The 53,881-nt window shown below is 36.3% G+C and overlaps 4 protein-coding genes and 1 long non-coding RNA gene across 7 annotated transcripts; all 5 read right to left on the minus strand.

The window, feature by feature from the left end:
* Positions 1-1,489: 1,489 nt before the first annotated feature.
* On the minus strand, positions 1,490-5,210 carry LOC110604980. The gene is made up of 2 exons (XR_006349152.1): positions 4,772-5,210; positions 1,490-4,635 (listed from the first exon to the last, which is right to left on the minus strand). It is a non-coding gene; the product is annotated as an uncharacterized LOC110604980 (long non-coding RNA).
* Positions 5,211-7,739: 2,529 nt separating this feature from the next.
* LOC110605126 (UBP1-associated protein 2C) lies at positions 7,740-10,445 on the minus strand. The gene is made up of 2 exons (XM_021743456.2): positions 9,132-10,445; positions 7,740-8,154 (listed from the first exon to the last, which is right to left on the minus strand). The coding sequence occupies exon 1, from the start codon at positions 10,294-10,296 to the stop codon at positions 9,133-9,135; it is 1,164 nt and encodes a 387-aa protein (XP_021599148.1). The 5' UTR covers positions 10,297-10,445; the 3' UTR covers positions 7,740-8,154; position 9,132.
* A 788-nt stretch (positions 10,446-11,233) lies between these two features.
* LOC110604689 (U-box domain-containing protein 7) lies at positions 11,234-16,285 on the minus strand. Of its 2 annotated transcripts, XM_043952561.1 has the most exons (3): positions 15,577-16,285; positions 13,501-13,862; positions 11,234-12,245 (listed from the first exon to the last, which is right to left on the minus strand). In XM_043952561.1, the coding sequence occupies exons 2-3, from the start codon at positions 13,785-13,787 to the stop codon at positions 11,399-11,401; spliced, it is 1,134 nt and encodes a 377-aa protein (XP_043808496.1). In that variant the 5' UTR covers positions 13,788-13,862; positions 15,577-16,285; the 3' UTR covers positions 11,234-11,398. The 2 variants fall into 2 exon arrangements, with proteins under 2 accessions (XP_043808496.1, XP_021598650.1); XM_021742958.2 differs by lacking the exon at positions 15,577-16,285 and having other exon boundaries at positions 13,501-14,424.
* A 144-nt stretch (positions 16,286-16,429) lies between these two features.
* Positions 16,430-21,468, minus strand: LOC110605389 (ubiquitin-like modifier-activating enzyme atg7). Of its 2 annotated transcripts, XM_021743952.2 has the most exons (14): positions 21,247-21,468; positions 20,889-21,106; positions 20,595-20,786; positions 20,456-20,510; positions 20,223-20,317; positions 19,859-20,048; positions 19,642-19,747; positions 19,417-19,561; positions 19,184-19,342; positions 18,898-19,086; positions 18,507-18,710; positions 18,294-18,409; positions 18,028-18,187; positions 16,430-16,791 (listed from the first exon to the last, which is right to left on the minus strand). In XM_021743952.2, exons 1-14 carry the CDS (start codon positions 21,386-21,388, stop codon positions 16,615-16,617), a joined length of 2,148 nt encoding a protein of 715 aa, XP_021599644.1. In that variant the 5' UTR covers positions 21,389-21,468; the 3' UTR covers positions 16,430-16,614. The 2 variants fall into 2 exon arrangements, with proteins under 2 accessions (XP_021599644.1, XP_043808495.1); XM_043952560.1 differs by lacking the exon at positions 19,642-19,747 and having other exon boundaries at positions 19,840-20,048.
* A 763-nt stretch (positions 21,469-22,231) lies between these two features.
* Positions 22,232-25,598, minus strand: LOC110604512 (transcription factor bHLH30). The gene is made up of 2 exons (XM_021742703.2): positions 24,764-25,598; positions 22,232-22,942 (listed from the first exon to the last, which is right to left on the minus strand). Exons 1-2 carry the CDS (start codon positions 25,076-25,078, stop codon positions 22,472-22,474), a joined length of 786 nt encoding a protein of 261 aa, XP_021598395.1. The 5' UTR covers positions 25,079-25,598; the 3' UTR covers positions 22,232-22,471.
* Between the last annotated feature and the right edge of the window lie 28,283 nt (positions 25,599-53,881).

Below are 53,881 nucleotides of genomic sequence, written 5' to 3' on the forward strand. Positions count from 1 at the left end.
TCAGCTAATCAGAATCAGAAGCAAAAATTTTATGATGCCATGAATAAGATATAAGAAGTCAGTCCTGCAACATTTGAGTGAACCCTTAAAATACCTTTAGAAACATGGACACGGTCACATGATGAAGAAAAAATGTATGGATCCATCAACAAATACCATTGAATCTGTCAACGGGATGTTGATGGAATTTCGCGCATTGTCCATCACAACTATGATCGAAAAAATATTTTACCAATACGCTAACTACTTTGATATACGTCACACGACGTATTTGGATCAAATGCAAATGGGGCATACTTTTACATATACATGTACATAAATAATTAGAAATAACGAGATGAAAGCAGCAAGGCATCAGGGAACACAAATTAGTAACGAAACTTTAGTTTTTAAAGTTCGTACTAGTGGCACCGAGAATAAGCAAGTTGTTAAACTAATAGAAGGTACATACACTTGTGGTAAGTTTCAAGAGATGCAAATTACATGTTCACATGCAATAGCAGCTTGTCTGTCGAAATCCATTGATTATGATTAATACGTTGATACATACTACACCTTGGAACGCACTCTTAAATGTTATGTCACTATGTTCAATCTATTATGTTATTTTGATTACTAGCCAGAACCTAACGGTAAACCTCTTAATTTCTTATATACAAAGAATTAGAAAAAATGGCCGACCAAGAAATAGCAAAATTCAAAACGAGATGAACGGGAGAGTATCAAAGATTTCTTTAACTTCTAAAAATCATTGTATTATATGTGGAAAGTTTGGTCATAATAAACAAATATGTGCCGTCAGGCATTGTTGAACTGATTTATGTGACTGTAATTTGATAATTTCTCTGTATTAGACGGATTAATAAAACTGCAAATTGAAATATATATTATGCTTAAGGGTGTTGAAGATAATGATTTTGTAAAATATTTGCAACCTTTTCTACCTCTATGTTGTTAGTGATTAAAATAGATAACATAGACATAGTATAATTTATTTTACTATTATAACTTATATTACCCAAAATTATGTCATTTTAAGGACTATGTCCACTTTGATATATACGTCAGCTAACATTGTTGAGCACTGAATGATGATTTCATATATCCGTTAGATCCTAATCAACATAATTCTAATAAAATTTTGTATATCATGAATTTAAATGGTCATATAGGGTGATTCAGTCAACAGATTTACGAGAGGAAACTAGTTCACTAAATATTAAAGTATCAAGAAAAAATTCAATCGATAATATTAATCAGCTCCGAAATGCATTATATCATATACGAGAGGCAGATGGTGATAATAATCAATATTAAATTTTTTTATAATTTAGAAAATGCGTCAGAGTATCAATCCGATATGCCACTGTCAAATGATAATTGTAACAATTGAAAATAATATTAGAGTCGTTTGTAAAATGTTTGAGCGAAAAAAAATATTTAATACATTAATGTTTATAATCTTTATGCGTACCTTTCCTTTATTAAGTTGAAAAAAATTATTAATTATAATATATTTATAACACTTTTTATTGTAGATAACATAGTAATACATATTACATACATTCCACATATTATATTTATAACATATCCAATTGTAGATAACATAACAATACAATTATTTGCCACCACAAATATTAAACTGCGATAGTAGATAGCATAAGGTAACAGTTACTCTTCATCAGACATTTCTTCATCAGATGCATAATTTGGATTATTCATTATGTTTCTTGAGCTCACAATCCACCGCAGCTGCTTGTTCTTTTGCCAATTTATACATATATAACCTGCAACGACGAAACAATAATCTACTGTTTTCTTTTCGAATGATACGGAAATTCCTTATATGCTCTTATTTTATTCTTTGCCATATTAAGAGAATGACGTTTTATAATAGGAGCACCCAATGACTGTAAATCAGTAACAAGTTTGTTTGATTCGTCAAACCTGAAACTCCACTCTCTTCTAAAACGAGCATAATATTCTCTACAACCACCATACTTCTTTTTCTTATAATCATTATTGAAATTTGGAAGCAACCACACTCGACCCTCTCATTGAATGATGAACTTCCAGCCATTCTTCTATGATCACACAAGAATGCTGAATTTTCGTACTTATATACAATATGGATCACAAGCATTTCATATTACCTATACTGCATTATTACAATAATGACATTGTACTATATCCATGCATGTATTATTATTTTGCATGTGATATGATACATACTAAAAAATTATGATATATACTATTATATTGCATATAACTTCTCTATTACATACTAAAAAATTATGACATTTACTATTATCTTGCAAGTGACTTCTCTGATACATACTACAAAATTATAACATGTACTATTACATTGCATGTGACTTTTCTGATACTTACTACAAAATTATGATATGTACGATTACTTTGCATATGACTTTTTTGATACATACTGCAAATTTACGACATGTAATATGACCTTCCAAGTGACTAGTTCTGAAATATAATACAAAAAATATGATATACACATCGGCATTGCTTGTGAGTTTTCTTACACATACTTCTCTGAATGTGACACATAAATGTATAAATTACTTGCATGATATTACGCAACTATCGAATGTGAAAGTATCTAATAAAATTGCATGTTATTCGTACTTATATTTTTAATGATAATTATTATCAATTTATGACATATTTGTTCACATTTTATTTTACAGATATGATGGGCAGACAAAATTAACATGATTACACGAGTCCGGATTTTCTTGATCAGTCTATATTGACACAACAGCAGTCTCATAAACCAGTCGATTTGGAATGAGAAAATTGAAAATGAGCCACTACATTATATGCGATCTGCGAGTGTTTTGAAGCAGGATTTCTATCCCCGTATTGAGACTTATCTCAAAATTTCTAGATTTTATAGTGATATCAGATTAGACTTCTTTTCGCTGGATCATCATTTAATCACATCACTGGTTGAGAGATGGCGTCCAGAAACACATACATTTATGATGCCAGCGGAAGAGTGTACAATTACTCTCCAGAACATCAGTGTTATTTCGAACCTACCTATTGATGAAGATGCTGTTGTAGGTAATTTTGTTATCAATTGGATGATGTACTATCAGGATACTTTAGGACTCGTACTGCCCGCTAATATAATGTAGGGTAGCTCGTTGCCACTAAGTTGATTAGTCAAAAATTTTAATGAACTACTAGATGATATTGATGAAGAAATGGTTTAGAGATATGCCCGTGTTTGCATTTTGCGAATCATTGGGGATTTTCTATTCACTGATAGGAATCCTAGTAAAGTGATACTAATGCTTATGCCTCTAATTGCTAATTTACATAGAGTAAGCATGCATAATTAGGGTTCAGCTTGTCTTGACTGGTTATATCGGAAACTTTGTCGAGCCACTGATCGAGAGTGTCTTAATTAGATTGAGCCCTACACATCCTACAGATATAGGCATGAGATCGATTTATTTCAATATCGTCATCTATAAATATACGAGACCTACATAATGATGCTCCACCGAGAAGTCAGTTAATATTTTATATTTATTATGACATTATTATGATTTGCATATTACACATTTATATTAAATTTTTGTGTTTGTTTTATAATAATTTCAGATGGAGTAATGCACAACGTATCACTTAAATCGTGACACATGTATTGACAGAAATACGCTAAATTTGACAGAATGGGTGACCTAGAGGTATTATATGAATTATGAAATGTACTTAGATTACTATGATATGTTTTAAAAATTTCTAATAAATATATATATTTTTTTTATTTCAGATGGTATGAGAACCATATTCTTATGAACTCCTTACATAATTACTATTATATTGCAAGCATACAAGGATGTGACATTTGGAGAGCAGCGGTTCTCTTGATCTGCTTCCACGTAGTAGAATAATATCAATCTAATAGTGTTGCGCCAATTCAGAATGCAATAACCAATACCACATCCACCACGTCACACGTCAGCCTGCTAATCTTTACAATACATCTATATTACATCCGACAATAATTGAATTACAATTCATGAACGTTGAATTGCAATTTGAAAAGATAAATGACAAAGGTTGGTTGAAGCAGCACCGTTAGATGAACACTACATTATCATTCAGAGTATTTAGAAAGGTATAGACGAGTTTCTCGTCAATGGATATCGCATCATGGTGCCGCTATTGACACTGTGATAATATTTTATTATTTATTATATTTTCATATGTATATTTTTTTTAAACATATCAATATTTAATTATTGTTATACCAACAGATGGATGGTATCGAGAATATGCATTTGATTAATCGACAGTTTTCTAATCTAGACACATATTTTATTAAAAGACAAACAACAGGCATATTCTATGCCATGGAAAAAGAGAAACGAATAACAGAGGAACCTCTACCACAGTCGGCACCTTAGACGCAATCTATGCTAAATGACCCTGACGAGTCTGTTGACCCACCGAGAAGGCCTAGGCGTAAACGTGGCTCTAGCGAAGAAACTGATGTTGATGTACATACCACTGTCCCGACAAATATCATCATTCCAGCACCCGTTGTATTCCACACTCATCGATCATTTGGTGAGATTAGACAGCCTTCAGCAAGACCTAATACTCCACAAGAAGGTGAATCACAATATACTACATGGACACATGGTAATTATATATCACCATCTCATATAACCCCGACACAGTGATCCTTCCAGCAAGTTAGTATTCAAAATAATCCATTTTGAACGCATACCTCGATAAGTAGTACTTTTGATGCTTTTACACGATATACCAGCTCCATTAATGCATTTTCGGCTAGACATTCTGTAGATATTTCTTCATCTAGCCTAGAAGCACAACCATTCTCTGGCAATTTTGTATAGTACACATCGGAACAGTAGTGCTCCACTTTTGGATCTGATGATATCTATTTACCCTCACATTAACACAAGATCCGAACTCGGTGACTCCTGATCTTAATATTAATTCTGCTGCTGCTGAAAGTACAAATAATAACCGCCAACCATATAGAACTCGACGTCCACATAAAAAAAAAAAAAAACATTTATATGTCATGAAAGGACATGTAAGACATCATTAATATTATTTTTTTCCTTTTATCACATTTCATAATTTTTAATTATTTATATATAATTTTTTATAATTCATAAATATTATTCTAATAAAAATAATAAATTTTATAGATAAATATAAAATATATAATTTTATTTTCAAAATGAATACAATTATAATGTTACATTTATATATAATTTTAATTATTAAAATAAATTCATATATGATTATTATGATGTTAAATTTTAATTATATTAAAATAATTAATATTAATATAATTTTTATAATTATATATATATATATATATATATATTTAATATAAAATAAATTAATTAATATAATATAATTAATATTAATATAATTTTTATAATTATATATATATTTAATATAAAAATAAATAAATTAATATAATATAATATATATTTAACAAACAAACCAAAGTGCGGTAATACAAACCTGTGAAAATTGATTGTTTAAATAGAAAATTCTAGAGCGGTTGAAAAAATTTTATTCTTCCCTTACCGTGCTTCTTCCCGTACCACGGAAATCAGCGGCACCTACCACGGTACAGTTTAATCAGCGGCACCTACCGCAGTAGAGTTTAATTCACCTGATTCAGGAAATTTCCAGCGAACTAAAGTTTGAGAAATATATTTTTTTTAAACCCTTATTTTGCAAAAAGCCCGAGAAATACATTAGAGGTAATTGTTAGTCTTCACATAAAGGCTCATTTCACTGCTTTAAATTTCATGTATTGCCTTCCCCGCAGGGAAAGCAAAATTGCTGGCGGTCTGACAGGCTAGAAAGGGAGTGAGAGGCGAGGGGGAGAAAAAAGCGCACGCGCGCACCCCACCGGAATCATTAGCTAGTCCCAGCTCCCAATCATGGAGCTTTATTTTCACGCAGTTTAAAAGTTCAGAAATCCATCTCCCGACATTATGAAACTGCATCCATACTGAGAGATTCACTCTGCCACAAGGGGGAGTGTAACTACACAAAGAACATAAAAGACCTGACCTCCAAGTCACAAATGGAATGACTTTACTGTCACACCAACACTAAAACCTCCCTCTAAAACAATTGTCAAAGCAAAAGACTAAATAATAATTAAAAAATGCCCAAGTAGAAGAATGCTGATCATCAAAAGTTGCCATATATTCACATGACATCATTTAAAGCATTAACGGCCTAAATATCCAAAAGCCAAAAGGTCATGCTACAACCAGATCTTTCCATTTGAATTCATTTTTCACAAATGCCAACATCTTGCCAAAGATGCATCTCTTGCAAAAATTGGGCAGATATTATACTGTAATTGCATTTGTTGAGCAAAATATCTACTCAATTGTAATGCTTCTCTAATCGATTAACGTAAATGCAATTTTCACAACGTTTTTCCTTTCAGAAAGTATAGTTAACTTTGTATAGGCCCAACATTAGACCCAAAAAGGAAAGGAGATAAAAGAGCCAAATAACATTCATATACACTAGAAGAAGGTGTGTTGAAAGAATAGAATGAACTCAAGGATCACAAGGACTAACACGGCTATCAATTCAATAAATTTGGAAAACATGTCCTGACAACAAAATATGTAACTGTACAAAAACCCAGCTGTGTCATGCATGTTTATTTATGAGAAAGAACAGTAGCTAATAATGAACCGCTAATCATATATTTTACAAGTTTCTTGTGCATCTGCCTTTTCCTCTCAGGTGATGGCGGGAAACCAAAAACCGCCTCAAATGATATATCGTGGCTACATGGATAGAGGAAATTATGAACATAGTTCACAAGGGGAGGAAGCTAACTATACAGCAGAATGTTCCAATGGCTTCATCATACTGGACAGACGAGGCTCAGTATTTTATCTGGCCAAATACTCTCTTTTTTTTTTCTTTTTTGTTTTTCATTTATTATTTGGCAAAGATGATGATATTCTTGTTACATTGAACCAACACTTAATAGATATGCTCAGATAAAAATAGTTGGGCGTAAATTGATGTTGCCCCTACTTGAAAGCTCAGAAGACCATGATGTTATCAAGAGAGTAGATAAAGAAAAAGGAAAGGAAATGTGCATTAGAACTTCTGTGTCATTTGGGTCTACTTTTTGTGTTTAAATATCAGGCATAACTTAAATAGTGAAGAATAGTCCAAAAGAAACAAAAAGGATATGGAACATCCACAGCATGCAAAATATCAGGAAAAGTTCCACCTAATAGGGCAGCATCCGAGTAAGATATTGTATACAATACAACTAAACCTCGGCTCAAATATTACCGCGCAGAACACAGACCAATGGTTCACAATTATGAATTAAACCATGCTAAAAAAGGGATTGAAAATATCTGCAAAACCAGAACAAACTAAAGGGACAACCTTGAAAGTAAGGAAATTAATACTGCAGCAGCTGTGGTATGAAGATCCATGTCATGTCTCTAGACAATAGATGACCAACCGTGCTAAAAAGGGCATTGAACATATATGGGGCAAAGCAACAACAAATCATGTGGACAATCTCAGAGAAAAAGAAAAGTTATTGTGCTAAAACCTCCAAGTGAATTTACAGGGAACACGAAGGTATGCAACGTTGAAAATGAACAATTTGAAGCACCTCATACAACTATTAGAGAAGTAAAACAAAGTGATAAAGCGTAGGAACTTTCCATCGCAGGAGCATTTAACAGGAGCAAATAGCAACCGTACAACAAGAACTAACCATCTCACACGCCAAATACAAACTTGTAACAGCAAGAAAAGCACAAGCACAAACTAGTAAGCAGGAAACACAATTTTCTAATAACTAAAGATAAATATATTCCAGCACACAACCAAAAAGTTCTACAACCCTTCCAACAAAGTACTGATTCAGAGTCTAAACTAACTTTTATAAAATTCAAGTAGCATCCATCACAAATCCAACCACAACTTATGGAAGTAGATGAAGTGAAGCAGCAACAAAAGCACAGCAGTCCACATAATTAAACCAAAGATTTCATTGTCTGCATTTCACCAAATCACGACAACCATTTAAAGCATTTGTGCCAGGAAGCTGTCATACACCTGAATCAAACACCAATCAGAACACAAACCAGTATTGAAGTGAAACATATAAAACAAAAACATTGATAAATAAAGCACAAAAGAGAAACCCAACATAGCAGTTGAAGCCCTAAAAAAAATCTACAATACTTGGGAGAATCAAAAGTAAACAAGATTGAAGCTTCTGTCTATGGTGGTGAAAAGTCAACACTATTACAAAGCAAATGGTAATTCAATTCAACCAATATCTTTCAGGGAACAAGTATAACCACCCTTCTGGCACTAGAAAAATCTAACACAGCAAGAACACTAAAAGGCAAATTAGAAAAACAGTGTTCAAGGTGCTGCTGCAGGGCATTGTTCACCCAACAGAAAAGACAGGGAAAAATTAACTTAAAAGGATACCGAAATCAACTATTAAAACTGTCAGAATTAAAACTGGAAAAAGCAGCCGCATCAACTATTAATAAACCATGTGCATAAGAAATTAAGTAGTGAACCCAGAAGAATGCAATCCAAAATTTCCAACTTAATATCACAAATAAAATTAAGAAGGATAAGACATAGCTCAGAAAATCACACCAATGTGTCTGTTAAGAAGATGCGGCAGACAGCTAGTGAATAAAACCATGAATGGAAGACACATTAAGAAGTCCCTAAAAACCAAGGGGCAACTTGAAGAATACAGAAGGGAAAAGACCAACAATTTTTAGAATCAATAAAATGCTTCCAAGCAGGGTTTTACAGCAAACAAAAAAACACACCAGCAGCGCATGTCAAATCCAGCAACAGAAATTTGTATGACACGAGTATTACCTCAAACACTAAATAAAAAGGGAACTTATCCATAATAACCCATAATCCCATAAGAAAAACCAACAAAATTCAACATGTTTCAATTTCTACCAAAAAGAAAATCTACCTAAAATAGCCAACAGATACATAATTTGCCAAAAACTGCACATTATCAAAATCATTAGAAAGTATATAACAATTACCTCAATAATATGGTGGCATGCCCTGATACATGCCTCCAGGTGGAATTCTAGGGGGCAATGATGATGGCTGATGTTGCTGAGACAACCCGTAAGGGGCACCATCTGGATATCCTCCTGAAGGCATTCCAACGGAACTCGGAGGTATCCTATACATTGAATTGGCAGCGTTGTTCAGTCCACCAAATTCACCAGCACTTGGTCCCCCATACTGTGAAACACCATATGGACCACCATAGCCTCCACCAGCAATCGGACCTGGCAATGAAGAATTCAAACCATATCCATTACTGCCCATTCCTGAAAACCCTCCATAGGGTGGCACACTACCTGGAACACCATACTGAGATCCAGGCATTGAAGACTGTGGTTGTGGAGGCGGCTGTGATTGTGCATTATCGCCAACCACACCACCTTCGGTCTTAGCTTTTTTGTTATCAACGGCCATTTTACAGAGAACTTGATGCCCATCGATAATCTTCATTGGATCAGCAATAGCTGCTTTTGCGCCCTCCTCATTCTTGTATATAATAAAAGCAAAACCTTTTGATTTACCCGTCGCCTTATCAAACCCTAGAGGTCCCTCTTCAATCTCTCCGTACGTCGAGAAAAACCCTAACAATCTCTCTGAAGGTATATCATACGGGACATTCCCGACATAAATCTTCCTTGACCAAACATCGCCACCACTAGAACCAGAATTAGATAGCCCGGCAGAGGCCAACTGGGTGACAGTCATCCTGCCGTCGATTTTCTTACTGGGTTCCTTCAATGCAATTAAAGCACCATCTACATGTTTAAATGTGATGAACCCAAATCCCTTTGATTTCCCGGTGTTCTTATCGAAAATTACGACGGCCTCCTCAAGCTCGCCGTAAGAGGCAAACAAATTGCGGATGGTCTCGGTGGTGGTGTTGGTGGACAGACCCCTGATGAAGAGCTTGCGGAGGGAGATGTCGCCGTCGGCAATTGTTCGGATGGAGTCAAGGACGTCGGAGTGATGAACTGCAGCTGATTGGAGGATGTCGAGAAGCTGCTCCTTTGTGAAAGGGTCTATTACCTTACGGATGTCTTGTGGGGTTAAAGCGGTTGAGGTGGCGGCGGTCGAAAGGGTAGGGATTATCGCAGTGCCATTTTCGTCGGCTTTGCGCTTCTTTGTGAAGTCCATAGCGATAGATAGCAGAGATAGTCGTAAGAGGAAGATGGGTAATAAAGGTCGGAGTCGACGAAGATGCTCACCGGAGAGAGATGAGCAGGGTTGCAGATTAACCAATTTGAGAAAACTTTTGGATGGAAGGATATGAAGCGAAGGGAGGAGGAAAGTCAAATAAAGCAATTTTATTGGATTGGATCTCAATTTTGCCCTTTGGGTTGATATTGAATTTTAGCCAAAATCAAGGGTCGGTTTGGGTAATGAAAATTTTACCCTAGAATAAAAAGGGATGCATAAAATTATTTGATAATAAACGTTGATATTTTTATTCCTATTTATGTTATTTTTATTATGATTTTAATATGAAAAATATAAAATTAATATTTTTATTATTAAATTTTAATGATTATTTATTTTAGAGTAACAAAGATCATAAATCAAGAGAAACGAGGATAATTCTTTTTTCCACTATTTATATTTTACCTAAAATACTCATCTCTAAACTAATAAGGGTAATTTTTATTCTAAGATATGATTGAAAGAGAAATCCAACATATATAATTATTGTTTGATTTGACACACTCGTAAAAACTATTATTTAATATATTAATTCAATAATATTTAAAATTAATTCAATATATTCTAATTATAGGAACTCGTAAAAAATAAATAAATATTTTTTAAATATATCAAAAAAATAATTTAAAAAAAAAAACAATGACGGCGTTGGAGTTACGGTTCAATTGAGATGGGCTAATGTTGTTTTTCAATAACGGCGTTGGATGTGAGCTGTGTGCTTGTTTCTTTGAGCTTTGGGCCTTGTTGTTGTTTATCTAGATTACTTGGGCTGTAATGTTTTGAATTTTGACGTACCCAGATTTTAAATAATGAAATTCTTTCATTATGGTAAAAAAGAAAAAACAAAAAGAAAAACACAAAAATGCACACAAAATAGGAAATTATAGAAATTTTTATTGAGGAACATGTACAATTGTCATAAGCTATTCTGCACAAGAAATGCATCTATCTTCTCTGGCTCTTCACAAGGAGTTCATTGCTGAAAAAAATTTAAGCCCTTAAAAAAGCTTGAAAATTGCTCAGTTTGTGTGTAAAATCTTTAATAAGGCAAGCTCTTAGAACTTGTGCTGATAACCAAAGACTTGAGCTTTGAAGATTCCCCTGAAGCATTGGCTCTCCTTGTAATCATCTCCATATTCCTATGCAGACTTTGCTTCACCAAATTTTTCATCATTTTCTTTCCTTCTTGAGTCTCTCTTGGATTTACAGGAGACCCCATTGCTAACTTTCCTGTTTGAGGACCAGAATGTGGGCCCATCCTTGTTTGTCTCTCATCTTTGAACCATTGCAGAAGTTTCAGTGCTCTCTTTTGAGCTAATGGAGTTCCCAGCAGTGCAACTTCAAGAAGTACAGGGACAATTCCAGATTTAGCCATTTTTTCTCTCTGAGATGAGCTATGGTGAGCCAGAATCATAACAATATAAGCTGATAGTTCTTGGCATTTGGGTTTTTCTTCCCATGTCAGAATCTCTATCAAGCTCTTAGGCACCATTGGATTGTCTTCCATTGCTTTCTTTCCCATTAAGGTCACAACTAAGTGTCCTAGAGTTGCAAGGGCTGTCTCTGAGAGTTCTTTCACTGATATTAGGCTCAGGAGAGTTTGAACTACCCCATTAGAGATCAGTGGTCCTGCATTTTCTAACACAGCTGAGAAGTTATTTAAAGTCCCTAGACATGATTCTTTGGTCTCCACACTTGAGCTTGATTCAAGAATTCCAACTAAAAATGGCAAAACTTCTGATGAGGCAAGAGGGAACTGGGTATTTGCCAAAGAAGATAATGATAAGATCAATTCTGCAAAGTCATGCATCATCAAATCCTCTGAAACATCTCTTTTCTTGGGTAGTTTTGAGAATATTCCAGCTTCTACCATAAGAGCCTTGTTCCTGATGCAAAACCCACCACTAAATTAGCTAATAGATACGGAAATTGTCTCCAGAACTGAGAGATCTCTGGATATATCCCAATCGGAGAAGTTGTACCAAAAAAATGTCAAAAAATAGCAAGAGAAGCATAACATATCTCATATAAAAATAATGGCAGCTAAGAAAATCAGAAAGTTCCCTGTTAGGCATACCTACCAAACAGACCAATCAATGAACCAAACTATTTAAAAAAAATAAATTATATGGCAAAGAAAGTCAATGAGATTCCAAGATTTAGATCTATGTTGAAAGGAGAAGGTCAAAAGAATGAATTTATTTATTTATCTTATTTAAAGACAACTATGTCCATTCATTAACATCATTGTCCCCTTCAAGCTTGCCCTTCAACATGAAACTTAGTGGAGAGTAATGAAGCACTCTTTTGTGGTCTCCTAATCCATGGGCATTATTCTTAATTATTTCCACATGAATTTATTGAAATGGGTCAATTATGGTGGTAATAATTAACAAATTCTGATGGAGAATCAGTTTCATGAGAAGGAAACAACCATGAAATGCCAGAAATATCTAGCACTGCAGCAGATTCCTTTTGGAAAAGGCATAAGCCACACTTGAGTAGTACTACCAGTACTGACCCAATGAGAGCAAAATAGATGGAATCTGGGTCCAGACTCCAGAATCCTGGAGCACCCAACTACCATGTGACTTCTGACTACCTTGCCCCTTTTTATTCCTGCCCAAAAGGGCTCTACCCAAATCAATTCTCAATGCTTTCCAAATAATCTTGGTTTCAAAAATGGAAAAATAAGAACTAAATATTAACAACTCAAGTAATTAGGGGGCTTCTTGCATTTGTAAAATCAACTAACTTAGATTATATCAACATTTTATTGAGAGAAAAAGAAAACCCATATTCTTGAATTCAACCAACTTGCCCATGATATCTCTTTCCTCAATTTCCTAACACAATTATTGTTAGTTGAATGACACATCAAACATTCAGAAAGTGCCAAAATCAATCTCCACTATTTCAAACTTGTTTGAAAAACTACCCAATTAATTCAATAAATCTCTTCAAACAAACTTTGTCTTTTTTCCTTGAAAATTTCAAAAAAGAAAATCCCATTAACATATACATTGGCAATTCTAAAATGCATACCAAGAAAAATAAAAATGGATGTTGAAAACAAAAGAAAGAAGAAGAAGAAATCAAAATATATTTAATTAACTAATGAATTCTACAATCAAAACTTACGTGTAAGTTCCATTAGCAAGCTCAATCAAAGCCTTAACGGCCACTTGCCGGCGAGCAGTCACCTCTGAATCCACCAACTCTACTAAGGCCGGAATAACACCGAGTTCAGCCATCAACTTTCTTGTCTTGACATCTCCTTTAGCTAGTCTACCAATTTCCATAGCCGCCATCTCCTTCTCTTCCCAACTTCCAAAGTGAAGTTTCTTTACTGATCTTTGCAACAACAAAGAACCATCTTCATCATCTCCATCCATGGCTACTTCTATTTCCACTTCTTTATTATCCATCAACAAAACCTTGGCTCTCGGCTTATTCTTCTGTGCAGCTCTGGATTGCAAGAACCGCCTGATACGAGTAAAGAACTGAAGTTTGGTGTAAGAAGCAAACCAAAGCGTAGCAGAAGAAGGTCCAGACATGTTTGGCCTTTGTGTTTGAAACGTAGAAGAAAATCAAGAAAAAAGAAAATCTTGAACTTTGAGTATCGAGAGAGAGAGACTTAAGGGCACATGCAAGGGAACAGTGACGTCTCTTTATAAACCCACATCCGTGATTAGATAATGTTTTAGGACACCAAAGCCATTTGACAAAGGGACTATAGCTAGCGAGACATGTGATTTAATGTTAGTCTAATTAAGGCTAAAGTTTAGCGTTCAAGTGAGATTCAGATTTTGTAACCTTTGGAGAAATTGGGAAGTTTCATGGAGGAAGCCTAATAAGACCCTTTTGTTGACTCTTCATATTTTATATTAAAATGATATTGGGTCTACTTGATTGGGTTTAGGGTTTTAAATCTTGATTTAAATTGGGTTATGGCATGTGGGTTTCAGGTAGCATAAGCCTAGATGCACTCAAAAAGGAATCCTTCAGTTATTGCAATGAGCACACGTACCTTCCATGGATTGAAGGTGGGTTTCTAATACAATACATTTTTAATTCTTAATTTTCTATGGAAAACCTAATTGGGAATCAAATCTGATATTCCCACATGGACAGAATGATTAAATGAAGTTGTCTGAGAAGAAGGAATCAATATTCATATAATTCACCTGTTTTTATAATCAAAATGCAGAAAAAAAAATATTCATTACATATGTGTGTTCATAAATTAAATCTTGTTTTTTTTTAATTAAATGCATGAACATTAAAATGTATGAAAATGTATGAGGTGTCCTCAATATTTGGGTATGGACTAAAGGGAACCAACCAACATCTATAATTTTTTTGTCTAGGGAGACAAGATTGGCATTTAAATCCTATTCTTTCTAATATTGTATTGGGGTGTTAGGTTTTGCATTAGGCAAATTAATTATATCAAGAGATTAGGTATTGTTGTGGCACTAAATTTAAGATTTAGGGTAATTTTTAAAGTAAGATTTTTGTAGATTTTTAAAGGTTTATTTACAAAATGGAGGCTAATAGTAGTGGAGTGACAGAAACAAATGACTAACTAGTTCACATGTGGATTTAATCAATAAGGTTAAAAATAGACATGTCATAAGAGATTAGACAGGATTAGCAACTTAAAATTCTGGCCATGCCTTGTTTTAATATTAGTCAAGAATGTACTCAGCACAAAGATTGATTAGCGCACCAAAATTGACCTATTCTCTTCCTCTCTCCTCTCTCTCTCTTGTATGGAAAGTTTTGGTGGGTTAGCATTTGGCAATTTGCATTATTGGACTTGTGATAGAGTGGCATTTCAAGGTCAGATTCCACTAAGGTTTTTATCATTCGTTGAGCCGTAGGCATCCACGTGTGAAACAGATGCTTTGCTCAAGCAATGGCAGATAAAATTGTAAGCTCGCATAAATCTCCATGAGAAATGGGTAAAGGTATGGGTGCTTCTATGAAGTGCCCCACAATTCATATTTTCTGCCTCTACTAGTTAACTATAAATGGGAATATATTGAGATTTTTTTTTCTTATTTGTTGCTTAATTTCAGATTTTTGTTGTAGTAATTTACTAATTTTTAATGGGTAGTTTTAGAATTAAAATTCTGTATGAAGTATTAAAATAAATTGAGATTGCATTTGAATAATACTTGTAGAAATAAAAGAAATATTGGACTTAATTACCAGTGGAGATCTTTTAGCTTGAAGGAGTAGTTCTTCCACTGCTATAATCTGCTGAATACATAACCCTTTCACCTCTGCAATTCCATGTAGAACTTCCTTGATGTGGCACAGCCACAGGGACTATTCAGGAAAAAAAAATCTGTGCTAACTCTCATATATAATTGTCAATTGGAATTCAAAAAATTATTTGAACTCCTTAAGATAAACCTAAAATCTTTAGAATATTTTTTTGGGCATGGCAAGTGATCCTCCAAATCTTTCCAAAGCCAATCACAACTCTAACACATATGGCAAAAGAAACTTATTATCTAAAGCCTATAAATTCCATTAGATGACACGTGGCATGCCACCAAGGGCCAAGTGCCACGTGAGAAAATAGAAAATGGGAGCTCCTGAAGATGGACACTCCACTAATGGAGAGGAAGGATGAGATCTAAGTATGGTCAGTGGTCAATTAAGGGCTAATGTCCACAACCAACACCCACATTACTGAAATAAAAAGGCTTAATTATTATCGCAAAGACGGCAGCATTGGGTATATTTATGTACCAGAAAAGTGCATAAACCCACTAAAAACCTCTTGCGACTTTGATTCCCCCCGGCCTCCCCTCTTTTTCATAGAGTGTGCGCTAAAACCCAGCGCTGCTGTTCAATTTCTAAGAAATTTCTTATACACATCTGGAATTCGTGGTCTTTAAGCACATCATTACCAGCAAAATTTCAACGGCTAAAAATGAACAGATTTATGTTTTAAGGAACAAAGGAACGTCAATTATCCATCATCCTCACAATCCCAAGTTGGGATTAAAATAGAGATCAAAATCAAACTGAATGATCCTTGATTTGGTCCGAGTTTAATTAATACTGATGTCATTAATGAGCCGGTGAGTTGAAATACACTTGTACATTTTATGATAATGATGATGTCTAATCACAGATCAAAGGAAGAGCGGACACTTGGCACTGCTTTGCTGACTAGAATAATTTTACAATTAAGAATGTGGGACAATTGGCAATGAGGAAATACGAAAAAGAAAATTATAATTCAAGATAATCATCATCATCATCGGGATCAATCTCATTATCCCAGTCCAAATTAAAAGAGCTAGCGGACTTCATCAACTCTGTGAGTCCAGTGAGATCCTCCAGATAGGTAGGATGATTAATTGCTTGGAGCAGGAATTCTTTTCCTCTTTTCCGATATTCGGTTACCACCTGAGAAGCTCATCTTATCAGTAATTATAATTCAAAACTAGAAACAGAACTAAGGATCCACCAAAATAATAATATAAGCCAAATCATTACATCCATCATGCACAAGTTGATTTGCTCAGCATGCGTGTGTAGAAATTATTATTATTATTATATATATATATATACACACACACACATATAAGAGGAACTGATTCAGTTTCCATAACAACTATCTCAAAAAATACATTAAGTGAAGGTTATGACCGGTTCAGACCCTGAACAAGACTAGGACACGCCCAGGTCAGTGGTTCAAGGGCCAGAACTGTAATCGGACCAGCTATAGGGGACATTTTTGGTCCTCCCTCCCCAAATCCTAAAATACAATATAAAAAAAAAGATAACAAGAGAGCGGTGGCTTTAGAGAGCATCATATGGACCAAACTGTTCTTGAACCAAAACCATTGTAATCCAAAATCAGAACCAGAAAACAAATCAGAGTAAAACTGGTTAGGACCATGATCAACCAGTCTGGTTCATCTCCTGGCCAGGCATATGGACAATGATAATCACGCCCATGTACCATCTAGTGGAACCTTCTCTTAAGAAGTACAAATATTTTGGCCATGCATTCCCTCCACACCCTTTTCTTCTCTATATCAACAGCAACATACGTTTCTTATTCAGTCATATATTATTCTTTTTTTTTTTTTGAAAATTCAGTCTTATATATTCAGTCGAATACATAGTTACCAAATAAAGTACAAAATAAATTGCCACTTCACCATAAATGTACACGGAATGATGTTTTTCATGTTAAAAAATGTCACATCAGTTGCTTCTCATCAACAATATTGATCAAAGTTACTTCTGGACAAACTATATTTTAAATTATATTGGGTCGGAGGATAAAGGAATATGCTGAACACCAGCGTTAACTGGGAAAAAAAAAATGAAAGTAGAGTTTTTCTACATTAACATCCCTCATAATATGTTCACTGAACAACTGAAAAACTCATATTCATGAAGTTTCAATCCTGATTTTTTGGATCAATTATCATTGACACTATAACTTCTATGCTTCTAAACATATGTAGTGGAAATTTACTCATGATACACAAGTTCAGACAATTATATTGATACAGTAGCTAATCAAACGCAAAGTTCCAACACTTCAGGAGCTGGCATCAATTGCAAAGCTATGACAGATTAACCAGGCAAATGAAAGTAATTGGAAAATTTGCTTTCATTATAACTTACAGTGCTGCAACAAGCAGTGCAACTATTAGAAGCATGGCCTACAAGTGTCATTTGGGAGAATTGATGAAGAGAACCTCGAATCTGATGGGGTAGAATACCAAGAGGTTGGTCAGAGCTATCACAGTTAGTGGAGTTTGCAATCTCACCTTCTGCAAATATCCTGAATAGATATAGATGAAAACCACAAAGTGAGCTCAAATGAGACTTCTTACAACTCTTCACCATAGTGACTAAAAACTGTTTCCAGTGGCAATATTTATGATTACCCAATAGGATGGTGCAAGATGTCAACAAAAAGTTCAGCCGCAAGAGATGAAGCAATAGGGGCAACCCCTGGACGAGTAACAGTACATTGCTGGTCCAAAGTGCGATTGGCAGTTGACTGAAAACAGACATAGATGAATTATCACCGTAATTGGATAGGAGAGAGAAAAAAAGAAAAAAAAAATACAAAATCCATTGCATTTCCAGTAAATTACATCAGTCGGTGCAACCACGTCATTGCAGAAGTAACAACCCAATCTCTTCCCTCCATTATCAGCCAAAGCAAGGCCGTCAATATCAGCAGATAAAGCATTTCCGGGTTCAGCATTTAAGTCGTCAGTTTTGGTTGAGTTAAGAGGACCTGGACCATGCCGCATAACCAGGAAACTATCAAACCCTAGAGCTGCAGTTATAGTAATCTGTGATAAAGATAAATGAGAACACAAAAGAAGATATCAGCATGAAGCAATAAATGATGCTAACTCTAACCATCTGGAGTCAGGTAAAAACAGATCATCCTAATCAATGTGGTATAAGCTTGATGAAGAACACAGTAACAAAATTACAAGAATGGTACAAATGAAACAATTAGATTAAGAATGTGACCTTGTTAGCATTTGCACAAAGGAGGGCAGGAAGCCATCTGCTTTCTCTCGTATCAGTCAAGAGAAAAACTGCATCATGAGAATCAACCAACTCATGCAGACGTCTGCAATCTTCAAGCATGCTCTCTTCTTCTTGGCTGCTCACTGGATGCCCAGGCATTGGTATAGCCATCACAACACCTTCTGCTTCCTGAGATGAGAGATATAAAACAGATGAATACAAGACAAGTTCATATTATCTACAGGTTAGCCTTTGTTACTAGATTTCAGAGTTAAAAATCGATTACCACAGCAGGAAATATTTGCTTGAGGCTTTTAACTGCTGCCATGGCTTTAAAATCACCTCCATTGAGACAGTTGTCCAATGTATACAAGGACTGCCTTAATGGATTAGACATTGCCACCCTGCCATTGTCAAGTAGTGTAATTTTCCGTACACCCCAAGCCTGCAATGTACATAATCTTTGAGAACCCAGCATATGCAATATGAAGTTGCAGGTGTTGTTCTTTAAACGCGTACCATAAGCATGCGGGCAACCTGGCATCCAAGTGTACCTGCTCCTAAGAGAAGACACTTAGTAGAAGATAATTTATCCAAATTAAGTGAAGGCAAAGCACGCCATCTCATTAGTTTCAAATTCAAGTCTGCTGCAGATATGGCCAACCTGCAACATATATCTCAACCAGCTAAGACAAAAATGAGACCATACCATCATGGACTAAGGAATGGCATCACAAAAATTACATTGCTGGATCCATAGATTTAGCAAGGTTAATAACCCTGGACATGTGTCTGCCTTTGTTAAGTTCCCATCCTACTGGATTAGGCACACAATGCACATCTCCCCATCCTGTATATATATCATTATGATCTAAAACCAGCACAGAAAGAAAGATAAAGGTTGTAGGAAGTCAAAACCAACAAAAAGAATGGAACTGTTACCCAATTTCCACTGCTCTACCTTGTGGAATTGTAATTACGGCTTCACCAACAAGGGACAACCCCAGGTCAGCAAAACCACGATTCTCTCTGTAGCATAAAAAGTGGACAGTTTTGAGATTCCATCTTGAGCAAATCAGTGCTAGGAAGTTGCGTAAAGGCCAGCCAGGATTATTTGGAAGATGACATGGGTCATAAAAACCAAAAAGCACCTGCTAAAAAAAAGCATGGTATCTTTAGGGAGGAGGTGTGCATACTTGTATCTTCAGCTTATTAATCTCATTAGTACGTTGTACCAAATTTACTAGAATATACGTATCTATTGGCTATGTATCTATTGGCACAAGCCATTCCATGTCCAAAGAACAAGATTTATGAAGATAGACCTTTAGCCCATCACCCTGGCAAGCTTCCCAGTCCTTCAAATGCCTAATTGTAGCATGGGAATTGGAAGCAATACAGACCAGAAAGAATGGCACATCTGCAACAAATTTGTGAGATTAAGAAATATAGGTTTTCCAATTACGTGTACACACACGTGAACGCACAATGACTCAGAAAAAGGAAAAAAGCCTAAATGTAAATCATATGAAAACCAAAAGCACAAGGATAAATTTACCAGCAGTTAAGCTTGAGTTACGCCATTCATTACAAGCAACTGAAACAGAATCTGCCTGCAGATTCCAAATAATATATCAACAACAACCTGATGGCCTATAAGTATCTGCAAAATCCAACAAGAATTATATTTGAATCACCTCCTGTGAAGTAAACCATTGTGAAGCAGGCTTCAAATCAACAACTGTTACAGGAGGATCAAACGTGAGAGCAGGGAAAGCAAACCAGTAGTGGAAGCTCCATTTTTTTAGGTCTGCAAATGAAATAAGAAGGAACCTCGATAAAACTGCACTGTCCTCCACAGCCTTTCCGGTATGAATGTCTTCCCAAATCTAAATTATCCATAAAACATGAAATAACTTCTCAACATTGCCATCATAAGCAATCAATACCACACATCTAATTCTATTAACCGGTTTATTATAGCAAGATACCTTCTTGGCTTCCTCCTTGAGCAAGCTTTTCTTATCCAGAGCATGATAGGCCTCCAAAGTATTGGTGTTGTAAATAATCCCAGGAACAGCGCATCTGTTCCTATTGCCGCGAGAAATTTCCGGAATTGACGACTGCTCACTTTCATCACTAGACAGGGATTCCGAAAGAAGAGCCAAGTGGTTCGATACCTGAGAATGCGAACAAGGGGCATAGAAACCTGAAAAAATTCATGATCAAAGCATTAGATACAACATCCACCTGAGAAATTGCAGTTTACAGAGCTTCATGTTCAAAATTTAAAGATTAATTACAACGAGTAAAGAATTAAATGACAATATGCACAGATGTGAATTGTACCGGTGATGGAGATAGGAGAATCGTCGATGCCCAACTTGTTGAGCTTCAAAGAAGACAACCTATGCCAGAAACCCTCATCCACGAAACTCTGAAACGGTGCGAATTGGAGTATAGATCCACCACTCCGGTCTTGCTTAGACATTGTTACTTGCTCCCAGTCTCAGAGTTCCGATTTATTGATCTATTCTTCTTCTTCTTCTTTGGGCAATATTTTAACTTTAAAAAAACAAAAAACAACTACTTATTTAATTGTTTTTCTATGCCGTGTTTACCATCCTATCAGAAAAACGAATTAATTTAATCATTTAATTATACTAAAAAATTATCCTTTTATCAATTAAACTTGTTTTATATTTTAAAATAAGAATATTCTTTTACAATACAACTCTTTAAATATTCCTCTCGAGCTCGATACAAAGGGATATTTTTTAGTATTCGATCGAATTTTCATAATACGAATTTAAATAGTTATAATTGAATTTAAATTTAAATAATTATAATTAAATTTAAAATGTGTTTGAATTTAAAAATTAATATCCGATATTGATTTAGATCGGATTCAAATCTTATGTATAGAATATCCACTATCCGAATCCGTTTATATAAATAATTAATTTAATATAAAAAATATATTTTATAATAATATTTATAATTTTTTATATTTTTTTATTTAAAAATTTAAATTTAAAAATTTTTTAAAAATATTAGATTTTTAAATGAAAATTATTAATGAAAATTTTTTTTATATAAATTATTAATTAAAATATATAAAACTAAACGAGTTCGGATTTTATTCAGATAATAATAAGAAAATTTAAAACGAATTCAGATAATTTAAATTAATTTTTAATCGCATTCAAAACAGATTCAAATATTACTAATATAAGTCTGATTCGGGTTGGTTCCCTACTGTTTACATCCGTACTCTGGAGCTAATGCTTATAGCTCAATCCATTGGAGGAACCATTTTACTTTGCATAGGACAGTGATAATTAGGAGTTTAATTAAGCTTATAATTAAGTTAAAACACAACCATATGCTTACAACTTCAAAGATGAAACCACCTTCTTAATACTCAAGGTGGTGTCAACTTTGTCACTAATCACTCCTGCAAATATTACATTGTATATAGCATCACAAGTCTTCAAAATTTCTACACAAATTGTTACAGTAATCCCATTTATGAGTATGCACAGTGCCACCAGAGGAAACAAGATTTTGGCTCTCAAGAAGTCGAGCTGGAGGATTCCAGGAAAGTCACCCTCCTCCTCTTGTTTTGAAGTGTTGTTCTTGGTGAATATTCAGGCAAGATAGAACCTTTCTCCAATACAAAATTCAAGGCCTGGTGAATAGAATTTGTGAGAAGCTCTGGTTCATCAGCATTCTTATCTCTGCAACAGGTTAGAAAAGTAACAACCTTTAGCCGGCATCCTAAGGTGGATATTTGTGCATCCACCATTTTCAATTGAAGGGAATCAACTGCTTGTCTTATATCAGACAGAAGCTCAGGTCGGTAATCGCAGCAAAGAGATGCTTTAAAAGACAAAGTTCCATCTCCTGCTCCATTGTCATGTGTTTCAACTTTCACTTCATCATCATCCATTGGAATTAGGAGACCTTTACTGGCTTCTATTGCATTCTTTTTTAGTTCTTTCACTTGGTTAATAACTTCAGCAAGCAGTGTGGCTTTGTCCATCTGGTCATGGAAAAAAAAACAAACAAGAATTCAAGTTAAGATCAATTGGAGAATAACCATAAACAACCATCAAATTCCATAGGTTGATCAAAGAAAATATGTAAATTATGAATTGTTATTGCTGTCAATAGTATGCTTTATACTAATTAACAGTGACATACCAGAAGGATATGTCTCCATATATCAAAGCTACCTGCAAAAGTAATTCGGTTAATTAAGGAAAGAGTGACTCAGCCAGTTGTCATTTTTATCTCAAAAGCTTTGCATACAGGCTCCAAGAGTAGGACACGTCCATCAAAATATTCAGACAGAACAGTCGAGCAAGAAGTAAATTAATGTAACTGATGTGATTTTATTACTTTGTTAACAATTAAAATCTCAGAAAATGAAAGGGACATGGAAATAAAACAACAGAAAACAGGACAATGCTTATATGAAATAAAATCTAGTATGCTTCCATAATATTGTCATGATTCAAACTTAAGGATTTAAAAATGTAGAGTAGTGGTTTTTCTTGCCCCACACGTCTGCTTCAGACTTGCCGATCCAACTACGAGAAGATAATCATATTTATCAGCCAACAAACCCATGTCCAAAGCCATCACACAAACAGAGACGTACACACACATATATATAAAGAATAGACCTAATGGTGAGATTATTAACACAGCAGCTGACATAGAGCACCCACCTCCCAATCATAATCATCAATCCACCTACCACAGTTATCTAAACACTTGTAATTTTTTTATATAGGAATATATAATTATATGGTGTCCTACAGACAATAGCATTGACAATTTGAAATAATAATGTATTATCTAAATCATCATATGGGTTTACTTCTTGCTAACCAAGCACGAGGACGAGATCATCAAATAGCATTTTTAGGTTGAACTTATTAGGTATCTTTGACTTAGCACAAGCATTTCAGGAAAGCCCTCTGTGCCATAAATAAACTATTCCCTGCTTTTGCATATATTGCACCAAAACAGAGCAGCCCCCTGCTCAAATCCAAACATTCCCATGGGTAAGCCTGATCCACAGTTTGGAAACACAAGGACTACTAATTCATTCAACTACAGCAACGAGGAATAAAGTGTAGATGACCGCAGAGTGCAGACACAAGAAAAACAGTGAAATTTGAAATGGCTACTATTTTACTTATAGTAACCAACGAATATATTTTCAAGCTAAGATTTCACATTTTTTATCAAATTCATCAGATATTCATACTAATCCAAATTTGACTCCACAGCATAACAAACCTGAGTTATCTAGAAAATCTGCTCTAGACTTAATTAAGCTAGTGTGGGTTTCTAATATGAAGAAAAGTATACCATGACCTCAACGGATTGTGTCTCATTGATGCATATATACTTAGACATTTTAAGATATGATGATATGGATTTGTTGAATTCGTTATGGTGCATAACACCTGTTAAGTTTATAAGATCACGAAATGTTTTCAAGAGTTAAACTTTTCAACCGTGCAATTCATGCTTATAAGTTTTTAAGGTTCACGTTTCAATAATTTTGTATTAGCTACACTTCCTCCTACGCTATTATAGTTCTTCTGCAGTCCCGGCAAGATGAAGTCAGATTGAATTCTACCCCTTAAATCTCCACAATAAAATCATATTCAATCATTTGATTCCAAATTTTGCAGATTCTCACATAAACAAAACATCAAGCACAATACTATAAATAGTTCCGAGAAATTGTTCAAAAAATGGGTATTCCAGAACAGCAATTAGATGAGATAAATCTTGTGATGCTATTATGAAAAGCCAATAAACAAAACAAGAGAACTCATATAACCTTTTCTGCGCAGGGAATAAGACCACGAAGAGTAGCGAGATGAGCATTGATCCTTTCCCTCCTCCTCCTCTCTGCCTCACTATGGCTCTTCAGAGCCGCCAGAGCCTTGGCCTCAGACATCCCTTTCTTCGCGACTCTCGTAGCCGGTGCTTTTACGAGTTCTCCTTTCTCACTATCCAACACCAAAGCCTGCGAGACCATCGACCCACCTCGCGAAACCCCATTAAAACCATCTAAACTACGCGAAAATGGATCCAACGAGTTAAAATAACCGCACCCAGATGAAGAATTAGAGCTATAGTAGTATGCACCCATTGAAAGAATAAGAAGATAGCCTGGATATTTGTATGTGCGTGTTGTAGCTTTTTAGTTTTATGAGCCGAAAGTGGGATAGAGTAGGCCTGGAGGACGAATAGTGGGAGCGAACCAGAAGGAGAGCTTTTGAAGAGGGAAGTTTTGTTGTTTAACAGCCTTGTTAGTGATTCTTGAGACTATAATCATGCCTTCCATACCGCAAAAAGGGCAAATTTTGGGTTTAAAGGACATAGAAAGTCAGTGAGAAAACATCCACATTTTCTTCTTCAGTCTTGAAGAGCATTCTTCTTTGATATATACGAGAATCCTCGGATAGTAAAGCTCTAAAAAAAGGAAAAGGGTAGTAGTGATCGAAACTGTGAATCCTTTCTGCCGGTGTTTCGATGAATCTTGGAGAAGAAAGGGACGAAGATTCAAAGAAAATGAGATGAGAAGAAGATTGGAAGCAGAGAAGTGCGTGTAGACTGTAGTGTCTGAAAGTTACAAAACAGAAGATACTACAGGGACTTGCAAGGCATCAAGCAAATACTGGACCATATAAAGAGACTCCTAAAAAATTCTGAATTTTCTTTTTAAAAAAATTAAACTATATAAAAATAATAAACAATTAATTAATGAATTGAAAGGTCATATAAACTAACCCCCCAAGCTGGCCCCTGCCTGCCAGGTCTCTGGCCATCGGCGACTTCTGCTGGTGCTAAAACAATCCATGTCATCCAAATTATTATGAAAAAAAATAAAATAATAAAATTACTAATTAATCCTTGCAGTACGATCTTTCTATTTTTAAAAAACAATTAAAAATTTTTTATATTTTAAAAAATTTATTAATTAATTATTCATTAATTTTAATAATTAAGTATTTTACTAATTAACTTTTTAATATAAAAATTTTAATTAATTAATTTTTTAAATTTATAAAATGTCTATTAATTAGTTTTTCTATATCTATGATGATGTTTTGAGATTAAAAAATAGGATTTACAGTAGTTATATAAGTTTAGATGGAGACGAAGACATCCATCCCTTTTATCTCTTTTTCTTTTATCCGCTAATAACGTCTAACTGTTTTTCTGCTATAGTGTCACTTGTTTTTGTCACTCAAGTCTGTACATACGAATGTGTCAGAACCTCTCTCCACGTCAAACGGCCATTTAATTCTCTCGCACATACGGGCAGAACTGTAAAATGACTGGCCCTGCTCTCCTTCTGAAAGGTCTGCAAAGTGACTGGCTCTGCTCTCCTTTCTCTTGTGATATTACCATACTGGGCTTCCTTCAGAAAGGTAAGGTCTGCGTGTGAAGTTTGTCCGGACTGGTCCTCTCAGCTGGGCGGAGGCGTGCAACATGGGTCGGTTCATTTTAAAAAGGGCATAGTGGGTTTTGGATCTACCTCCCTTATTAGGGGCTGGCCTTGCTCCTAGGTATAGAAGACCCGACGGTCATCAAACAACATTTTATATTTTTTTTATAATAATTAATGATTAAATTAGCGGAATAACAATTATTGAATTTTTTAAAATATTAAAGATATTTTAATTTATTTTTTAAAATAAAACATTAATTAATAAATTTTTTCAACTAAAGACTAAATAATAAATTTTAAAAAAATACTATTTAATTTTTTAATATGAAAAATTCATTAATTAATCCTTAAAATTTATTTAAATGATTTTAATATTTTAAGATTGATGTTATTATGGTTGCTTTTTCAAGACTTTTTGCATGGCGTTTGTATTTTTCTTTGGCTGAAATTGGACTGCCTAAAACCACTGCTATTCCTCTGGAGGTTGAAAGCTTAAGACATATAGTACCCATGTTAATAATGATACTGTGGCAATTTAAGACCCATCGGCCGAATATCACATTGTATGCAAATGGGATGTCTACCATCGCAAACTTGCATATAGTTCTCGCCTATACTTTTTATCCCCGAGTATTAGGAGAAAATTGATGATACCCAGTACTGCCACGGTCTTATCTCCTAACCCTACCATGGAGACTCTGACAAGACTGCTTTTATCCAAACCTAACTTATTGAAAACATTTAAAATAAGAAGGTTAACAGAACTATCTATATCCACCGGTACCCTACTTACCGCATACTGGTCTAGGAGGATTGTAACGACTAGTGGATCATTTTGAAAGAATTTGATCGCCTTATCTGTAGGGGAGAATCTTATCTCTACTACCCGCTTATTTTTTCCTTATCTTTATTAGATCCTCTAATAATGACATGTACACTTCCAGCCATTTTCAAAAATAGGGAGGAAAAGTTCCATATTTAGAGAGAAAAAGAGAACAATGGCCTGGTGTAAACCTAAATGGACAGAGAGAATACAATGAATTTTCCAGCAATGAAACCAAATAATGTTGTTGAGATTAGATTAATAATGTGGCCGAAATAAGGGTATACTACGATTGGCTAGAACCTGCAATGAAAAAAATATGAGGTGGTAATAGGTGTCCACAGTAGTCACTCCAACACTTAAGTTAGTAGCGTGACAATGAGAGAATGCAATGAATTGCTTAGAATTTTAGTGTCAGAGAATAGCGTATCTTTATTTCTGCTATCGTTCCCCTTTTATATATCATTACTTAAGAATCTGGCGATATTGGGACCGGTTGCTCAATCAGCTAATGGATAGGTGATCTCGCGATCACAAGCGAAGCGGGAATATATCTAGTAATGGTAACCATGTGTCACGACTTGGCCTATCAGAGAAGGGCGAATATTGACAAATGGTCCAAGTATTGAAGTGTCTGGGTCTCCCTTTCTATAGCGATACCGCATTTTTCACTGGTCAAATTTCTACCAAGTGACCCATATTTATAGTGACAACTTATAATTTATTTTCGACAGATATTATGTAATATCAAAAATATATATATATTAATTACTCCTTCATTAATTTAACTATTAACTATTAACTATTAAAATATATAATAATTATATCACTATATAAAATTGTTTACTAATTAATTTATTAATATTAAGTTCATTTTATATTTTTATATAATATTTAACAAATAAAATTAAAAAAAAATATTAACAAGTTATAGTTTTTAAAAATATTAATAATATTTTTAATATATTTTTTAAAATTAATAAATTAATTAATAATTTTTTATAATACAGGATCAAATAGTTATTTACCATAAAAATTAAATAAAAGGCTTTTAGAGAGTTTGAAGTGGTTATCTGGTGTGAATCACTCCAAAGGAGACAGTGTTCCGTGGTTGTTTATTAAATTATTTATTTATTTATTTATCCAGTCATAGAACATGTCAATGCAACTATTTGGTGTGGTTGAAAGACACCACAGCAGAAAATATATATTAACATTTATTTAATATTATGGTTATAGCTGTTTAATATTAGAAAAATATTAAATTTTGAATTAAATTTTATTTTGATTATAAAATATTTATTTATTTATTTATTTATTTTAACTAAAGTTCTCATTTTACCTTCTGATTATTTATAGATAATTATAATAATCCTTAAATAAAATGTAATGATGATATATCATCCAATTCTTAAATTAAATTAATCAAACTCTTTTGATAGGGTTTTACATATTTAATAAAATTTAATATATTTAAAATGAATATAATTTAAAATTAATAAAAAATATATAAAAAATTGAAGTGAAAAAAATTATAAAATAAAAAATATTTTCTATAAAACAATTTAATTATAAATAATTATCTATACAAATCAATTGCATTGTTTATTGTAAATTTGAACATGATTGATACCAAATGGTAGGCATACAGCCGCACTTTGATGCAATCATTTATAGGGTTTGATAATTCTCGGTGGGTGTCTGCAATATTCAAATTTTGTGGGCTGCGTTGAATAAAATTCAGAATAATCTTCATTTCATGATTTCATCATCATAAATATTAATAAATCAATACTCCATAACATTTAAGATCTATATAGAGTAAATTACATTATATTATTGGAGAAGTGAGTTAAATTTAAAATATTTAAAATTAAGCATGATAATTTTTAATACTATATATATATATTATTTATCATCATTAAAATTGTAAATGAAATAAATTATTTATAAACCATTTAAAATTATACTCAATAAAAATTCGACCGCACTTGATTTGATTTTTAAATGAGTTGAACTCTAACTTAATTTTTATATTCGTTTATTAAACGAATAAAACTTGAGCTAAGTAGTATTTAGCTCGTTAAAATTCATAAACTAATTCATTAAGAGATTCACAAGTTAGTTCATTAAAAAATTCACGAGCATACTCATGTATAGACTTTTTAAAATGTTCGTCGAGTAAATTGCTTAAAAAGACTCGACTCGATTTGATTAATGAATCAATTACACATTTTTGTAACCACTTAATCCATTTATCATATATATTATTAATTTATATATTTCTATCTCTTAATTATGTAACTATATTATTAGTTTATATTCATCTTTTTAAATAGATATTCTTTTTAAATTATTAATTTTTTTAATAAACTATTATTCTTATTATTATTATTTATATGATCATTTTTCTACTTAATTTTATAAATTAATTTTTTTATATAATTTAAAAATAGATCAATATAATTTTATTGATAAAATTTGAATATAATATATATATAATTATATAATTTAAATTAATTATACTTATATTAATATATTTATTTTATATAATATTTTATATTTATATTATATATATAATATTTTTTATATATTATAAAATAATTTAATATAAATCATATATTTAAAGAAAAATAAATAATCATATATAAATAATCAAATAATAATCTATAAATAATCAATAATAAAATTATACAGATTTAATTAAAATTATATAATTTAAATAAAAATTCTCTCTCCTATAAATGGTTTATATATAAATTTATATATTTATTATATGCATTTTAATTAATTTTTCATATAATAAAAATATTTAAATAAATAATTATTAAATTTAGTATTATATTGTTATCTTATATTAAATACATTTTATATAATTAATTAAAAATTTTATAATAGTATTTGAATAATAAATAATATTTGATGATATAAATAAACAAATAAATATTTAAATATTAAATTTTAAATAATAAAAAATAAAAAATTTAAATATTAAAATTTAAATAATAATAAAAAATTTAATCATTTAATGTAAATGAAAATTGAATCTAAAACCTTAAAAAAAAGTAACCTTTCATTAATAATTAGACTACAAACTCACTTTAATTAAATTACTATGCATTATTTTACCTATAAAATATTAAAAATTATTAAATTAACATCTCTTATTTCATATTGGAAATTTATAGAAATATAGAATTTTCACTTTATATTATATTTTAAATTGAGAATTTAATTACAATAGATTTTAATTAAATTATATTTAATTTTATTAAAATCTTTTTAACTTTTTAATTTAAAAGTTTAATATTTAAAATTTAAATTAATTAGATTTTATCAATAAAATTTTTAATTGAGTTTTCAAACTCAAATTTAAATTAGACTCGTTATTAGTTTTAACGAATTTTTTACGAATTAAATTCAATTATAATATATAATTTTTGAATCGATTTTGAGTTAAATATTAAAATTTAAACTTTTAAAATTTTTTAATAAATGAATCTAAACTTTATAAATTAGACTTATTATATTTTATAATTATTATGCTATTTACTTATATATTTAATATTATTAAATTATTATTGAAAGTAATAAATTTTTTAATAATTTTAAGTAAAATAATTTTAAAATTAATACACAAAGTTATTTTTTTTAAATGACCCCTAATTTAAAATGAATTAAAAGAAAAAGTTAATATAATTTTATAAAATAAAGGGAATATATATAATAAAATATAAAAAAATAAGTTTTTTTTTTTTGAAGTAATTAAGATGGTCATGTAATGACCAGGTTCAACTTATTTGAGATAAGATTAAAGGGATTATAAAATAATGAGATAGAAGTTTTGCTGTTCTGTCACCCACTCCTTATTAACCTCCAACCATGTGTTTCTAAGTTACATTGAATTCATATACTGTCTAATTTCAATCGATTACCCATATTTTATTTTTTAAATTAAAATTAAACAGTATAAAATAATTATTTTATTAAAAAATATTTTTCATAAAAAATACTTTTCCACACAAAGTATTTTTCTGTAAAAAATATTTTTAAAATGTAAATTATCTTCCCCAAGAGTCTAAAAAAATATTTATTGGATTTATTTCACTTTACTATTTTGTATTTTTTAAATTATAATTTATCTAAATATGGAAAAATCTTATACTTCATGTGAAAATTTGCGGGAATTGTAGAAAAGGAAAAATATAAAAACAATAAATAAATTGACTGGATTTTTTCTTGCTTGATTTGTTTTTGTTAATTTGTCCAAATAATTGCAGTCAACTTTGTTTATTGTAATATCAAATTAAGAAGATTAGGAAATTTTTGTAAAAAAAAAAATAATAATAATAATTTTCTAACACCAGCGACGTAATCACTTGATTAATACTAAAACAAAGCATGAAAGCAACCTGCAAAGAGTGCACTTTTTTCGGTTGAGCTTCCGTGAAGCTTCCTAAGTTGTCTAAAAATCCAAAGTCAAACTTTAATAATCTATTTGAAATTAATAATTCAATAAAAAATTAAATTAATTCAAAAAAAAAATTAAATTCTTTCTGATTAAAAAAGTTAAGAGATTGAAGTCATGTACAATTTTATAAAAATTTATTTAATATTTTATTATTATTTTTTAATAAATTCATTGATATTGTTATTTGTTTTTAATAAATATTATATTATATTATTTTTTAAAATATTATATTATATTATTTTTTAAAATATTATAACATTAAATTATAAAATTAATATAGTAAATTTTATAATTTTCTCTAATAGTACATAATAAATTTTATTGCTTAAGTACAAATTTATTAGTTATTAAATAAAATTATTAACAATTTTAAGTTATTTTTTGATATTATGACTTGTCACTTTAATATTTTATAATTTTTCACTTTAAAAATAAATATATTATTAATAATTAAAACAACACTATATTATTTAAAAATTTTATATTACCAAAATATTTATATTTTGATTTTTTTAATTATTAAATTATTTATAACATTATCTAATAATTTTATATTATCAAATTATCACTAGAAACTCACTTCCTTCAACAAAGTGAGGAAAAAAAAGGAAACTCACATCTTCAAAGAACTACACTTAGTTTTTTTGGCCCCGGGAAATACCTCTAAATTTTTGAAGAAATACTATTTGCACTTTGCATCTTTCAAGATCTTAAAAGCTGGCACTGGATTCCATTCAAAGCCCGTTATTATACTATTTAAATTGAATTGGGCTTTTTCAGTTTTGTGATCCATCCTAATCAAACCCAAAATCAAGGCTACATAGTAACTATTTTTCTTTATTAATTAATCAAGTTTAATTCTCATGATCACCGGATCTTAGATATCCAGATTATAACGGAGTCCACGTTGGAAGGTCAAACCGTAACTCCATCAAAACCTAATACGCAAGTCTGACCTTTAGTAGGCAGCCTAGGCCTCGCTCGAACAAATTGAGTAGGATAAGAATCAAGTTTGAGTGAAGATGTCCGGCCCAATCAATTTAATGGATCCGTGAGTAGGGCTGTAATCGAACCGAGTTTTGTAAAGCTCAAGCTCGTTTATTAAAAAAGTTTGGAAGTTTGAGTTCGAGCTCTAATATTTGATTCGAGCTCGGCTCGAGAATTAAATATTATAATCGAGCTCGATTCGAGCTCGACTCGTGAAAGGCTCGTTCGATTTAATAACGAGTCTAATTCGAGCTCGAACTTGAAAAGCTCGATTAAGAAGTTCGTTAATAAATCTCGAGTTCGAACTCGGAAAACTCGATTAAGAAACTCGTTAAAAAAGTTCGAGACCGAGCTCAAAATTAAAAAGTTTGGTTTGAGCTCAAGTTCAGGCTCGAACTCGAATTAATAATTACAATTTAATCAGTTTTTAATCATCAATAATTTAAATAATATAAAAAAAGAGAGTGTACATAAAAAAAATTACATAACACAATTTATAACTAAAATAACACAAATAAATATAAATTCAACAACATAATAAAATTAGATTACACATAAAATTTAATATTAAACGAATAAAGTTGATTTCAATTTCCAACAGTTGAAACAAGCTAATATAATTTAATTATCTTCATAATCATCTTCATGCTTGTTCAATTAGTTAACTTGAATTTCAATTTCAACATCCATATAATCTTAATTAATTATTATTATTATAATTTAATAATTATTATCATCTTTTATATTGTATACTTAATTATATACAAAATTTTTTTATAATTATACTTTAATTTTAAAATGTATATAATTTTTACAACTCAATTTATCATTTAGTACTATAATTTTAAAGAATACTTATTATAATAATTAATATTAATTATTTGTGATTATACATTAATTTTATGGAATCTTATTATAATAATTATATACAAAAGATTTTTATAATTTAATTTTAAAGAATACTAATTATAATAATTAATCTTAATTATTTGTAATTTTCAATACTATAATTTTCAAGTATTTATAATAGTTTAAATTTTATAACTTTATAGTTATTTTTATTTTTTTTAATAATATATGAACTTGTTCATAAATTTATTTAACGAATTAGTTCACCAATTTATTTAAACAATATTACTCACGAGCCTATTTAACGAGCCTGCTCGTGAGCCTTCTCAACGAGCCAGCTCGCGAGCCTAAAAACGAGCCAGCTCGCGAGCTTTAACGAGCCAAATACTATTGAACTCAAGCTCAGCTCGTTTAAGTGACGAGCCTCAAAATTGAGCTCGAGCTTGGCTCGTTTAAAAAACGAGCCGAACTCGATCGAGCTTTTATCGAGTCGAGTCTCGAGTAGCTCACGAATAGCTTGGCTCGTTTACAGCCCTATCCGTGGGTAACAGACCCCTAGACATTCGAGATCACGTTAACAGAACGTTAAAGGGAAATTAAATGGACGCCTGACGATGGGGAAGGACATGGTATGTCCGTACGTACGGCCACACATGAAATAGCCCGACTCAAACTGACTCAAATAACTTTTGGACCCACTTTTTTACTTAGCCCAAAACGGTTAACCCAAGTTATTTAGTAATTTCATGCTAACTATTATATACAATTCGAAATTATCGTAATCCGCCGATATGGAACGTGTTCCGCATCCAAACAAGCAGCTGACCGTTATACTCGGTCCCGCTAAATTTACAACGTCCTTGTCGCAACTGAATCGAATACAATTGCTAAACCAGGACCAGACCCTTGGGTATTGTAGTTCACTAGTATCTCGGACGGCTCCACCTCGTCTTACACGGATAGTCCTTTCCTCGCAGGTCCACTAATTTTGCTACTCGGTCCCGCTAAATTTACAACGTCCTTGTCGCAATTGAATCGAATACAATTGCTAAACCAAGACCAAACCCTTGGGTATTGTAGTTCGCTAGTATTTCGGGCGGCTCCACCTCATCTTACACGGATAGCCCTTTCCTCGCAGGTCCACTAATTTTGCACAATTTGTCTGATCCAGGGTGGCTTTGATACCAATTGAAACAGCTCGGCTCAAACCGACCCAAATAACTTTTGGACCCACTTTTTCACTTGGCCCAAAATGGTTAATCTAAGTTAATTAGTAGTTTTGTGCTAGCTATTATATACAATTCGGAATTGTCGTAATCCGCCGATGTGGGACGTTTCCCGCATCCAAGCAAGTAGCTGATTGTTACACCACATGATAATGACAGGATGTACAGATACAGGATGGTGGTTATACGTCGCTAGAGGACAAAAGGGAAAAGAATAAAGGAAGAAAAGCATGAACCGATAGAGGCAAGTTTATCAAAATACACTTTAAGCCTACCCATTACTGGATCTCAGAGCATCAATTGGCGCTGTCTGTGGGAATTAAGGAGATCTTTTCATTACCAGAGTTCTCATCCTCATCTCACCCACTAAGATCCACATGGCCAATCACGGTGAAAACCATACTGGAAACACCTCAAACAACTTGAGTCTGCTCAAGAAGGACTATAGTTCTCTTTTTCTAGCCTTATAGCCCCATTGAGTTGCACCCATGTTATTTAATCCCTCACCGAGCTCGGCAGGGACCATGCCTCTAACCACCTTATCTGACTAAGAGTTGCAAAACATGGCCCTCTAGCTACAAAATACTGCTTACTGGCTAGGCTAGATGTTGCAGCAGAGGAAACTCAGTACCCCGTTGAACATACCGCCTGTAACCAAAGGGTTCAACATCAATGAGCCTCAACCCATATTAAACCATCAAGATCCTCAACAGAGCAGCAGAAAAATGGGTGATGGAGTCGGGGAAGCCAGTTGAAGGAATGAGCCCATGGCTAGAGCAAGAGGCAGGGTAATAAGGGAGCTTATTGAGAATGATTGGACTGAGAGCTACTCTTCTGAACCAGCAGAAAGATCGGAGAGTGAAGTGCTAGAAAGGAACTACTGCTTAGAGAAAAGGCCCAGGAGAGAGGAGGCAAATGTAGATCAAAAGTTAGAAAGGCTAAGAGAGTAACTGTTGACGGAGTTAGGGGCATGAGATAATAGTAGTCCCTTGTTGCCAACCTCATCCCCATTTGTGAGATGGGTACAGTAGGAAATTATCCCCAAGAAGTTCATGATGTCGACGATGACCGCTTATGATAGGACAGGAAACTCTCGGGAGCATGTCTTGAACTATAAGATATTTATGAAGCTGCAAACTCACTTAGATGTCTTGATGTGTAAGGTTTCTTCCACCACCTTAATTGGACCAGCCCGGGCATGGTTCAACAGCTTGAAGGCCGATAGTATTAAGAACTTCATAGACCTGGCCAGCGAGTTCATTAGCAAATTCATTGTTAGGGTCCCAGCTGAAAGGAAGACAAGCTATTTAGAAACGGTTCGGTAAAGGAGGAACGAGTCTTTAAGGGAGTATGTAGCCAGGTTCAACTCGGAGGCTTTACAAATACCCAAGCTTGATGAAGCAAGAGCTATGGAAGCTATGCAGAAGGGCACCACCTCTCCAGAGTTCTTCAAATCACTATGTAGAAAGCTACCCACTACCTTGGCAGAATTGATGAAAAGGGCAGAAAAGTATATAAGGCAGGACGTCGCCCTAACCACAAGCAGGTAACCGCCAGGGAGACAGGAGATAGAGGAAGGGCTGGGGAGGACAAAAAGCAAGATAAGCCAAGGAGGAGACAAGATTGGGGCCTGAAGCACTAAACAGACATCGATGGGAGAGGAAGGAGCAAAGACCCTGTCAACACAGGGTCCCGGAGATTACTCCTCTGAATGTGTCCAGAGCTGAAGTGCTCATGGCGGTTTAAGACAAAGATTTCATGCAGTGGCCCAAACCGATGAGGGCAGAAGCTAGCAAAAGGGACCCAGATAAGTACTCCCAGTACCATTGGACTCATGGCCATGATACGAATGACTGTTACCAGTTGATAAATGAGATAGAGAGGCTCATCAAGAGAGAACACCTCAGAAACTTTGTGAAAAAACCAGAAGACCAGAGATCGCAATAGAATACGGCTAAGGAAAGGCCTAGGAGACAAATCGGGGCACTAGTTAACGACGGCTCCAATGGGACAATCAACATGGTTATAGAAGGGATTGGAGGCCGTATGAGCCGGAGAGGAAAGAAGAGAAGTCGAAATGGAGAAGGGAGCAGCGTGGGAGTAATGCAGATCGTTGAACATTCCCTAACAATCATCTCTTTCTCTTCAGAGGACGCGCAGGGAGTACAGATGCCTCATGACAATGACTTGGTCATTAAGGCCGTCATCCATAACTTTCGAGTTTGAAAGGTGCTAGTAGATGATGTCAGCAAAGTGAACCTACTGCCCTACTGAGTCTTTCGGCAGATGAACATAACCGAAGAATAGCTGGTGAGAGATCAAGCTCCGGTCAAAGGGATAGAGGGAACCCCAGTAGCGGTGGAAGGAAAAGTAAAGGTGGCCCTCACCCTAGGGGAGCCACCCCTATCACGGACTCACTATGCAGTTTTTCTGGTGGTGAAGCTGCCTCTGAGCTACAACGCCATCTTAGGAAGACTAATGCTCTATGACTTTGAAGCGGTGATTAGCATTCGGTACTTGATCATGAAATTTCCAACGGAGGCAGGGATAAGAGTAGTTTGAGGAAGGCAGGAGGAAGCCAGAGCTGTGTACCTGGCCACAATGGAGGAACCAAGCACCCACCCAGAAGAGATAAACCCCAAAGTTATGGAGGTCTGAGATGAAAAGAAAGAGGCCAGGACTGAACTTGTAGGCAAGTTGGAGACCTTTCCATTATCCAAAGAAGAAAGCGACAAGGTCTTCAGCATCATCTCAAGCCTGCCAAAAGGAAGCTGCAATGGCTTTAATTAGGAGGCATGCCTCCAGCTTTGCTTGGAAACCCTTAAACATGCCAGGAATTGATCTTGAGGTAATGACCCACAAGCTAAACATCCTCCTTGAAGCTAAGCCAATGAAGCAAAAGAAGAGAGCCTTTTGAGAGGGAAAAACAACAAGCCATGAGAGAAGAAGTGCAAAAGTTAGAGGAGGCCGGGTTTATTAGGGAAGTAATGTACCCACAATGGTTCGCTAACCCTGTGTTAGTAAAAAAAGCCAATGGAAAATATAGAATGTATATAGACTTCATTGATTTAAACCAGGCCTGTCCAAAAGATTGTTATCCCCTCTCAGATATTAATAAAATGGTCGATTTTATGGTCGGTTTTGACTACTTATCGTCTTTAGATGCCATGTTAGGATATCATCAAATTTCTATGGACATGTCATACAAAGAGAAGACTTCCTTCATAACTGAAATGGAACATACTGCTACAGGGTTATGCCTTTTGGATTGAGAAATGCTGGGACAACATATCAATGATTGATGAATAAAATCTTTAAAGATCAAATAGGGAGAAATGTGGAGGTTTACATCGATGACATGGTAGTTAAATGTCAGACCTTCCAGCGACACTTGATAGACTTAAAAGAGGTTTTTCGGGATAGGATGAGATTAAACCCAATGAAATGCACTTTCTTCATCAGAGGAGGGAAATTTTTTAGCTGCATGGACAATGGGAAGAGCATAGAGCCAAACCCAGAGAAGGTAGAAGCCATACTAACTATGCCTAAGCCAAGTTGTGTAAGGGATGTCTAGAGGCTTACGGGAAGAGTAGTAGCACTCAACAGGTTTATGTCCAAGTCGGCAGATGCTTACCTTTCTTTAAGAAGTTAAAGAAGGTCCCGAACTTTGAATGGTCAGAAGACTATCAAGAAACCTTCAATAACCTTAAGGAGTATCTCAGTTTCCCATATGTGCTTAGTAGTCCCCTGGCAGGAGAGGAACTGTTGATCTACTTGGCTGTATCCAAACATGCAGCGAGTGCCGTGTTGGTGAGAGAAGAAGCTGGGGACTAGAAGCCTATCTTCTATGTCAGCAAGGTGCTCAGAGACACCACAGTCAGGTACATAAATATTAAGAAGCTGATATTCGCTTTGCTGTTGGTAGTGAGGAAGTTTAAGATGTATCTGGAAGGCCATCAGGGAGTATGACTGATTAGCCCTTTATAGCTGAGTGCTCCTTTAGCTCGGATAAAAAAGAATTGGATGACAAATTGCCAAGTTTAGTAGAGGAAAAAGAGGGGATCAACAACTACATTTATTCAGGTGGAACCTATTCATAGATAGGGCATCGAGTTCCACAGGCAGCAGAAGGGGGCAAAACTCTGCCCGGAGACCAAAATAGTAGAACTCATGGGTAGACCTAATAAGACGAAAGAAGGTGCCGAATAACGCAACGGAGGGGGCAAAACCCCAGCACAAACAAATAGACTCAAAGCAACACATGAATAGGATGAAATTGAGAGATAACATATGGGGATCACCTTAAAGTAATAAAAAACCTTAATATAGAAAGAGGTAAAAGGGAAGGTTAGTGTAACGACCCGAAAATCGGACCGCTACTGGCGCTCGGATCCAGGTCGGCTTAAGGCCGCCGAGACCCTTAGCAAGCCTGACATACAACCTGTAAACCTGTTTAATCTCATACATGATCAAGAACATACATAAAAATTTGAACTTTTCTTTACATTCATTCATTTTTTCATTCATTCACCAAACTCAACCTGTGCATGCACTATACATAACATAGTTATAAACATTAACTCCTTTTTGGAGTCCCAACAGTGCCCCAATGGGGTGACATCATATATATAGAGTTTGGTTATAAAAGCATCATAAAACATAGATCATGTTTACAAAAGGGATTACTATACAAACTCGGTCAAGCACAATTTCTAAACCTCAATCTTAAAATCAACATATACATGACATAACTATTCATAACTTTTACGTCATTATACAATTTATCATGTCCACATTCTATCTATTACATACACATAACTTCATTCATCTTGACTTCTCTGTCTAGCCCGTACCTGCAACCCTGGGGGATTAGGGAAAGGAGTGAGCTACTAGAGCCCGGTGAGCAGAATAATAAAACATTTAAAATCTCATGCTCTCATGTAATGTAACACATCATAACAAATCACATCAAGGATGGTATTGTCACCAGTAGTCCTCTACATTCCAAAGTTCCGGGACGTAGAATGGGTCAACCGGTCTTTCTCTTAAACATAACATATCATAACATTCCAATGTGCCAGGGATGTAGAATGGGTCAACCTGGACTTCCATACCATATCATGCCTTAACATCATCATATTATATGAGGACTAAAGGATCATCCAATAACCAATCCGCATCAACATCATAAAATGCAATGCAACATATTCGTGGGTTCTAATGCAAACCTAAAATCATCACATGGCATCCATGATGCATGAACATGCTCAAAACTTTATAATTTATTTGCTTTTAAACATAAAGGTTTATTCTACTCACCTCCGCTAGCTCTGACAATGACTGAAGCAGCTGACTCACTACTGGGGTCCTCGGTTCCTCGGGTCCGAACCTACACAGGTGGATTCAAATGAGGGACCAAACATACTAGAACATGACTCTAAAAACATCCCCCAAAAACCCTCTAAAACACCTCAAACATCCATGCAAAAACATGCAAAGGAAGGCTGAATAGGGCACTTTCGGCGGCAGGTTCGGCGGCCGAAAGTCCCTCCAGAGCCGAAAGTCAGGCAGGTTCGGTGGCACCTTCGGCAGCCGAAACTCCCAGACAGAGACGAAACTCATAAATGTTCGGCGGCACTTTCGGCGGCCGAAACTACCCTCCAGAGACGAAAGTCCTCTTTCGGGGGCAGGCTTCGGCAGTCGAAAGGCTGGCCTCCCAGGCAGGTTCGGCGGCCGAAAGTCCTTCGGCTGCCGAACCTGGTTTCTGCCAAAGGGCAGAAACTTGGCTCCTCATGCACATTTGCCTCCCAAAACCATCCAAACATGAATTTTTCCTAATCTACAACATACATACTCAAGCATACAAGTTCCTAGGGGCTTCAAACTATCTTAAACCCCATCTACAACACATCAAACATTCACATTGTCCAAAAACATAACATGAACCCATAAACCTAACCATAAGCTAAACATGCATTCTACCCCATAGATCTACTTAAAACTTACTTAAAACATGCCATAAGCTCAAGATCGGCCCTTACCTCTTGAAGATTGAGAGGAGAACGACCTAGCTCGGAAAATGGGAGAGAGAGAGTTCCTTGAACCTCTAAGCGCCAAAACTTGTTCAAATGTTCAAAACCTTCAAAACAAGGGTAAAACTAATGAAAATCGAGAAAGATTTGAAGGAAGGAATTCAAAACCGGCGAGGGATGACGGAGAGCTCACCTTGGCCAAAAATGGGGAGAAAAGCTCGCCCGTTTTCGGCTAAGGGATCCCTTTATAGGTGGCTGGCCAGACCACGTTTGGGAGCCGAAAGTGCCTCCGCATGCATGCCATGTTCGGCAGCCGAACATAAGGTTCAGCAGCCGAACCTGGTTTTCCCCACTTATGCTTTCGGGGGCCTAAGCCACACTCGAAACGCATGCATGTTCGACGGCCGAACTTGAGGTTCGGCGGCCGAACCTGAGTTTTCCACCAAGGTTGTTTTCATGCAAAAACTCATTTTCTTTCATGCTTAAAACATAAAACACATTAAAACATTTTATGAAAACATAGTTTTACCCTTCTAGAGGTCTCCGACACCCGAGATTCCACCGGACGGTAGGAATTTCGATACCGGAGTCTAGCCGGGTATTACATTCTCCCCCCTTAAGAACATTTGTCCCCGAATGTTCACCAACTAACACATAGCATGGCATAAACAAAACATACATACAAGCACATGAACTCATAAGAAACTAACCTTAGAAAAGATAAGGGTATTGCTGGAGCATGGACTCCCGTGTCTCCCAAGTGCATTCTTCCAAATTGTGGTGGTTTCACAGGACTTTTACCATTGGGATTTCCTTGTTTCTCAGCTTCCTGATCTGGGTGTCTATGATCCGTACTGGCTGCTCAACATAAGTGAGATCTTCTTGGATCTCCACATCAGGCTCACTAAGAACCTTGCCCGGATCTGACACAAACTTCCTCAACATGGAAACATGGAAAACCGAATGGATTCTTTCCATTGAAGCAGGTAAATCCAGCTTGTACGACACATTCCCAATCTTTTGCAAGATTTCAAAGGGTCCGATGTATCGTGGGGCTAGTTTACCTTTCTTCCCAAAGCGAACCACTCCTTTCATAGGAGACACCTTGAGCAATACCAGATCCCCCTCCTGAAACTCTACCTGTCTTCTGCAGATGTCTGCATAACTCTTTTGTCTGCTTGCAGTAGTCTTGATCCTTTCTCTGATTATGGGTACTACCCTGCTGGTAATCTCTACTAGCTCAGGCCCTGCCAAGGCCTTTTCTCCAACTTCTTCCCAGCAAATAGGTGATCTGCACTTCCTCCTATACAAAGCTTCATATGGAGCCATCCCGATGCTAGCATGATGGCTGTTATTGTAGGCAAACTCCACCAAGGGTAGATGCTGCCTCCAAGAATCGCCAAAATCCAGCACACTCATTCTGAGCATATCCTCTATTGTCTGGATGGTCCTTTCTGATTGTCCGTCCGTCTGTGGATGGAAAGCAGTGCTAAAATCCAACCTGGTACCCATGGCGTTCTACAGACTCCGCCAAAATCTGGAGGTGAATTGGGGCCCTCTATCGGACACTATTGAAACAGGAACCCCATGCAGCCTGACGATCTCATCAACATACACCTGCGCCAACTTGTCCACAGAATAGCCACTCCTGACAAGGATGAAGTGAGCAGATTTGGTGAGTCTGTCCACAATCACCCATATGGAGTCCAATCTGTTGGACGTCGCCGGTAACCCCACTATGAAGTCCATAGCTATATTCTCCCATTTCCACTCTGGAATAGGTAGCGGGTTAAGCATTCCAGCCGGCTTCTGATGTTCCAGCTTCACCCTCTAACACACTTTGCAGGCTGACATAAACTGTGCCACTTCTCTGTTCATAGCTGGCCACCAATAAACCTTCTTCAGATCTTGATACATCTTGGTGGCTCCGGGGTGAATGTTGTATCTTGCATTATGAGCCTCTCTCATAATGTCTCCTTTTAGCCCTATGTCGTCTGGTACACACAATCGGCTACCATAGTGGAGGATCCCCTTGTTGTCGAATCTGAACTCACTATCCTTGCCTGACTGAACAGTCCTGACAATCTTTACTAACTCTGGGTCCTCATGCTGTTTCTGAGCCACCTGCTCCAGAAACACGGGTGCCACTCTCATCTGAGCAATTAAAGCACCTGTACCAAACAACTCCAACTGTAGACCTTCATCAATGAGCTTGTAAAACTCCTTCACCACTGGTCTCCTCTCTGCCGATATGTGGGATAAACTGCCGAGTGATTTCCAGCTTAGGGCGTCTGCCACAACATTCGCCTTACCCGAATGGTACTGAATCTTGCAATCATAATCACTCAGCAGCTCTACCCATCTTCTCTGTCTCAAGTTCAAATCTCTTTGACTCAGGATGTACTGCAGGCTCTTATGATATGTGAAGATCTCACATTTAACCCCATAGAGGTAGTGCCTCCACATCTTGAGTACAAAGATTACTGCTGCCATCTCCAGGTCATGTGTGGGGTAATTCAACTCATGCTTCTTCAGCTGTCTAGAAGCTGATAGAGCATAAATTAGTCCATTTTATATTAATATTATTGATAAATATTTACGTGATTTCTGCTTAATTTATTGCTTTTAATATTATTTTGCAGAAAATAGTATAAAAGGACAATTTGGAGAAAATTCCCCTAAAACTGCCTTATTTGGAGCCAAGAAATAATTGGGCAGCAAAAAGACACTTGGGCCGCACATAGCAGCCCATGGATGCACGCATGACCAAGCCCACGCACAATGACAGCCCATGGATCCACTCAACGCACATGATGGCCAAAGCCTGGACGGTCCACTCATCCTCAGCAACTCGCGCACTTCCCTCTCGCGCATATGGACGCCACTTTCCCATTCACAAACACACGGGCCCACCTTCCTCATCCAAGCACATGGCCCTTACTTGCGTTAACTCCAGCTCACGGACGACCGCACTTCAATTCCAGCTTCAGGTGGACCATGGACTCCCAAGCCCAATTCACGCCGCGTGGACCAGAGCTTCTCGTCAATTCACGCGTACAAGGGTCCCACCAAGGACTTTCCTTGGCAATTTGTTAATTAGTAATTAATTAGAAGACGTTCCCTAATTAATTTAATCATAAGGAAAGACATGGTGGTGAGAAGCGTCTTCCACCCCATAACTAATCTATTGAACCAATCAAGATAATTTAAGTTTCAATGATCAACCCAAACAACCAAAGTGGATCCATATCTTCAACTAGGCTTTTCTCATATTGATTTATTCTTTTATTTTAATTATTTGCTTTCTATTATTACTCTCATTATTAGTTACTACAATCAATCTCAAAACCCCCCATTTTACTTTTATTGCAATTTATTTTTATTCTGTTTCCAGTTTATCTCATTTGATCCCACTTTCAGTCTTTTATTTCATCTTTAATTTATTATTGTTTCAGTTTATTTTATTGGTCTTGTAGAGAAAAATAAATAGGTAATCAATTCTCTGTGGATTCGATCCTTTCACCACTATCTGCAGTTGTAAAATTGTTGATAACCAGAAAGATTATTTTTGACCGGCCTCGACAACCGCGAGTTAAAAATTGGCGCCGCTGCCGGGGAATTGATTTCACTTGTTTGTTTGTTTTCTTTCATGACCAGATCTGAACACAGGGACACACTGCCTGTAATACCCGGCTTGAGTCCGGCCTCGGAATTCCTATAGTCTGGTGGAATCTCGGGTGTCGGAACCCTCAAGAAGGGTAATACATATATTTTCTGAGGTATTTTGACTTGTTTTAAGGTTTTAAGTATAAAGGAAAATGAGTTTTGAAAGAAAGACAACAAGGGAGAAATGCAAAGGTTCGGCCGCCGAAGGTCACTTTCGGCCGCCGAAGGTCACTTTCGGCCGCCGAACATTGCATGGTTTCGGGTTCTCCTTCGGCTGCCGAAGGTGGTCTGGCCAGCCACCTATAAAAAGGGCCAAAGGGTCGGTGGAAGGAGGATATTGCTCCTTCTGGATCCTAGTGCCGGTAGCAGTTCGGTTTCCGGGCTGTTACACTGCCCTTTGATCCAGAAATTGAACGCACTCTCAGAAGACTTAGAAAGCAAGCCGCAGAAGCTTCATCTGGAGCAACCGAATTTTACCAACAAGCTGCACCAATGGCTGAACATAATCCACAAGATGTTGCCCCAAATGGACTTGCTGTCCAAAACCAAATAGTTCAAGAAAATCCAGCAGTTAGGCCACAAGCACAAAGGGAAAGAACCATGAGGGAGTTAGCAACTCCCATAGGTGATTATGCTCCACTTTGCATCACCTATCCACTTTTTACAGTTCCCTTTGAACTGAAATCAGGTTTGATTCATCATCTCCCTAAATTTAAAGGTTTGCAAAATGAAAATCCACATAAGCACTTAAAAGAATTTAAAATTATTTGCTCATCCATGAGACCTCAAGGGATATCTGAAGATCATGTTAAACTAAGAGCCTTCCCTTTTTCATTAGATGACCATGCTAAGGATTGGTTATTTTATTTGCCACCTGGATCTATAACTTCTTGGGATGATATGGTCCAAGCCTTTTTGGACAAATACTTCCCACCATCTAAATCAATTGGCATAATAAGAGAAATCACTAGCATAAGGCAAAAACCAACTGAGGACTTATATGATTATTGGGAAAGGTTTGAAAGACTATGTACAGGTTGTCCACAACATGATATGTCAGACAAAGCCCTCATTCAGTTCTTCTATGGAGGATTGATTCCATCAGAAAGGAAACTCATAAATGTAGCCTGTGGAGGATCTATCTTAGACAAGACACCAAGGGAGATGAAGGAACTAATATCCAATCTTGCAGCTTCATCTAAGCAATATGAAGAAGAGGGGCAAACGCAAAGAGGAATCTATGAGGTAAGAATATCCTGTGTTGAATCTCAAATTTCAAAACTAACATCTCTTGTAGAAAAGATTGCCCTTGGCCAAGTGCAACAGATTCAAGCACTCTAGCCTCCTAGGCCATGTGAGATTTGCTTACATGTAGGACACCCCACTGATCAATGTCCTACTCTCCAAGAAGATCATCACCAAGTCAATGCTATTGGGAGGTACAACAACCAACCTAGATATGATCCATACTCCAATACATACAATCCAGGTTGGAAAGATCACCCCAATTTTAGCTATGGAAAGAGCAACAGTGATCAGAACTACCAAAGTTACCAAAGAAATCAAGCCCAACCAGCACCTTCAAATCCGAATCAGAACCTTGAGAAGATCATGCAAACAATGATGGAAACAATGGTGAGCACCATGCAAGGCGTGCGACAAGACCTAGGCCAAATGACCACATCTATGCAAGGCGTGCGACAGGACCTAAGCCAAATGGCCACCACTATAGGCCAACTGCAATCCCAAGGTAAGCTCCCCTCTCAAACTGAAACCAACCCCAGACAGAATGTTAGTGCTATTACTTTGAGAAGTGGCAAAGAGCTTCGAGATACTAATCATGAGCAAGAAAAAGAACCAAAGCCACCTAAAGCCTCTCCATTGCAATCACAGCTCCTCCTGCGCAAAAGACTGACCCAAAGGTAAGCTTTCACATTCCACCTCCTTTTCCCAAGATATTTGAAAGAACACAAAAAGAAAAGGAAGAAAAGGAGATCCTTGACACTTTCAGAAAAGTACAAATCAATATACCTCTGCTAGATGCTGTTAAGCAGATTCCCAGATACGCTAAATTTCTGAAAGAACTTTGCACTAATAGGAGAAAGCTTGCAGAGAGAGAAAAAGTAAGTGTAGGTGAGGTTGTGACTGCTGTTATTAAAAGAGAACTCCCTACTAAATGCAAAGACAAAGGTATGTTTGCTATCTCTTGCAAGATAGGGAATGTTGGTATAAGGAAAGCCATGTGTGATCTAGGTGCATCCATTAATGTCATGCCTCTCTCCATCTATAAATCTCTCAATGCATGTGCACTAAAAGAAACAAAAGTTGTGATACAATTAGCTGATAGATCTGTGGTATATCCCATAGGTGTTCTAGAAGATGTGTTAGTCCAAGTAAATGAGCTTGTCTTTCCTGCTGATTTTTATGTGATTGATACTAAGGAAGATAGTTATAATACTAGTTCTGATATCCTTCTTGGACGTCCTTTCTTGAGTACTGCTAGAACTAAGATTGATGTGCATGATGGTACTCTCACTATGGAATTTGAAGGGGAAGTAATTAAATTTAATGTCTATGATGCTATGAAATATCCACATGATATGTCACCTGTTTATGGTCTTGATATTGTTGACTGCTTGAGCCAGGAAATTTTTAATGAAAATCAAGATGATATTCTTAACAGTGATTTCTGCAGAGATACTGATCAGGTACAGATTGAGAGCCAGACAGAGCCAAAACTGAAAGAAACTGTCTGTAGCATCCAGCAGATAGTTTACAGTCAAGCACAGAACGAGGGAAACTCCCTCCAGAAGGATGCGCAAAAGAGCCTTGCGCCATCTGAAACACCTTCATGTGCAACTCTTCAGCTTCCAACGCAAAGCTCACCAGCAAATCCTCGTCTGCAGTCCAGTTTTGCGCACAAGGAGTCCCCTAAGGCCAGTCCTGCGCAAGGTAAACAATCTGAAACCCTCTCTGACAAGATTCCAACACAAGCAAGCTCTTCTAGTCCTCCTTTGCAACACCCTCCTAAATCTGAAGAATGTAAGGATGATCTCCTTGAACAAATCTTCCTTGCCCAATCTGATGAACCATGGTACGCAGACATGGTGAACTACTTGGCTACAAGTAACTTGCCTTTTGACATGCCAAAGCACACCAAAGACAAAATAAAGAAAGATGCCAAATACTATGTTTGGGATGAACCATATTTGTGGAAACATTGTGCTGACCAAATGATAAGGAGATGTATCCCAGACCAAGAAATAGCTTCTGTTCTTACTTTTTGTCATTCATATAGTTGTGGTGGACACTTTGGTCCAAGAAAGACTACTCATAAAATACTTGAAAGTGGCCTGTTTTGGCCCACTATTTTTCGAGATGCTTTTCTATTTTGCAGATCTTGTGCTAAGTGTCAACAAACTGGAAATCTGAGCAAAAGGAATCAAATGCCACAGAACCCCATCATGGTCTGTGAGGTGTTTGATGTATGGGGTATAGATTTCATGGGCCCTTTCCCACCATCCTTTGGATACACTTACATCATCCTTGCAGTGGATTATGTATCCAAGTGGGTGGAAGCTAGAGCAACAAAGACAGATGATGCCAAGGCAGTGGTAGACTTTGTGAAAACCAACATCTTTGCCAGACATGGAGTGCCAAAGGCAATCATCAGTGATAGAGGGACCCACTTTTGCAACAAGGTAGTAGAAAGTCTCCTCAGAAAGCACAATGTGATCCATAAAACATCCACAGCCTACCACCCTCAGACAAATGGGCAAGCTGAAGTATCCAACAGAGAAATCAAGGCCATCCTAGAAAAAACAGTGTCCCCCAACCGAAAAGATTGGAGTTCACGTTTGGAAGATGCTTTATGGGCCTACAGGACAGCATACAAGACCCCTATAGGTATGTCACCTTACAGATTGGTCTATGGAAAAGCTTGTCACCTTCCAGTTGAACTTGAACACAAGGCATATTGGGCTGTAAAGAATTACAACATGGACCTCAAAGAAGCTGGACACCATCGCAAGTTGCAACTACAAGAGCTAGAAGAGATAAGACGAGATGCATATGAGAACTCTTGGAACTACAAAACAAAAACCAAAGCCTCCCATGACAGTCATCTTTCAAGAAAACAATTTGAGGTTGGTGATAAAGTTTTACTCTTTGACTCTCGTTTGAAATTGTTTCCAGGAAAGCTACGATCTAGGTGGATTGGACCATTCATTGTGGAACATGCCTACCCCCATGGAGCTGTAGACATCAAAAGCATAGAAACTGAAAAAATCTTCAAAGTAAATGGGCATCGATTGAAACCATATTATGAAGGATTCGCAGTTCAAGTAGTGGAAGAAATTCCACTCTCTCGGTCTGAATAGTGATCATGCCATGCACACCACACCCCAGGGATGTACTCAGTTTCCTTTGTTCTCTTTTTCTCTCTTTGTTTACATTGAGGACAATGCATGATTTAAGTGTGGGGGTGCATATCTCTTCTTCCTCCTCTCTTTCTTTCTATCTTCTTCTTCTCTCTTTTGCAATTTCTCCTTTCAGATTTTTTTTTTTAAAAAAAAAAAAATTTCTTTCAGTTATGCGATTTATGCTTTCAGTTTTCTTTTAGTTTATTTTTACTTTCAATAATACACACACAACCACAACCATCTTCTTCTTTTTGTTTTGCTCTACTCAAACTGATGAACTATGTTGAATGAGCCTTTCTTTCCATGACCCCATTGATGTGAAAACTCTTTAAACTTATGTTGAATCACTTGCAGTGGGTTATATTCATGCTTGAGAATTGCCTTTTGAATTGAATCTTTGAGTTTGCCATTGTAAATAATATATTGATGACCCTCAATTGATTGAGAATAAATTAAAATTGTGTGAATGAACTTAATGTGACTTGATTTAGCGATTGGTGTTGATTTGCCCAAATCATTGAGAGAAAGAAAATTCAGCAAAGGCAAAGACCTCAAAAGCACAAATTGAAAATTGTTCCAATAGTCAAAAGACTATGAACAAGGCAAGTAGCCACTTGGATAGGTGACCAACTGAAAAATATAAACCTTCAAATCAAAAATAGGTTGGTGGCCTTTCCAAGCGAGATCTAAAGTGCAAAAGCCTGAATAAAGTACTTTAAGGTAAGGGCAAGTCAATCCAAAAGCTAGAAAAAGTCTTAACAAAAATGTGCATGTATGATCTCTCTTGAGAAAAACAAATCCTAGCCATGGTAAGCAAAGGGAAACAAGGAAAGGAGGTGAGTAATCTTCATGCATATATTCTTCACTGCAATGATTCAAAATAGGATTCTAGAGTAAGAGATTAAGTGGAAACAAGGATCTAGAGAAAGGAAGCTTATTTGACTATGTTTATTTGCTTGAGGACAAGCAAAAGGCTAAGTGTGGGGGTATTTGATAGAGCATAAATTAGTCCATTTTATATTAATATTATTGATAAATATTTACGTGATTTCTGCTTAATTTATTGCTTTTAATATTATTTTGCAGAAAATAGTATAAAAGAATAATTTGGAGAAAATTCCCCTAAAATGGCCTTATTTGGAGCCAAGAAATAATTGGGTAGCAAAAAGACACTTGGGCCGCACATAGCAGCCCATGGATGCACGCATGACCAAGCCCACGCACAATGACAGCCCATGGATCCACTCAACACACATGATGGCCAAAGCCTGGACGGTCCACTCATCCTCAGCAACTCGCGCACTTCCCTCTCGCGCACATGGACGCCACTTTCCCATTCACAAACACACAGCCCACCTTCCTCATCCAAGCACATGGCCCTTACTTGCGTTAACTCCAGCTCACGGACGACCGCACTTCAATTCCAGCTTCAGGTGGACCATGGACTCCCAAGCCCAATTCACGCCGCGTGGACCAGAGCTTCTCGTCAATTCACGAGCACAAGGGTCCCACCAAGGACGTTCCTTGGCAATTTATTAATTAGTAATTAATTAGAGGACGTTCCCTAATTAATTTAATCATAAGGAGAGACATGGTGGTGAGAAGCGTCTTCCACCCCCATAACTAATCTATTGAACCAATCAAAATAATTTAAGTTTCAATGATCAACCCAAACAACCAAAGTGGATCCATATCTTCAACTAGGCTTTTCTCATATTGATTTACTCTTTTATTTTAATTATTTGCTTTCTATTATTACTCTCATTATTAGTTACTACAATCAATCTCAAAACCCCCCATTTTACTTTTATTGCAATTTATTTTTATTCTGTTTCCAGTTTATCTCATTTGATCCCACTTTCAGTCTTTTATCTCATCTTTAATTTATTATTGTTTCAGTTTATTTTATTGGTCTTGTAGAGAAAAATAAATAGGTAATCAATTCTCTGTGGATTCGATCCTTTCACCACTATCTGCAGTTGTAAAATTGTTGATAACCAGAAAGGTTATTTTTAACCGGCCTCGACAACCGTGAGTCAGAAGCATAAGCAATCACCCTTTCATTCTGCATTAACACACAACCCAATCCCACACGGGACGCATCACAATAGACTGAGAAGTCTTCATCACTAGATGGCAGAGCTAACACTGGTGCTGAAGTTAACCTCTTCTTAAGCTCTTCAAAACTCTCTTCGCATTGGTCGGTCCACATAAACTTCTGATTCTTTCTGGTTAACCTGGTCAGAGGAGCTGCAATCTTGGAGAAATCCTGGACAAATCTCCTGTAGTAACCTACCAAACCCAAGAAATTCCTGATCTCTGTCACTGAAGTGGGTCTAGGCCAGTTAGCCACAGCTTCTACCTTCTTGGGGTCTACCTCTATTCCATTTTCCGACACCACATGCCCCAAGAATGAAATGCTCCTCAGCCAGAACTCACACTTAGAGAACTTGGCATACAAGCCATGTTCCCTCAAGGTCTGCAAAACCAACCTCAGATGATGGGCATGCTCCTCTGCATTCCTAGAATACACTAAGATATCATCTATAAAGACAATAACAAAGTGATCCAGGTATTGGCTAAACACCCTATTCATGAGATCCATGAATGTTGCAGGGGCGTTGGTTAACCCGAACGGCATTACAAGGAACTCAAAATGCCCATATCTGGTCCTGAAAGCTGTCTTTGGCACATCTTCCTCTCTTATCCTCAGCTGATGGTACCCAGATCTCAGATCTATTTTGGAGAAACAACCCGCTCCTGCTAGCTGGTCGAATAGATCATCGATCCTTGGCAATGGGTACCTATTCTTGGTAGTGACTTTGTTCAACTGCCTGTAGTCGATACAAAGTCTAAGGGATCCATCCTTCTTTCTCACAAATAGAACTGGAGCACCCCAAGGTGAGGTACTCGGTCGGATGAAGCCCCTTTCTACCAGCTCTTGCAACTGTTCTTTCAATTCCTTCAATTCTGCTGGTGCCATCCTGTAGGGAGGGATAGAGATCGGTCGGGTTCCAGGCATCAATTCTCTCTCGAACTCTATCTCCCTAGTAGGTGGTAAACCTAGCAGCTCGTCTGGGAACACATCTAAGAACTCTCTGACCACTGGCACCGAGGCGGACTCTCTAACCTGACTGCTAAGCTCTCTCACATGAGCCAAATACCCCTGACATCCCTTCCTAAGCAACCTACGAGCCTGAAGAGCTGATATCAGACCTCTAGGTGTACCCCTCTTGTCTCCCCTGAAGACAACCTCTGACCCATCCTGACCTCTGAACCTGACTACCTTGTCCCTGCAGTCCAAGGTAGCACCATGGGTAGATAACCAGTCCATCCCTAGAATGACATCAAAATCAGTCAAATCTAGAACCACCAGGTCGGCGGACAAGCATCTTCCCTCAACAAACACTGGGCTGCACTGGCAGACTGACTCTGCAACTAATGGATCACACTTAGGTCCATTGACCCAGAGAGGGCACTCTAACCCAGAGACCATTAATCCTAACCTCTGAACGGCTCTTGGTGCAATAAAAGAATGAGATGCACCAAGGTCCATCAAGGCATACACATCTGAACAACCAATGACTAAGTTACCTGCCACCACGGTGTTAGATGCATTTGCCTCCTGCTGAGTCATCGTGAAGATCCGTGCTGGAGCTGATGGACCTTCACCTCTGAAACCTGTTGAAGAAGAGGCTGACCCTCTCCCTCTGCCTCTGCCACTGGCTTGAGTCGTGGCTGGAGCTGCTGGCTGCGCTACACTGCCTGAAGCTGTCTGCTGGGACTGAGCCATAGGTACTGTCCTAAGACACTCCCGAGCCATGTGTCCCTCTTGCCCGCATCTGAAGCAGGCTGCTGTCCCAGCCCGGCAAACTCCCTTGTGTGGCTTACCACACCTTGCACAAACTGCATTATCCGCACCAGAGCTTGAGCCACTCCCTAGTCCCAGACTGGACTTGATCTTGTTCCAGAATTTATTCTTCTTTGGCTTCCTAGTGGTGTTACCCCACCTTTTGCTACCTGAAGCTGCTGCACTCAGAGAAGAAGAGCCTGGGGTCTTAGAACCAGAGGGTTGTGCCACTGACTGTTTAACTGTCCCCTGAATGATGGCACTGGCCTCCATCTTCCAGGCCATATCCACTATGGCATGGAAGCTCTCCCTATCTGCTGACTGGATCAAGGAGGAATATCTGGAGTGGAGTTTCATGATATACCTCCTTGACTTTTTCTGGTCTGAGTCAAGATTTTGCCCTGCAAATGGCAACAGCTTCAAGAATCGGTCTGTGAACTCATCCACACTCATATCATCAGTCTGCCTCAACTGCTCAAATTCGATCATCTTCAGCTCCCTTGAACTATCGGGGAAAGCCCATCCTGCAAACTCGTTTGCAAACTCTTCCCAAGACATGCTGTCCACCCTCGGGTTCACATAATTCTTAAACCACTCTCGGGCCTTCTTACACTTAAGCGTGAACCCAGCCATCTGAATGGCTCTACTGTCATCCGCCCCAATCTCATCTGTAATCACCTTGACCCTTTCAAGATATACAAACGGGTCATCCCCTTTTTCATACTGAGGAGCGCCCAACTTCATGTAGTCGGTCATCTTGACCTTGCTCCCACTAGATGAGCTAGGCTTAGGTACTGGGGTTTCTAAAACTGTGGGTTCTGCTGGTGGAGGAGGAGGTGCAGCATCCCCTGGGGTAGGGTTTGCTGTACCTGGATAGTAAGGTGGAGGTGGGTACATGGGGTACTGTGGGTATGGTGGGTAGTAAGATGGGTATGGCATGTGAGAAGGGTAAGGATTAAAGCTGGGGTAATCCGATGTACCTCCCATCGAATACCCAGAGTTTTGTGAAAAGGGTGGGTAGTGAGGTGGCTGAACAAATCCCGAGGCCTGGGTGCCTCCTTGGGACTCTCCCATTCCCTCTTCCGACATGCTCACTCCTAAACTACCATCCCTCCTCTGGTCCACATCCATCTCATCCCCCATATCAACTTACATTCCTCCCTGAACTGTTCC

The sequence above is a fragment of the Manihot esculenta genome, chromosome 17 (genome assembly GCF_001659605.2).
Source record: "Manihot esculenta cultivar AM560-2 chromosome 17, M.esculenta_v8, whole genome shotgun sequence".
NCBI lineage: Eukaryota > Viridiplantae > Streptophyta > Magnoliopsida > Malpighiales > Euphorbiaceae > Manihot > Manihot esculenta.

What these genes read in the sequence shown, in the direction of transcription:
- LOC110605126 (XM_021743456.2), bottom strand. Translation starts at nt 10,296, where the DNA reads ATGGACTTCACAAAGAAGCGCAAAGCCGACGAAAATGGCACTGCGATA.
- LOC110604689 (XM_021742958.2), bottom strand. Translation starts at nt 13,916, where the DNA reads ATGTCTGGACCTTCTTCTGCTACGCTTTGGTTTGCTTCTTACACCAAA. An exon ending in CTTGCTAATGGAACTTACAC is followed by an intron (nt 12,246 to 13,500) that starts GTAAGTTTTGAT and finishes GTTTTGCATCAG; the next exon opens with GAACAAGGCTCTTATGGTAG.
- LOC110605389 (XM_021743952.2), bottom strand. Translation starts at nt 21,388, where the DNA reads ATGTCTAAGCAAGACCGGAGTGGTGGATCTATACTCCAATTCGCACCG. An exon ending in AATGGTTTACTTCACAGGAG is followed by an intron (nt 20,511 to 20,594) that starts GTGATTCAAATA and finishes TGGAATCTGCAG; the next exon opens with GCAGATTCTGTTTCAGTTGC. An exon ending in GCACTGCTTGTTGCAGCACT is followed by an intron (nt 16,792 to 18,027) that starts GTAAGTTATAAT and finishes TGAGCTTCTCAG; the next exon opens with GTGGTAACCGAATATCGGAA.
- LOC110604512 (XM_021742703.2), bottom strand. Translation starts at nt 25,078, where the DNA reads ATGGGTGCATACTACTATAGCTCTAATTCTTCATCTGGGTGCGGTTAT. An exon ending in TTATTCCCTGCGCAGAAAAG is followed by an intron (nt 22,943 to 24,763) that starts GTTATATGAGTT and finishes TTCCATGACCAG; the next exon opens with ATGGACAAAGCCACACTGCT.